At 42.9% G+C, this 71,522-nt stretch overlaps 1 protein-coding gene across 1 annotated transcript; it reads left to right on the plus strand.

Annotated features, from left to right (window-relative positions):
* Nucleotides 1–24,281: 24,281 nt before the first annotated feature.
* Nucleotides 24,282–51,663, plus strand: NKD1 (NKD inhibitor of Wnt signaling pathway 1). Its single transcript, XM_088530803.1, has 7 exons — nt 24,282–24,377; nt 31,865–31,999; nt 34,557–34,652; nt 42,820–42,967; nt 44,349–44,433; nt 47,911–48,041; nt 48,752–51,663. The coding sequence occupies exons 1-7, from the start codon at nt 24,282–24,284 to the stop codon at nt 49,324–49,326; spliced, it is 1,266 nt and encodes a 421-aa protein (XP_088386929.1). The 3' UTR covers nt 49,327–51,663.
* The last annotated feature ends 19,859 nt before the right edge of the window (nt 51,664–71,522 follow it).

Below are 71,522 nucleotides of genomic sequence, written 5' to 3' on the forward strand. Positions count from 1 at the left end.
CCAATGCCCTTGCATGGATTCTTGCCTTCAGCAGTGCCCTTAGAGGCAGTTCCTCCCTCTTGCCTCACGTGCTGCCTCTGAAGGGGATGTCTATCCTGCAAGCACCCATAGGAGAGCAGCTCATACAGACGCTTGCCGGGCGGCTCAAAAGGTGGCTTCCATCTTGCGCAGTTCAGTCTTGCCTGGATAGGGCTCTGGTTGCCCCAGTGTAGGGCAAATACAACCTGAGGGGGCTGTGAGCTGATGAGCGAATCCTGCAGATATGCCCAGGCAAGTGTTTGCTCGGGAGAATAGTTCCTGGGACTCCAAAGTTATGAATATCTTTAAAAGTTGGACCTGAGGCACTGGACGTGGCTTGAGTCTTTTGATCAAGTCTTCCTTCTTCCTCTCGTTTTCATGAGAGGCAATAGTCATTGCCACCTTGCTTGTTTTTTGCTTCAGCTTTTCTGATTGCTCCCTTTTAACTTATATTCATATACTTTAGCTTATTTCCCACCTTTTAAATCCTATTTTATTTTTTTTTAGTCCCACTGGGAAGTGTAGTTTTTAATGAGGAATAGTTAGCAATAGTATTCCTGTGATACTATTTTCCACGTGCAATTATTCAGTAACAGATATCACGTCTCTCTTTTATTGTTTCTAAGCATTCATTTTAGTGCTTGATCCTGCAAACTCTTTTTTTCCATTTAAGTAATCACCTCTGTTTCAAAAGAATTGTTCATTTGAGTAAGCTTTAGTGTTTGTGCAAAGATTTCCATGACTGAATGCCTTTAATTTCCTTTGTGCATCTGTTTTCCAGTCTTCTTGTGCAATTAAGTCTTGTCTCTAATGTCTCCTAACCTCAAAGTGTTTTTGTAAAAAGATATGTGACTTTCCTGAGATTTCTTACTCCTCCTGTTGTTGTTGCTGTCCTGGTTCTATATGAGATCACTTTTCTCCTTCAAAAGAAGACAGTTGGTAATTTCCACTAATAACTATAAGGTAATTGTTAAAGTAAATAAAGGCAAATTTACAGCAATTTGTTTGGGATGAAAGATAATTACAGTCTAAAGTGAGGGCTGCAAGGCATGACATATGGTCTAGGATGTGCATCCGCCAGTGGCCCAGTGCTGTGCAGCGCAAATGAGGACTCCTTCCGTAAAAATCAATTGCAGAACTTTAATTTACTTGAATGGGAGAAGTGGTAAACCCTCAATGTTTATTTAGTCTAATTACACATGTCAGAGAGGAGTGACTCAGACTTTCAGGCTTGTATTTTAACTTTTTGTGGGAGGTTTTTATTTTGCAGTGCTGTGCATAGGTGAGGTCATAACAGCAAGAAGGTTGAACGGGCAGAGCCTGGAGATACTTGAACTTCCAAACAGTGTCTTCCTTTCCCAAAGCACCCAAGGATCATCTTGCTCCACTTGGGCATTCCTCTTTCTACCTCTCATAACTTTCTCCTTATAAAAGAGGGGAGGAATGGAGGCATTTATCCTAACTAGGCAAGTAGAGCAAAGTCTGCGATACTCCAGGGCCGGTTGTAGCAAAGAACAGTACCCCCCATAACACCCTCTGACAGGAAGTTGTCTTCACGTGGTTGTCTTCAGGTTGCTGTCTTGTGGTTTTCTAGGACATAAAAGTGGATTATGTCTAAGAAATGGAGCAATTGGTTAGGTGTAAGCATTAATGTCAAGCCATGGAGCCAGGCCTAACTTGCTGCGCTTATACCTCAAACCTCCTGAAAAATTCTTTGCGCTTATATAACACTGTGTCCCCAAGATGAATTGCCCAGTAAAACCCTTGGTTGCAATAGATAGCAAGGCAAGAAATGTTTCAGGTGGTCTAAGCTTCTTTGCTCAGCATGGGGAAGAATGGCCAGTCTGTGTTGTGCTTTTCCATAAAAATCCTCATCGTTGTTACTTGTTTTGTGATAGATACTGCCCTTTGTCACTACCTGGCAAGCGTCTGCTGCGGAAGAAGAGTCCCCAGGAGGACGGTCGCTGCTGTGGGCTGCTCAGGCCTGGGAAGGCCATCGCTCGAGGCGCTTTTCGCACCGGGCAGGCAGAAGGCCCGTCCCGACCCAGGCCTGCAGCGGCCACGGTGCCAAGAGCCGCAGCGGCCGGGCAGGCGGCTCCGGGGGACGAGCGTGTGTGCGCGCTGGTGACCCGGTGCACACGCTGGTACCAGCTCTGTGTGCTGCTGTGTGGCACAGCTGCCTCAGAGGGCTCCTCCACCCTCGTTTTAGTCATTTAAAATAAGAGTTTTTTCTGCCGGTTGGGTATTGTTGGTTCCTTTTGAGTGCACCTATTTCCAGAAATGGTTTCCATTCTCGTCTGCTTCCCCTTGCCCTTTGTTGTTGTTGCTGTTGTTTTTTGTTTCGCTTGTGACTGAGACCTTTTTTCTTAGCAACTTGATTGATCCTCCTTTATTTCAGTCCAACATTGGCTGGCTGCATATGGAACCCCGCTTGGCTTTAGCTGAGACAAAATCGACTGCACACAATTTCCCTCTGACAGCTTGTACAAGAGCAAACATTTCCGAAGAGCTGAAAGTCTAGAAATTCAATCAGCGGAAAACCTACTGTGTGGAACAGCTTTGCTAGTGCTACAGCTCCCTGCTGGGTAGAAAAGCAATCCAGTTACAATAAATCCTTAAGAGTGGAGTCATTTGGGTAAAAGGAAAAACAAAAGCTGGTTTATACAAATTGATTGAAGTCAGACGTTTTGACTTCCCATTGAAAAGGGAGTCAAGGCCCAGCCTTGCTTGGTAATTTAGAGGGGAGATTGGCTCCTTTCATCTTTCTCTAGGGCAGGGTTCTTAATATTTTGCTTATGGAGAAATGTAAAGAGTTTTCAACTTAACTTAAAATAGCTACTTTGATATGAAAGGTATTGGTGCTGACCAAGCCGAGCCCCTCTACAGTGCTGCAGCCGAACGCCGGGCGCGATGCTGCTCCCGGCCTCTCCGTGTGCCCGTGGGTCAGGAGCTCCTCCGCGTGCCCATGGGTCCGTGGGTCGGGAGCTCCTCCGCGTGCCCATGGGTCCGTGGGTCGGGAGCTCCTCCGCGTGCCCATGGGTCCATGGGTCAGGAGCTGCTCCACATGTGCTGGGCCGTCCCGAGGGCGCCTGTGAGGGGAGGGATCTCCCACCTGCACCGGGATCCTCCTCCCGGCATGGAGCACAAGCAGTTGAAAACTAGCGGTATTAAAAGCCATTTAGCATTAAAATGTAAACTGAGGTGCCAGTAATTACTGTGGGGAAGTACTTAGTCTAGTTTATATTTTCAAAAATTAAATGGGTAGCTTGCGGCAATGAAGTCTCTGTCATTTTCCTTTATTTTAATGCGTTATTTGCATCAGTTCATGCATCTTTGGGCTGCAGCATAGGAAACGAACCAACAGGCTTGAGGCGCAAAAGGAAGCCAACGATGTTCTGTAAAGGCCAGGGAGCAAAGTAAACTGCCTGGAAATGCTGATATTTTCTTTGCTCTTTAATGCCTTTCAGGTGATGTGTAAGCATAGGTGAAACTTCTTTCCAGGCAAATGTGTGTTTTAAGGTGTTGCTGTCCCTTTACAAGCTGCGTGGGGCTCGGCCTGGAGAGCTGCTCTACATGTGATCTGCATTCGGCTCCCGTTCCTCCCTCTGTCCCTCCCAAATGCGTCTTGTCCTCATGGAAAATATTAAAGATTGTGTAAACATTATAAAGGATTTCAACTGGCCTTTCTGTTTAGCTAAGATGTTGTAAACCATAGCGAATGTGTATAAACCCTTGCCACAAAGATGAAGCAGCAAAAACAAAAGAATCCACGATGGTGACCTGATAAGAGTCCTAAAACTCCCACTTGTGTCCCCTGCTAGTCCCTGCCCAGGTACTAGGATTTCTGTGCCCAAGGAGAAGTATTCCAACTCTTTTCCTTCTATTTTCCCCGCAGTCTTTATGGAAGTGGAAAGTATCTGTTGTCCCTTAGGGATGCCACTTCTGTCAAACCACTTTGTGCTGGTCCTGGAGCTCCTGAGATAGCTCCAGGACTTGGCGAGGTGGCTGGGGGCATGAGGCCCCAGCTGGCTGCAGTGTCGTGGTTGTACCCGCTGCGGTTGGACCTGCAGGACGCTGACCATGGGCTCCCTGCTGAGGTGCTCGCTGCGCCGGAGCGACTCCGGGAGCTTGGACAACTGTGGTGGGTGGTTGCCCAAGGCCTGTGGACCCACCTTTCCCTGTGCCTCGGCCACCGCTAGAGGGGAACAGAGAGCTGCCAGGACAGCAGTGCTGGGGGGCCGTCCCCTGCAAGGAGGTGAATGTGCTGGGCCCGGGCTGGGAGCTCCAGAGCCCTGGGGCAGCGGGCAGGGGTCCCTGCTGCAGGCGAGGAACTGGTAGCTGTGACGGGTTAGTGGAAACGGCGAAACCCACAATAAAGGAGCTGGAGAGAGATGCGCTCCTAGAAATGTGAGTTCCCACAGTGCTTTGGAAATGTCGTGTTGGCCTTGTTTCTGCAGGATGAATTGTTTTGTTTCAGGCTAGCTATGGAGCTGCATGTATGTTTCCTGAGATTGGATTAAATTTTTCCATTTGTCTCTCTTGACAGGAAACTTGAGTTTTGGCAGAATTACCTTTTTCTTTTCTTTAAAAAGAAAAACTATTTTTCTTGTAATATAAAAAAGCAAACAAGCAAACAACCCTTCCAAGAACAGAAGACCAAACGTTTTCTCTGAATTATTCCTTCAAGCTAATGCTGCAGAGAACCAGAGCAAAAGCCGTGTCAAGGGCTTTGGACTGTCCTCGAGGTCCCTCATGGCTCAGGAGAGGAGCTGTACCCCAGGCCCCGGGATTGCCATGTCCCCAGTGTCAGAGTTGCAGCAAAATGAGCGTCTCTACCACCCCAGGGGACCCAAGTTGTTTTCTTTTCCTGTCTGTAGCCTCATTTCAGTAGCATTCCTGGTTGAGGGGGATTCCTGCACATCGGGAAGATTTCTGCCCAGACCCGTGCAGAGCAGGGGGCACTCGGTGTGTTGCTGAGGAATATGCATTGCTATAGTGCTGGTTCCTGGCGGAGCATGGCTATAGCCTCATTGGCTTCTAGGACGTTTTCTTTTTTCCTTTTCCTTTTTCCTTACTGATGGTGATATTTTGAAGCTTTTGTTCGCAAGCACAGCTGTTACAAAATCACAGGATTCCAGGAGGTCTTTCAAAATCCAGATACTCTTAGGTAAATCTGAAGTCTGCAATACTGAGATACATATCAGTTCTGTCTGTAAATTGCGCGCCAGAGATTTATGATTGAAAATACATTGATGGTATCTTTGGCAGTTAAAAGAGGTGTTGGGAAAAAATCTGAAGAATTTGAATTGTTTTTAAATTGTCTGTTTAAACTTGGGAAGGGATTACAAGTAGCAGAGCGCAGTCGATAGCACTGGGCACACAAGGGAAATGCATGCGAAAGCCCTTGTGCTCTGGCTTGTCTGTAGGTTTTCGTCTGACTCCAGCAAAAGTAACTTGACCTATTGAATGCAAATTGTAAGTGTATAGGAACAGCTAAGAGTCCAGCAAGGTTACTAGAGAGCTGGATATATCCCTTCCTTTTTAGTTAATGCTTGAACATACAAAATACCATGCTTTGGCTTTCTAAGTCAAGGGTGTTGTTATGGGTGCAGAGTTCCAGGTCTTCATTCAGGTGAAGCATCCATCAGCCTTTGCAGAAAGCACTTTTACTAGCAAATGGAAAGACTGTAATCCTGCTATTTTCCAACGTCAAGCTTCAGTGTCAGTGCTTCTGCTGTGGCGGGTAGCGTTACCCAGCGATGCCGTTGCCGGTGTGGCAGGCAGAGCGCCCTGCCCGCCCCCTGAGCGCGGCGGCCCGCGGGGGTTTGGAGAGGCCTCGCGGCGCTTCGCCCTCTGCGAGCACCTGCTCGGCGCGCGGGGCCGGCCCGCGGGACGCGCTTGCCCCTCTGCTTCGCCGTGGAATTGGGGGTCGGTTTGACTGGATTTTTCCCTTGGAGACTTCCAGGCTCAGCTGGGTTTGTCCTGTGTTTTGCGGAAGAAAGAGCTTGTTAAAGAATTCCCTGGCCACTTTGAAGCGAGCTATTTATTTTCTCTCCGGGGTTGCGCAGCATCGCCGCTTGCCCCCTCTCCACGCTCGCTTCACCCGGGTGTTTCCTGAGCTACAAGCATTCTTGGAATATATTAGTTGTAATGAGTTATGCGGGCATCAAAAGTTTTCTTTGAAACTATATGGCATCAACATCTGTTAGCTCTTAGAGAACAGAGCCGCAGACAAAGGGGCCGAGGGGGGCAGGGAGGAAAACGATATTAAATTCTGGAGTACGAAGCCCCAAAGCCTTGGGGGGAGGGAAGGGGAAATCTGCTCGGCCCGGCCGCTTTGATGTGGTGCGAGGGGCCCGCAGGTCCTCGCAGGGCGATGTGCGTGGCGGCCGGCCCTGCTGTTGCTGCAGTAACGTTGGTGAGGGAAACGCACGGCGTTCCCGGGGTAGCTATTGAGGTGGGAATTGAAATTCCAAGTTTTTAGAGGTGACTTTCAAGTGAGAAATGGTTAGAAGGGGACTATTTACTCAGTCCTAAGCTTCCTGACCCTGCGGGTCAGCAGGCAACTATTGGTCTAAATCAGGATTTTAAATGGTGTGTGTCTGTGGTTTTTTATTGCCTGTAATTAAAACACATGTGTCTGTTCCTATGTGCATAGCATCCGTCAGCGTGCCGGCACCGTCGCGGGCTCTCTGCAACTTGCAGGAGTGTGTGGGGATGGGGCAGCCTCTTCTTTCATCTCTTGCTCCAGAGCCTGGCCGTGTTTGCCCTGCGTGCCAGGGAGCGGAGGGGACGGGCACAGGGCATCTCTGTGTCCCCTGGCTTGGTGGCCCAGGTCCTAATGACATTGTCCAGCACTGGGCCCAGGAAAATGGGTCCAGAGGGATTAGCCGACATACCTGGGCTTTGGGGACAAAGAGGTGGCTTGCAAAGGAATGTGAACCATCTGTTTTGCCAGCACCTCCCGCTGACAGATTTACGGACCAACATTAGCATGGTGTCCGGGGTCATGCACCTGTGCTTCCCAGCAAGGTGGTGATGTTCAGCAGCGCAGGCTCTCGTCCCGAGGAGTCAGAGCTCTCTGCAATGGTGGGCATCAAGAATTCCGTTTTGCGCTTGAAAAATGAGGGCACGGAGAGATTTAAGTGACTTACCCTGCACCACACATCGAGTCTGTGGTGGAGCAGTTATTGAATCCAGGTTTCGTCCAGCTGCATAAATACACGTCATCCGTTTGCAGGAAGAGACCTAGAGCCATGAGCATAATAGAGGAGCATTGATTATCATTCTAGAGGAGCCGCAAACCCCTGTGCTCTGGGGAAGCCCGAGACAGATACGAAGACATTGGATATTATCATGGGATACATCCAAAAGGCAGCACGTTAGATCTGTAATGATCTCTGAAGCCAGGGGAAAGAGAGCCACAGATTTCAGTGACCACATGTTAAAGGAGCGAGTTATTTTGTAGGTGAGCCTTGTACCTGCTTTTGTGCATGTGTGGTTCCCAGCATGTGTCTGGTTAAAATCACCAGATTGCCCTTAAAGTCTATCTGTTAAAGAGCTTCTTGGTAAGCAGATCTATTCTGAAAGCAAATCGAACAGAAAATCAGATTTATTGCACAGCTATACCCATCTGTTCTCTGTGCTGAAGAGGCCCAAAATACGCAATTTGGACAAGTTATTGAGATAATCTGCTCTAGGAGTTAGATATCCCGTGTGTTTCTAAACTTGTTCACCAGTATAATCTATGTTGAAGAGTGCTGGGGGACAAGGGGCGCTTGATTTTGCAGCCAGAAAAGAGGTTAGAGGTTAGCTAGAACAACAAAGTAAAGTAAATAGCTGAATCTGTAAAGTGAATTCATTTATCCTTCTGAAGTAGCTTCAAAGTGAATTTAAATATAGCAGAAAGCAGTCATTTCTTGTTTCAGTCCCATTTCATTTCAAAGACTGGCGATCTTTTTTAGCTGGAAATGCTTGGACCCTTCAGTTGGAAAGTAACTGCTGAATCCATTCATACAGCTGCTTTCAATTACATTATCTTTTATTTGACAGAAGTCTTTGAATACCCATGTCTTGCTATATCACCTTGAAATGTAGAAGCCGCAATAGTTACAGAATTCCGATAATATTATTAATGGAAGATGTCACTTTGGAGCACTTAGCAAGAGTTTCTAAAAATCCATGAAATCCAGGGTCAAACTATTATAGAAATAACAACAGTCTGCCTTGAAATGGGATGATTTAAACCAAACCCTGTCCTGAACAGGTGATTTGACTCCCACTTTTAATTCATTTTGAATAATCTTAGCTATTGGTACTTTTTTTTTTGCAAGTTACATGTCCATGTTACTTAAAGCTAGTGGTTTTTGTTTCCATTATGGGTTTTTCCTTTTGCATCCTGTTTATTTGCACTGTGCCATGGCACAGAGGAGTCTTATTTTTTCAAGCTAAATGAGCAGGTTGGCAGCTTTTGTTGAATGCGCCTTGGGGTGACTTAACCATTAAAATTTTCCCACTGTGATCTCATTTACCCCCTGAAACAGATATGAAAAAGCTACCTGCAAAGATCAGGTTTCTTGCAATCACCTGTTGGTTTTTGTTTGTTTGTTTTTGTTTCATAGACTGGAAGCGAATACATGAAAAGAATAAGGAAAGTGTTTTATCCTTTTGGAAAGGCTGGTGCAGGTGTTGGATTGGGACACAAGAGGCTCAGCTGTGTTGTTTAATGTGCCATATTCCTTTTTCCCTTGTCCAGGAGACACGAAGGCTCTTGTGCAAGTGTCCTGCTTCGCACTTGCTCATCAGCCTTGGTCTATGGATGGGGTATCCTTAAGAGCACATCACACAAGTACTGCTTGTACCCAGTGAAGGTTTGTTATAGGGATATTGGGGAGCTCTTTTTGCCTCATAAACCTGTAGTTCTCTATGTTGTTCTGTGACTAGAGATCTGTTGGGCCTTGCAGCTCTGGTGCCTCAGACGCAGGGATTTCAGACGCTGTTACCCTGTTATTTTCATGCTCCTTTGCTAGAGCAGAGGCAGCAGGACTGAACGTATTTATTATTTATGTGTTTCGCCATCTTTTTTGGAGCTGGTATCTGTTGTGCTAAGAGACCAGAGGGTGTCAGTAGCTCTGGGCACCTGTTGTGTTGGGCCGTCTGTGCGGAGGACGGTGCCTTCTGACTCAGAGGTCAGCATGGCAGTGGAGGGCAGTAAATCTTCAGCTACGGAAACTTAATCCCAAGATCATCTCCGAGAGAGAAATTCCTGAAGGATCTGTTTTCTTAGCAGCTTTATATGCTGTGATTATATTAAGGAAAAAAAATTGTCTGAGAGAAGCCTCCATGCTTGGTAGAGGAGGAATAAACCTGCTGTAATGGACCACAAAGCACCAGGTTCCTATTTCAGAGAAAGAAAACATTACAGATATTGAGCTGAAAAAAAAAAAAAAACATTATTACAATTGCTATGTATATTTTAATTTTGGTCTAGTTAAAGTCACCTTGACTTCTTTCCCAGCTGTGAGCTGCTTTGCATGTGCTTTACAGAAGGTTGAATTGTAGTGAATTGTATTTTTATCAAGTTATCTAGAATGGCAAACTTCCAATTTTTTTTTTTTTTTTTTTTGCTGGCAGAAAGTAAAATTTGTTTATACCAAGGCATAAATACGTGTTGCTATGTAGTTATGCCTTCTCAACTCTCTCCTTTTTTTGATATGGTGTATGCTTTAACTGTTTATTTTATTTACCTTGTTTCAGTTTTCTTTATAGTGAGGCTTGAAATATGTTGTATCTGTGTAAGGCCATACATTACTTTATGGTAAGTATGGGAAGGAAAGAATTGTCCTAAGTAGCTCATAACTGTAATGCAGAAGTATATCATATATTCCAAAAGACTTGTAAGGGGGATCCTCAAACATGCTTGAAAAAAGATATTAATTCAGCATTTGATATTAATACAGCAATTGCACAGAATTGATGTGCACAATCTTCTGTTTATTATGTGTATTTGACTGCATAGATTTCCACATACAGAAGCTGCTAAGCTAGCAGAAAAATCATCTCCAAGTATACTTGACTACAAGCAATATTAAGAGCTTTAAACTTGACTATAAAGCTGTATTGGTAAGGAATGATGATCATCGTCTTGGATACCTGAACATCTGATTTTTTACCTTCCTTTTTCTAAAATAAATGTTACTGTTTGTGGGGTGTGTTTGGGCTTTCTAGTAGTGAAGACTAAGCTTGAGTTGTGCACACTCACACATGGTTATGTTTCTGAACCATGGGAAACTTCAAATACCCAAAGGGGAGCTAGGCACCTCCCATTAGCTGGTCTTCTGAAATGTCTTAAACCTTTTTCTCTTCAAGTTTGGACAGGATTAAAAAGAAGAATAAGGAGGGGGAAAAAAAAAAAGTGCTTCTGGGGCTCGGATGGGTTTCCTGAAACATCTTCAGGAGACTTGGTTTTCAAAATAGGCAAAGAACTTGCTGTATGAAAATCAGACTTCGGGTAACTCCGTTTCCCCAAAGTCGAAGTGAAGCATTGGCAGAGCCCTCCATTGTTTGAGTTGGACCAAAGGGACCACTCAGCTTCCCACAACTCTGTCTTGGGGTCGTGTTTTGTTTACACCAAAAGTGGTAGTTAGTGTCTAAGGGACACAGCATTCTTGTTGGCAGCCACTTTAAAACCCCTGTAAAATGTACTCCAGGAAGACACTAGAGTTACCACATTTCCCTCATCCCTTGCAGTCCTATTATGAAATATGTGTCTTCAACTTTGCTGTCTCAAAAAGTGCTGGAACCTTAATTGCATCACTATGAGAATAAAGAGAGATAAAATACATAACATATTCCCTACGGAAGGGCAGAACCAGAAGGCAAAGCTTGCCCTGGTGCTATTTCATCATTTTACATGTGTTTTACCTGGGAAAGTGGTGGATAGGACACACTGAGGACTTCACTAAAAAGAAAATGTGAGCGTATTTCATGCCAAAAACATGGAAATTTGAGTATCGCAAAGCTAAATCAAAGGTTTTTAATGAGATGTTTGAAGAAGGAAAGATAAAGTGACTTGTTTCTACTTGAGAAAAGCAACACCTTTTACAAAAATGTAATTAACACAGTATTGACTGTGATGTAACACTGGGAGTGGGTGGATCCAAACTATGTTTTAAAAATGTGCTTGTTAGCACGATAACCTGCCCTACATCAAAGGTTATCCTTTGATACACTTAACATGTCTGTGGACTACGCTTCTACTAAAAGCAAAATTGTGTTCAACTCGGTGTGCATCTGTTTGCCTGACTTGCGAGCAGCCGAGAGGAAGCCCTGGCACACGGGAGCTGGGTTTCCTCCATGTATACGCTGTGTGTTTACACTGTACGTATGTGCTGGCAGCGTTCGGAGGAGCAGGGCTGACTGCCTCTGCTCTCCGCCCCGTGCCTGGACCCGCGTCACGGCTGGGGCACCTGTCAGCACCGACGTGCGGGGCCGAGCGCCTTTCCTCCTGCAGCCAGCCGGCTGTTCCCGGTGCGCAGCAGATGTCTGAACCTGAATATTAGTCGTTTTGTGTGATTTGTAGTTAACAGAGGCCCCCTTATCTGTCCGGGTGAGGTGCAGACGTGCGCGGCGCTGGCATCGTGTTTGGCAGCCTACAGAAGCAGCGTGCTGGAACAGCCCCGCTACGGAAACGAGCCTTTCCTCGAGGCTTCGAGACGCGCGCTGACCTCATTTGTGCAGCGTTTCGTGGGTCCATCTGGTTTTGGTTGCTCAGGGACTCAGTGCTCCGGGTTGCAGGGTTGTGATTCAAGGTGTCGCGTCGGGCGGGTGATGGACGGCTGGCTTTGCCGTCGGCCCGTTCCCGCGTGGACACTGAGCCTCCCGCCTGCCCACGGCCACGGCTCTGCTCGCCAGGTTTCTTCAGCTGCAAAGTGGTTTCCTGCACTGCTACCCTTGCTGCACGCTCAGGACCTCGACAGCGGGGCCGGCATCCGGCTACCAAAAAGAATCCAAGTCATAATCTTGCTGACGCAAAAGGACACGTTTAAATGGAAGTTGATTAATTCTAACTATCTAAGCGGGTCACTAAGACGTCCGCACGGGTAATTCACCAGTGGCTGGCTGAAGTGTCAGGTCAGAGGTATTGCAGGTCAACATCACAAAAGCACTTTCTAGAATTTGGTAATTTATAATCATTTGGTTTAAGGGCAAAAATACTTACTGGCAATTTTCTGGTATTAAGTTACTACTTAAACTTAAATGTGTAATTTTGCTAGGGAAGGCCCAAAACTAGAGTAGAATATAAAATATTATTTACAGACCCATGTAATGATTAAAAGTGAGAAAATAAGAGACTTTACTTATAGAATATTAATGCCTGCTGTTTTATAGTTTTTTGCTCAACTCCTTTTCACTGAGCTATTTGATGATGTATTTTACATTAACAATGTATTCTCATTTTTAAGTGACATTTTTTGGAAATCATAAAAATTAATGACTCGTGGATTTCACAGGAGATGAGATTAGTAGCAACAGTTTAATGGGCAAAATTTGATACGTGGGTGCACCGCTTCTCAGGCTGAATTTTCAAGAGGTGAAGCCTAACAGCTAGATAGTAACCTCATCAGAACAGCCCAAGTAAAGCCTACTAACTCATTGTGTAGCTGCTGATTAAGTTAAGAGTAGGTATTTATGGCCCTTTTCTGAAAGAGCAGGAAGGAGCAGGGACATGGAGTTTAGTAAAAGGCGTTTGTTTAGTACCTAACATTGTGGGAGAGAACAGAGGTGCCGAATGTGCCTGTGCAGCCACTTCAAGCATTTCATGATCTTTGGAGCGTGGTCGAAGGTAGTTTCTCAGAGCTTCACACAAAATGATGGCATGAGGACTTTGATGAAACAAAAATAGACTAAACTTTATAGTCTTCTGGAAACACCATCTTCTTGTAGAAGTGTGGTAACTTATGTGAGGATTTAATAGCTTCTTTTCTTTTACTATGGCCCTTTCCTCCATAATTTTTGAGATAATGGTTGATATTAATCAGCAGATGTTCAAAAATGGTCTCTTGAGTTTTTATTTTAGCAGAAAGAGTCCATTAACAGCTCTAACTGCAATATTGTGCTGTGTAAAATGGGTGACAGCAGTGCTCAGTGACAGTCAACTGCAAGGACTAACTTTATTTCAGTGTGTCTGCTCTGGTATTTTCAGGGTCTATGGTCCCACCTTGGGAACCATGAGAATACCCAGCTCTAACTGTCCTTGACAGTTAACCAGTAGAGTTTGTACAATCTACTTTTGAAAAGGCTGTAGCAGAAGCTGGCAGTGATGCATTCCTTGGATTTGCTTTTGCAGTTTTGCAGTTGCTTTCTGCTAACTGATCTCAGAGAGTAATGTGTAGGGTTGTGGAAATTGGAAAAGAGCATCTGTCAGCCGCTTCAAGAGATGAAGTGCATTTATCATGATTAAATTGCTTAAAAGTCAAGCTGATGAATACAACCAGCCATTCCTTTTCGTGGGCTAGTCTTTCCTTCCTACTTGGTGCCCAAAGCTCCCTCCTGGCTATGGCCCCTTCCCAGGTTGATGCTGCGGATCCTGGCTCTGCATTCCTGCCCTGCCTCTGCGGGGAAGCTAAAATGGCCCCAGACGTTGCGCTGGAGCCTGCCAGGCCCCCCTGCTCTTTCACAGTGTCACAGATAGTTATGGGTGCAGGGAGTAGCTGTGGGGAGGCTGGGGAGGGCAGCGGCTCCGCGCGGGGCTGGGCGCTGGGCCGGTGCGCGGCGGGGTTCGTCTGCGTCCGGCTTGGCCGCGGCGGCAGGGAGGACCTGCTCGTGATGGCGAGAACGCTCTTCAGGCTCTTCATAAGCAGGATTAGCTGCAAATCCCCCTGCTGCCCTTTACTGCTTCTTCAGCACCATTAGAGAAACGTTTTTCGGGCCTGAGATAAGATCACGTGCAGACGTATGGCCTCTGTGCCTACATTGCGCTAGACATGCTGGAGCTGACAAAATTTCATTAATTTTGGGACTGAAGGATCAGGCAGCTCTTCAGAGTCTGGTATCTGCTTTTCTTGGGTGACCTCTGGCATATGAAAGTTTTCTGTTTGTTGGTGGAACCAAGTGATAACATTCCTCTATGGGTAGGAAGGGCTTATTTCTCCTTTATCGTTTCCATTTGGAGTTTTTTTTATCTTGCTTGATTGACAGAACATTGAAATGCTAAATACTAATCTACCTCATAAAAGGATCTGAATATCACCACTTTTTTTTTTCTTTCCCCTAGTCTAATCTGTTAATCTCCCTTAAATTTTGTACTAAAGTATGTCCAATGCATTCTAAAATAGTATCCATTGACTACCTCTAATAAAGTGATTGACATCTTCCCTGGAAAAAAATAATGTTTACAATTAATTCTGATAATGTGTGGCTTAATGTCTCAACATTTTGCATATAGTAAATTTACATTATTTTTTCTTTCTTCCTTCATTTTTTTTTCTTTTTCTATTTCTACAGGATCTCTCTGGGGAAGGCTACCGAGACACAATTGGAGATGAACACTTTCATTTGGAAGGTATTTAAAGATAAAACTTCCTGGTTAATGTTAAGGGATGTCGGACAAATCGGCTGCCCTGAGCAGCCTGGCTCTTGTCTGTGGTTTTGTTGGGTGCCAGGAAAGGGGCAGGAGTGGGGTATTTTGGCCTCTCTCACCACCCTGAGCGTTGCTCAGTTGTATCATAGAGACCAAGTGTAGTAATTCAGGGGCTCGCATTATTTTTTTCCGACTGCTTCCATCAGCAATGCTAGCAGTGGAACCTCGCTGTCACCAGCAGTGGTGGTTGCTGGAGATGGTAGCACCAAAATTTGTGCTCGGCCCTTCTGTGGCTCATGTGCCATTTATTTCTTAAAAAGATCAGAGAGTCTGACTCAGTTCATTTCTCTTGAACGTGGCAGGAATCCTTATTGCCTTGGATAATTTCTTCTTCCTGAGGCTAAGCTTGTCTCTTCCTCTGTGGTCAGGGCTTGCATCGCAATGGAAGCGGAATCACTGTTGTGGTGGGAACAGGATTTTGGGACCTCAAGCGTGGGCACTGCCTGAGGCACGTTGAACTGGAGTGGGGCATGTAGGGTTGATGCTCAAAAGATATTGAACTGAGGATGTTGTCCATCCTGCTTGTCAACAAACAAGGAAATGAGGCTTCAGAAAGTCTTTGAAAATTTCTCAGTCTGAGCGAGTGGTTGTGTGGACTGTGTGCTAGGTTTATATTAGAGGGGAATGGAAGCAATTTGCCGAATCGATTTAGAGCAAAGAACCATGTCAAGTTTTGCTTAGAAAGTGCTGCCCTGTTGTATTTCACTCGGTTCTGGGATGGAGACTGCTGTCTAGATGATGAGGATTCTAGCAGACTTCAAAACTTTTTCTGCTTTTCATTTTAAATAATTTAACCCATTTAAAAAGTCTCTTGTCCTGCAAAGGGAGGGACAGAAGCAGTGCTTACAGAGGTTATGGGGATTTAACATGGAATTACAAGCTGCACATCCTTTAGCAGCATCATGAGATATTGTTCAATGCCTATTTGCTGTTATATTTTGCTGAACTGAATATATTTGCAGAGTATAAATATTAGGTAGGGTTATCTCCCTTTTGCATATTGGCAAAATCCAATTGCCAGAATCGAATTGTGAATTTAAGCTCAAAGTGTAGGCAAGGATGCAGCTTTTTGCATTAATGACCTTCTCAATGACTCATTGCCTGCTTGCACATTAAGGGAATTGTGTGTGTTGGTGAAGTGTGGAAGCAAAAATACTCTTCTCATGCTTAAATGTAGTATTCTGACCTTATTTTTATTACTGTTACTACTTTTTTTTGTAACTTAATATACTGCCTAAGTTACTAATTTCTTCCTTCCCCCCCGCCCCAGTGGTTAGGCTGTGTGATTAGCTTCTGTTGTTCTCTTCTAGAAACTGAAAATACACCTTTCTTGGCATCTTTACTTGTGTTAGAATGAATGCCGCTATCAAATTCCAGTCAGGGACTAGTCATTGATTTGTAGCACAGAAGTCAAGCAATTGCTCTGCGTATGTGGATCTGTTATCAGGACTTTAAAGAGACTGCAAAAATGCACACTGTTGAATCAAAATTGCTGCAGCTCTGGGAGCTGCCAAGACTGAGCTAAGCAAGGCCAAAGAACTACTGGGAAGAAATTTGATTTTAAGCATCAGCCTCTGTACAAATGACTTTTGAATTGAAATTGAATTGAAAAGTGTGTTTCAGTGAATTGTGGCTGCATCAATAACATGGCTGCTACAGTGCTTAGCATTGCTTAGTGCTTGTATGTATTTGTAACATATTGCTCATACCAGATGAAACACAAATGTGAGCTTAAAGTTCAGGGAAATAAGGAAAACAGAGGTTTTTGTAGTCAGGGTGCTAGAATAATCTTGACATTCCAGTTCCTCTCCTGTGACTTGTGTTAATACACTGCATGTTTCAGTGGTGTGTTTAGTTTACAAAGAATATACTCTAATACTGTTAAAGTTGATGTGTAAAACCTTTAATATTGTTAGATGATTGAGTTTGTGCTTGCAGGAGTATTGGCATGAAAGGTGCCATCCCAGCAAAGCTGAAACATGTCTGGAGACCTGCAGTGAGGCACAGCTTGAATCCTTTGTGGCTTAGGTACAGGATGACCGCGTCATAGCTCTTCTGTATGTAAATATAATTGGTAATGTAGAAAGTATATCAAACTTTCCCTCTAAAATAATTTTACTACCTTTATTATGCTAACCCACAGCCTTTCTGTATGTCCATGCATAACATATAGTCTACAGACATATGTCATCTAGAAGGTGTGATAAGTTTACAAGTGGAGAGTAGTGATACCCTGAAGTGTGGTTGATTGGAGTAAGCCTATAAAGGACATCAGTGGCAAAGCAAAGACTTGAACCCAGAACTACCAAGTACCAAGAAACATTATAGTCATTGGAGTATTTTCTGTCTTTAGAAATTTGAAGTAAGGATGGGAAAAAAAGTGAGCAAAAGAAGGGCAGAAAGGTCTTGAATTAAGTGCTGTGCAGTATTAATTATTTGAAGTTGTTTTTTCTCTTACCTTTCCTCTTAACTGCCCATCTGTTTCCAAAGTGCACATTTGTTCTTCTCTCCCCTCATGGTCTTTTAAGCTACAATGGTTAGTTTAGTTTAGTCTTTGAGTTTTTTTGTTGTTGGGCTTTTTCTTTTTTATTTAATCAGGAAAATGCCTGATGAAAAAGAAACATTTCTCAGATTTTCAGAAAAGCACAGCAGGTGCCACAGTTCTTCTGGGTTAGAAGAGAATTACAGCATTCACACCCAGAGCCTTGATTGCAGAATAAATCTGAGTTCTTTAGAAGACTCTCACTGAAAAGACAAAGTGGCAATAAGAGAAAAAATTGAATTCCTGATTTTGTTTTACATAGCCAAGTTCATTACCTTCTTTTTTCTCTCTTTTTTTCCCCCTCTTAGCCGTCTGAGCAGTACAGATAAAAAGAACTCTCTTTGCTGGATTTAACTTCTGTGTTGTTATGTAAAGCTTGATCAAATCCTTTCGTCTTAACAGACTTAACTGGCCAACAGCAAAAGGCTCGGGATTCTGGGATTAAGATTGTATTTGGTAAGAGGACTGGTGCATTAGTGCTTTCTTTTGAACTATAGAAAGAACAAAGTAAACATCAAAAGCATTAAGCCATGAGAGCGGATTGTTGACTCAATGTTGCTGCATGACAAGAGGTTAGGACTCAATAGCGGCTACTCTGTTTACCAAGTGCTGTGCAGAAAGAAACAGTTTGACCAGCATTGCTTATTATATCCAGCACCTGCCTTTGATTTGCCTGCTGGACAAGTCACTGTAAATTGAAATTTTGGGATTTTCTCTTAGATGGTCACTGACCTCCTTAGATAAAAGACAGACCAATGGAAACCTCACTCTGTTATTGTGCTACTCACTCTTACTCTATTTCTCTCCTTCTTCTTTCACTAATAATTCAAAGATTGGATATGCTGAACAGAATTTGTACAGTGGATTCTGTTGCAAGTTTTTCTCCAAATTTAGCAGTGCTTTTCCTTCTTCGTTTCAGAGATTTCCTCTGGCCTATCTTGCAGTGCTTGTGCCATGTGCAGTCACTCCCCTGTGGCTATGGATGCTCATGTGCTTGAACACAGAAACGTTCTGGTACATCAGGATCTGGACTTTTGGACATTTATCTGGACATTTTTCATCTCTAGAGTAACAGAGCTTGAATTTCCTTTTCCCTGTCCCTGTATCAAATAGTAGCTCACCTGAACTGAATGACTGCAGGTGGCACTTGTGTAAAAGCAGCCCAAATACTGGAGGATGGTCGTCCTTTCATCTCAATGAGGAAGCCAAAGTGGCAGGCAGGAGCGTTTGTGGTATCAAGATAGCATTCAGTACTGGCATCCATGTTATCCCTCTGCTCTTCAAGGCTTACCAAGCTTTTTAATGAATCATTCAAGAATCCTGCTCTTATTTTTTAGATCCTTTTTTAACCTCCTTTCCTCTGAGTAAAACCTGCAAGCCAGCAGGGCTTTCTTAGCTGACCACTCCAAGTTCATGGGCTGAATGAACTGGGGTTCCTCCCTCTTCTTGCTGGGATATATAGAAGAAATATCTCATTGCAGCATGTTTTCTCTGTGTTCGTGATATCCAGACCGGTGATGTGACAGAGGAATGTGACACAGGTTGGCCCAAGGAAAGAGAGGCGATTCCCGGCCTGCTGCGTGACCACGCTGTCTGCTCGCCTCTGCACCATCTGCAGCTGAAGGGGAAGGCCTTGCGCTCAGGAGACACCTAGTTCTCTCCTCAGTTAGTGCCTGTGATAGTGACATGAGAAATGACATTACTGTTCTGAAAATTTGACTAAAGTGTTTCCACTAACAAGGAATCTTGCCCCTCAAAGTGAGCTCAGTCTAGTGCCGTACTTGTCAGAGGTGTTCCCCCTTTCGTTTGTCAGCTAAGGGCAATGTCTTGGTTATTATCCTCTCTGCAGAGGACTGCAGGAGATCCAGGCCTTCCTGGTGTCTTATCTGAACAGGATATCCAAAGGTCCCGCTAAAGGTGGTGACACAGCTTTACCTGAATCAACAAATCCACTCTCTGATATTTTTTCGCAGACTCCGTGCACTGAGATTACTGTCAGCCTTGTAAGCCCTGGATAGAAGACATTCCTTAGTCTGATAGCAGAAAGGACAAAATTATTCTGGTCATCTCTTCGCCCATAAATATTAGAGAGCCTCCAACAGAGTTCAAAGCACTTATTGGTGCTGGAAAAGTCTATCTCAGATCTCCGTAAAAGAGCTACTTGAAGCTCTTTTCTCACGTTTACAAGACGTTATGGAATTTCTAAACCTTCAAGTAAGGCATGTTGTATTGAACAGAGCAGAATTTCAGTCATTGATACACCAGAGTTTTGAGACTGAACTGTCAAATAGGCTGTTTCTGTCATGGAAATACTACATGTACGTAAGACATTTTTTGCCGTGCTTTGGTATATGAGTTTCTGAGTGGTAATACTTGAAGTATTGTGCTAAGCTGAATTATGAATGTGTAACAAAAGGCAATTATTTGAAACTACCTGCGCCTTTCTAGTTAGTGCCTTCAGTTGTGACGGTTGTTATTGCTTTTATGTCCTAAAGCTTAGATAATTTTCTAAGCATTATTTACATGAAATTTCAGTGTAGTTACAGAAAAAAAAAACATGGATTGTTTCTTGTAAACAAGCTGTTTTGTCTCAGCACTGCTGCTGTTGTGGATGTGGTAGGCATGGTGCCTAGCGGATCTTGAAAGTTCCCTCTTAAACCAAATACCTGCTCATCAGCGATGCTGCAAAGGGAGCGCTAACAACTCTGCCTTAGAAGTGCTCTTGTGGTTGGTCTTCTGGGATGTCATGTGGGAACTCTGCGTTTTAAGGGGTTGTTGATAATCCTATACACTTAACATATACTCGTCTAAAGCAAACTCCTGGTATGTGGTCTCTTCGAACTGGTGATCATTTGCTGCATTTTTTTTTGTCTATCAAGAGGTTTGTGATCTTCCCTTTCCTACTACTCACACTGAAACAGAGCCAGCTCTGGCTCTGAAATATGTTGAGCGTCAGCCTGACCCACCGGCAGCAGCCCCCGTTACTGGGGCAGTGGCCCCTACCTGCGCGGGGAGCTCTGAATTGCAGGGACTACCAAAGAACATGGAGGAAAAAAAATAGCACTGGAAAGTGCCAAGAGAAAACTGCTTAGTTTGGCAGTTAGAATAAAAGTCGCCAAAGAACATGAGACTGGTAGGATTAGCAGAAGTTTTCCTGTGGTCATGCCCAGATCCAGGAAATTATAAGAAGCAGGTAGGCTGTGTGCCATGAGTGGGAGGAAAATCTTATGGCATAAGGCACTTTAAAAAAAAAAAAAAGAAGTACAAGTGTTTCTTAACATTAGCCGTTCCAGTTGAGGGGGGTTGGTATTTGGATCAGACGCTTTTGCTCGCAGAGCTGCCGTTTCAAGTGCTGCCAGCTCTGTAGTGATGAAAGGCTGTTGCCATCCCATGGCTGTCCCTGGCCTGTGTGGAAGGAGTTAGTGGTCTCCAGGTGTTTCCAAATGGACCCTCACGCTGCCTAAGAGCTCCAGCCGCGCTGGCGAGCGGGGCGCCGTGGTGGCGGGCGGTGAAGAGCGAGCGAGCTCCTTGGCCGCCGTGAGGGACCCTTCCTCGTCGGTGCTGCACGCGGGGTTTGCATTCCCTGCCCACACCATGCTGGTTTCTGAAATGTGGGATATAGGCCTCTTCAGCTGACAACCCACCCTCTCCTACCCGGGCTGGATGATATTTTTTGATAAACGGTGTGTTTTGTCTGTGGTTGGAGAATTTTGTTCTGGGGTATTAATTCTCTGCATTGGGCTGGGAAGAGCCTGACTGCTTTAAGCAACAGTTTCATACTCATCTCTACGTTCAGCTGCTTCTGCAGTGCTGGAATGATGTTATGAACAAAGACAGGGAAGATGGACGTTTGGCTCAGGGACACAGTGGCAGAGCTGAGAACACAGCCTGGAGTGTCCTGATCTGTCCCTTGCACTGTGATGGACAGGGGTTAAAGGCATAGCACACAACTAGCCTACTAGATCCGAAGTAAAACACTTCAAAACATGTAAAGCTTTTAAAATATTATTATTTGGCTGTTTGTTATTTATAGCAACGTTGTTTTTTCCATACTGCTTGCTTCCTCTTAAGATCAGCAACTCTTCCTGCTTGTCTGTGAAACAGACAAGTTAGGGGTCTGAGTGGTCTTTAAAAAAAGAATCATTTGACACTTAAGCATATTTATTTACCTTCAGCTAGGTGGGAGCCAATTTGCTAGGGGGACAAAAAGGCTCTGGAGGGGCAGCTGTTGAAATGAGGTCTAGCAGTCTCTTTAGTTGCTGCCCAGACCATCTGGGCACTGTGGGGAGCCGGAGAAATGAAGGGTGGAAGGAGGCAAGGCAGGTCTCATCAGTTTGCCTTGCAATCCTGGAGGTCCCACGTGGCATCGCCGTGTGCCTCTGCTCTTTCTCAGCAGCTCTCAGGTCCTGCTGGCCGTGTGCACCTGCCAGCGGGAAGCGGCGGCACTGGCCGGTGGTGGAGAGAAATGGGAAGCGGGGACGTGAGCCCTGTGCTCAGCACATGAGATTTGGCAAGGCTGGGTCTGAGTAATCAGGACTCACCAAATCGGTGTGGGCTGCTGATGTTTCTCTTGGGCTGTCAGCATCAGAGGAGGACTTGTAGCAAGTGTGCATGAATCTGAGCTGTTCCCCTAGTCTAGGTTGGGTAGCAGCTACAGTGCCTAACTAGTTGCTCACTCTGGGTAGACCTGTTGTCAAGCCTGTATCATCGTGTAGTCTGGCTGGATGTGACCAGCTGGGTTTGCCTCTTGTTAAGGTTTGTAGGCCAGATCTGCACCTCACCAACTGAGGGGCTCAGGAGCATCTGGGGAGGCCGTTGATAGGTGCAGAGATAAAGATACGTCACTGTACGTGTGCCGCAGCATAAAAAAATACTTGAACTTTGCTCCAGGACATCCATCTCCAAGAACAAAGACTGAAATATGGGAACAAGTCAGTTAGGAGTTTGAAAACAATCTCTCTGGAAACATGATGAATACCAGTGGTTTCATTTATTCTACTTGAGGAACAAAGGTCCTTTTCTACTTTTAATTTCCCAGCAACGATTATTACCAGTTATTTTTCTTGTAGCTTTGACCACAGTTCGTGGAGGTTTTATTAAACATGTTTTTGAAAAGTGAGTCAAAATGCCATTCTTCTCTGACTCTCTTGTGACTCTCTTTTTTTTACCCATGTGAAACTGGAGCATATTTCCAGGCAAAGATTTGGGGCCAGATAATACTCTCACGCTGGTGTTCATGGAATCATTCCAGTTTTATGCTCTTGTAATTGCAAGAAGTTTTGGCCCTAGCTATTTCAGAGGACAATATATTCATTTCAAATCCATTGCTTTTACGTGAAACATAACATTCATTTTAGGAACCTTGAACAGTGGCTGCATTTAATAGACAATATGTCCTGCTGTGACTTGTGACTTCCAAGTATCCCTAAAGTTACCTGTTCTCCTGCATGTGACTTGATCTTGACACAACGAGGCATCCAGGTTTTCGTATTGCTGTGTTTGTGACAGCTTTCTGCAGTGGGCTTTTGTTTAGATCCTCTGTGTGCTCCTGTTAAGTCCTTTCTCTCCCACCTGTAGAGGTTTCACCTCTCTGAGCATCTCAAGTGAGGATACAGTTTATGACAAGATTAAATATTTCTTGCTTTTCTGTCGTGCATTCAAAAGTAGAAACCATCTAGCCAGGTTCGAATTTAGGAGCCGTCGTTTTATGCGGTTTGTAAAGCTAGAGCGATGCCTGAACCTTAAGGCTGGAGATTTTAGACACAACAACCTGTCATCCTGCTGAACTGAACAAATACACAAGCACGTACATGCAGACGTGCAGAGGCAATCGCACTGAAAAGCAGATTGCTTTTGCCAGTTGCTATTGCAAATTCAAAGTGTGTATCAGTCAGGGTGCTTTTGTGTGCTGTGACTCCACTTCTGCTGCAGTAGCTACAGAAGCCCAAAGTTTTACCTCACCAGGCAGAACAAGTGCCCTTTGTTACCTAGACAGATTACAGCCTTCTCTAAAGTCTGCTCTTCATAAAAGCCCAGCTTGAACAGTGGAAATTCTGACTTGCCTCAGATACTGAGGAGACTTTTATAGTTTCAAGTAGCTCCAGGGTTATATTTTAAAAGTTGAGTTTCATCACATGTTTCAAGTTTGGTGGAAAAAAAAAGACATGATATTTTTAGCAGAAAAAAGTCCCCCCACACACCTTTTTTCTTACCAGATGTTTCATCTCAATCATATCCAAACCTCAAAGCCCAAGTAGCAGTCAACCTTATTCTCCTGTGGAGAAAAAGATAAAATGTCATTTGTTTGGGAGAGGGTTTTTTTGTAACCACAACTAGTTTGTGAGTGAAAGCAAATAATAAATGCAGCACTATAGGGTTGTGGAAATGAACCTGAAGCAACATTTCTGCTCTTGAAAGAGCTTGGAGTCCAGCTTTTCTTATTAGATGGAAAGTCCCAACCCCCAACCCGCCAAAAAAAAACAAACAGTAATCAGATTTTTCTTGCTTTATAAATCTGATCCTGCAATGTAGGTACTTTCACCAATGCAAGATGTCATACGAAGTGCCCAACTCTGTACTGAAAGCGACTGAAAGCTGTGAAGGTAACAAAAAGAGAGAGAAGGAAGAGCGTGGAGTAGTGTAAGTAGAAGAGCTGCTGCCCGAGGAGCTTGTGCCGGCTGCAGAGGAGCTGGGCAGCGCGGCCGCCCTGGTGGGTGCTGGTAAGGCTGGCCCGGCAATCTGGACTGTGTGCCGAACATTTATTAGGGACAAGTTACATTCCTGAGAGGCCCACGGAGCCTGTGGCCTCCGCACTTTGGTTTTCCACCAAAGTGACAGCTCAGGGATGCTGCAGCGAGCAGGTAACGCTTCAAAACGGGGCTGTCGCAAGATGCCTTTGGGTTGGGAATGGTCTGGGGCACAGGGGGCATCCACCCCTGGCCGAGGTCTTCAGGCATCACACGGTTATTCCTAGCGAGCAGTTACCTGCGTTTCCTGCGTGGGAAATGTTCAAGCTGCGTGGCGGGTCCAGCGTTTCTGTGAGTTCATTTGTGTGGGTGCTGCCCGTGTGCGCTGCGCACCATGGCTCACCCAGTGGGAGGAACGAAGGGGCCCGTGTGTGTGCGCACGGGCACAGGGAGCTGCCCGTCACCTGCTCAGCTGGGCGCTATCGTGGGGGTGAGTGTCTCCTGCCTCACGGCAGCGTCGCTCAGCAGCACGGCGCAGGGCGCTGCGCGCGGGAGCGCTCTGGAATCGCTACCAAATATTAACTCTCCGGTCGTCAGGTGTGCAACCGAGTCGTAACACTTAAAATAATGTGACAATATAGGTCCGCAACGCTGCTTTCTGCAACACATCAGCTTTGGGAGGCTCTTGGTGACTTTTTTTCTCATGGGAAGCAATTTTGATGCAATGATTCTTGCAGTTCAATTATCTTTAGAGGCCCCATTATCATTGCAAAGGTGGTAGAAACACGGTTTTCCCATTGAACATCTAAGTCAGATAGGAGCCAGCTTGATATCAAAGTCTACATTATTAATAACATTACCTGCTCCGTTGTCATTTGAATAATTATGTAGCCTCGTTTTTTTATTTTTCTTTTTTTTCCCCTCTTCCTTTGTGAATCTCAGGGGAAAAGAATCCAAGGAGACGAGGAAAATTAAAGAGAAAAAATTCTGTATGAAAGCACATATCTGCAGTTTATTCTGAGAAGAGATATTAAACAACTGAGTTGTGAGCTGTTGCTAACCAAAATTGGTGTATGGCCATCTTTAGAGAGAAGAGGTCTGTCTTTCCTTGAAGTTACAAATTATCACTTGGTGTCTCCATCTGCCACTTCTCACTGAAAGAATTAAGCACTTTGCAGTCCCATTTAGAGCTCCTGGGATATGTAATACCGTTAGAAATGGGTCCGTATGAAAAGGACGGTTTTGCTTTAAGAAGCATTTTCCTGTACGGTATTCAATGATAGAGATTGTTATAGCAGATTGTGTTCTGATAATGTGGCTTTTGATATGCCCCCTGATCAAACACAAATCTTGCTACTACAGGTATCATCCTGAACTATTCTGACCAGAACTTATGGAGATTTTCCCCCCCTTTTTTAGGTAGGGGAGGGGAGGGAGAAATGATTTCCTTTGATCTCCGATGAGGAAGGGAAAAAAGGGCTGTTCTGTTCGGGCTTTTGGCTAACACAACAAACAGTGTTTAAAATTTAACTTTGCTTAATTAATTAGTAATTCTGTTTAGTGCTGTCTGATCTTCATCCAAAAGGTATTTTGAAGCTTGAGAACTGAACATCAAAGTGTATTGGGTGAAGATGGTCAAGTAAGGCACTTAATCTGGCAGTTGCTGTTGATGAAATACAGCCAGTCAGGGAACTAATTGGGAAAGAGAATTGTAATCTGGCAGAATTCAGCAACTCCCTTGTTAAAAAGAGTGTGTGGGAAGTCCAGGTTTGGAGCATTTAAATGTGTATGAGATAGTGGGTAGCTAGCCAAGGGAGACTGTCTTGTCCTTCATATGTGCAACTGTATTGCAATCCTCTCTTTTTGGTAGAGAGATATTAAAAATATTTCCTTGGGGGGTAAAAAACATAGGAAAAAAAAAAAAAAAAAAGCAAAGCCCTACAAAGCAATGACCAAAACAAGAAGCCAGACCTAGAAAGAAATTTGTTGTGCTTCTGTAGAAAAGCTGTGACATGCTTCTATTTGTATGCATCACATTATTGGGACTGGCAGTAGGAACCAAAGCGTGCAGGAGGGTTCCTGGGACCTGTGAGTCCCAGTATTATTTATTTATTCATTCAGGGGAAAATTTATTGTCAAATCACACTGAAGTTCACTCAGTGTAGCAATTCCCGAATGCCCTAGTGGTGACTAGTCAGTCAGAATCATTATCTGATGCCTGAATGATTCAGACATATTTTAGTTGTCTGTTTTTTGTTGGTTGTGAGTTAGTGCAGGGCCTGAGTCCCAGCACTGCTTTGGTATTGGGTGCTCACGCAGCACCCCTTGGTAGGGAGCTGGCAGCAGCTCTTGGGAATACTGGGAATCTGTCCTTCCTTCATTCTGTGGTCTGTAACTGAATCTTCAACGTGCGTTGTGACCATGAGAAAGCAGTGGAGCAAGATGACTTCTCCTCATGTTCTCAGGCTGAAGTGGTTAACCCAGACCAGTAGGAAGCCCCACTGGTAGAGCTGTTGCTAAATTGGCTTTGCCTTCTCCCACTGCACTTAAAAAGAACAATTAATCTCCCCGCGGTCCGTTCAGAGGAGGCAGCTTGAGCCTTGTCCTTCTGAAGGGTGTGTCGAATTCATCGACTTCAGCTTTCAGCCGGCCAAAGCGGAATACCCGCTCCTGGCATGGAGCCAGGAGCAGCCTGGCTTTCTGTGTGCTGTGGGCTCCTGGGGCTATGGACTGGCAGCAGAACTGGCCTGTTGGCCCCTTCCACATGTGTTTACTTGCCCCTGCAGAAGAGGACCTTCACAGAGGGAAAGCTGTTCCCCTCAGAGATGTGTTTCACCCAACTCTGAAGTAAAGATGCAGTGTGTGCCTAATGGGGGTGAAGTTTCTGTATGCGTGGCCTCCAGCAGAACTTGAAAGTGAAATCTGAATGTGAATGCTGATATTGGACTGAAGGACTTCTTCTCAGTTTGGACTTTCAACGTAGTTATTATTGCTCTGTTTGTCATCATGCAGTCAGCGAGGAGTGTCAGTCATGTTTGTCAAATCTGATTTGCAATGAAAAAATGTTGACAGCAGCAGATAATTTAGACATCAGACTTCTGGAAAAGCATTACAGTACTTTATCCCTTCTGCTGTCATAGTTTCTGGCTTTACATTCTGCTGTAGGCCCATAAATTTGAAGTGAAACTCATACCCTATTGACATCAATAGGAATTTTGGTACTAAGCTTGGTCGGAGCAGCTCTTCGATGCTTACGTCAGGTAAATTTTGCTAATGAAGTTAAATTTGAGCTTTTACAGAAATGCTTCATCTCTTTGTCTTGTTATTTCCATTCATTTCTTAGGTTTTCTCTTATCCTGCTCACCCACAAGCCCCAGATTCTAGTATGTGGTTTGTTGCTTTTGCCCACATAAACATAATTCGGTTGTCCCATTGCTTCTGCTGGTTCTCTTTAAAACATTGCTATAGAATCCAGTCTATCCAATTTTAGGGGAAAACTAATAGTATTTCACTTGAAAGATTTTGTTTCATGTATGCCAGGCACTGAATTTCCTAGGTGGCATTTTTGTCAGTTTTCCAATATTACCTTTATTCTGCTTTCTCTCAAAAATTATATGTGATTGATGCGGGTATTAATTTCATAGCTTCTCCCATAGTTCTGCTTTCTGTGATTCATTCAATACCTTTCTAAATGGCCACCATACCAAACAACCTCTGAAGCAGTTCATCTTTAGCCAGAATTTTCATAAATACTGTGCAAATTTTGACCAAGTAGTTGTATTTGAAGCATCCAGAGAGATGCATCCGTTTCTGGCTTCAAGATCCTCTTAATCCCACCAACTGAAATGCTTAGTGCAGCCGAAAAAAAGAACAGTGAAACTACCTTGGTATTTTGAGAAGGAAGACTGTTTGCTATGAAGTATGGTGCTTTGCTTGAATGAAGCTTTGAGAAAACTGGAATGACAAGCCACCCGAGTGACGGTGAAAGTTAAACACTTTTCATCTTGACTGCAGCTCTATTTTGGCTTTCTGATTTTTTTTTTCCCCCTATTCCAAGATGTGAGCAGAGGTGAGTGAAGAATGCTTTGGCTGTCTGAAGCGTAGTATTCTACACTGACTCAGCTCAGCAATCTGTTTTACCTCATTTCCATGATTTTTTTTGTGATTTCTAGGGAGCAGTTAGAATTATTACCCGCTCCTTTTCTTAAGGATGAATAATAAACCTTTGGAAAAAAGACCTAATTCTTCAGGGATGAGTCTTAATACCTCTAAAATGGTGTTCATTCTCTCCTTCTTTTCCTCCCCCACCTCAATTATGAGCAATTGGGTGGTAGTAATTAAGAATCCTTAGAGAGAAACATCTGCTAGTACACTTAAGCCAGTGAGTTTGTTTTTCATGAAAGAATGGTATTTCACAATTTTTCCAAGTTAATATTTTTCCTTTATTGTCTTTCCAATTTCAAATATTGTCCAGACGCATTTTTATAGTGTCTTAAGGTTATAGAAGTGAATACAGGACCATTAATAATGAACAAGAAAAGAGAACATCATAAAGAAAACATATGCAGTATTTCAATTCATGAAACATTCTGCTATGGAACATTGTTTTTGAGAGCATATGGTTATTCCCATGAGAAGTAATAAATATATTTTTTTTCCAGTTGTGGATTCCCACAACAACAAGGGTAGCTTTCTCTGTGTGTTTGTCTGCGTAGTGTGTTCTCTTTGTCAGGACTTGTTATCGGAGAGGGGAGGTAACTAAGTATTTTTGTACAGATGATATATTGTACGCGGACTTATTTCTGATGGCCTAGACTTTGGAAACACAAGTCTATTAATTCTGCACGGTCCTTTGAGATAGCAATCTTGTCTGGTCTAGTTTAATATCATTGGCAGAGCCGAAAGGAAGTTCACATTGTGAGTATAGCTGAACCTTGGCATGCAGCTCACTTGTGGATCTCTGTTTACAGGCTGCCAGTTTTAACTGTCCCAAACAGACATTCTCATTTTATTTATAAGTAGCTTCAGCATGTGTTTGTAGCCTTCATGAAGCTGAGCAGCGTGTCAATAGTCAAAACTAAGTATAGAAACAAGGTACCAAGTATATATACACTCTTTTCAGACAAAAACACTCATATTCCAGTATGTAGTTTTTAATGTCCATTGGGTTTGCATGAGGCACACAAGGATATATGCACAAGCACATTTTTGATCACCCATAAGTATTACTTTAATATATTCATATTCCCACTTAAAGTTGCTTCATTTAGACCTCTTTTTTTTTTTTTTTCTGAATGAAACCTGACATCAAGATGAGATCACCAGATTTCCCCATCTCATCTGAGCTCAGAAATGAGTAACTGTTTTCAAAGGATAATTCCCCGGAGCAGCAAGGCCGGCGAGTTCTTCAGATCAAAGGTCAGCGAAGCTCAAAGAGGATAATTTCTGGCATACAGTATTTAAACTCTCTGAAGGAGGATCCTGCGAGATGTATCCCCTCCTTCCCCAATAGTTGAACTCTTGTTTTTTGAGAGGGCTAATTTGTCAGAGCACATTTTTTTCTCTGTTACATAAATAATACATTAAAGCAGAAACTTCCTCTCTGAACACGCATACTCTCTGCCTGGAAAGGTTATTGAACGTGCCCGTGGACGTGCAGTCCTTGAAGCCTGAAGGCGACTTGGTGCTGGTGGCTCTGTCCTTGCTGAACCGCCCAGCTAAGGGTGCTCTTTGCGCGCGCCAGGAACTTGCAGCAGCAGAAGACAGAAGTGAAATTCAGAGCATACTTGTTAAAACACGACACTTGGACAAAAAAAAAAGAAAAAGCAAAGAGCATTGGGGCAGGGAACATTCACCTTTTACAGGATCTGCTCCTAAATTCTCTTAGCCTCATGTTGTCTGGGAGGCTGAGTTGCGGCCATCATGGACAAAAGAACAGTGTAGAAGTCTTCTGGCCTGTGTATACCTTTATATGTTGAAAAGTAGGTGTGATAATAGACATAGAAGTTCTTCTCAGCTGGTTATCCATTGTTCCAAAGAGCTAGGGCTCATACTAGCCCAGCTTTCCCTTTGCAGTCCTTAAGGATTGATTGTGACGCTGCAGAAGTCCCTCGCAGTGAGTATTCCTGTGAGCTTGGCTGGATCATGCAACTGTCCTTCTCATGAGGCCCTTGTTACCTTTTCATTTCAAGTTGCTTTTAGAATGAGGCTGCAAGGCTGCTGAGAGGTAGATCATTTAAAGTGTTTCCAGATGTGGTCTTTTTTTGTTTGTTTTATAGGAGTCTTTTTTTTTTCCTTTGGTCTTAGCTTTGAATTACTAAGAACATGGAGCTGTATTTATGGAGAAAAAGAATATAAGATGCATTGCTATGCTTCAGATATACTCCAAAATTCTGTGTCATAAGTAGTGTGTGTTATGTGTATTCATTATGATAAGTGCTGTACAAAAACTTCCTAATAAACAGACTCTGCCTGTCCAGGAAAGGCCCCATCAAGAGGGAAGCCTCTTGCTGACCTTCCTCCTTAGCTTGTGTGTGGTGAAAGGAATCTAAGCAAGGCTCGTAGGAGCAATCAAAGTATATCAGCATGTGAGTATGTTTGTCAGATCCTGACTCATTATTTGCGTTTGCGCATCTGTCTGTGGACACTGGCATTGGTATAACACCAAAACTGCCCATGAGCACCAAAGTCAGGAAAATCAGGTTAATGTTTCTGCCTTCTTGCTCCCTAGTCTCTACTATATATGCAGGGGCTTTGCAGCACCTACAGATTAAAAATGTATATGCAATACAAAATGCAATTGCATTAAACAAAAAAGTAAGACTATAAAATGTGATAGGTGGCAGTCTGAGCACTATGGCAGAAATCTTAGCTTCGGGAGCATAAAGCAATGGTAAGGGAGGTTTTTTAAACTGCTTGCTCCAATACGTGCAAGAAAACGTTGAAGAATGGTAAATACAACTGCCTTGTGTGGGCTGGTCGTGCCGCATTCTCCTGGCAGAGTGTTTGGGAGGCGCCTCTGTAGCACTAAGCACCAGCAGAGCCGGGGAGTAAACCTGGTTTGAAATGATCTATTCTGAAGCAAAATGGATCATATTTCCCTTTTTGTAAGGAACCTGACTTTACTGAATTGGCACTTAGGTGAGATCTGACTTACAGAAGCTTCCCCAAGAAATGATTCCCACATAGCACTAGGATAAATGTGTTGGATAAACGCAAATGCCACATTGCAAGAGAAAAATGCAGGCTTTAAGGCCCCCGTTCTTGTAATCTGTCTTCTGTTTTATGGAGGCAGGCAGGATTACTGTTCTGCCTAGCAGAATAGAGGTATAAGGTTATTGGCAGAAGCCCTTAGACATGAAAAATACATATCTAAAGTAAAATTGAGAGCAGGGTTGAAAATCTCTGTGTATTTTCATAGGTCTAATGAATATAGAATATAAAATTCCTTTTCTTCAGCTATTGTGTTTCATTACCTGCAGGGCTGAGTTTTTGAGCCAAAGGCATAGGTATATGGCTGAGTTATAAAGTTTCTGGGTATTTTGTCTTTTATTCCTCAACTAGACTTGGATATATGTTAATGTCGATACTGTTTCTGAGTGCTATTGAATTATGCAACTGCATAGGTGAAATATATTTTTTCAGGCAATTACTGCTTAACCTTTTAGTGAATGCAGTGTGTTTTTGCAGCATGTCACAATCCTTCAGAGTCTTGCAGAATATTTCAACTTATTTACAGTAGTGGTTCTGTTAATTTATTTTCTCATAATAGTGTGTTTGAACCTCCTGTGACTCTGGTAAGGTTAGTAGGAGAGGCTGGTACCAAAAGCTGGTGGGAAATTGTCTGCTGAAATAACCCCAGATGTGCAGTGAACACAAAGGCAAATCAAGTTTAATGATCCTCTACTACAAGATCCACTTTCACACTAAATAAGGCAGATTTGCAAATAGAAGACTACTCTGACATTCCCTTATAAGTGTTTTTTTCTTAAATATATTTTTGCAGTGGCTTTGCCTCCAGAGAAGACAGATGGAGTTTGCAGTGGAGATGAAAAGAAACTGGAAAAAGAATGTGACACACGCACAGGTTCCAAGAAGCAACTAAAATTTGAAGTAAGTCCTCTGTATTTTCAAGTTTCACTGTACTGACCTAATTAAGGTAGATACATAACCTGTGGCCTAAATAGTGCCCTCTTATGCATGTGCGTAGCTCCTATTGATGTAATGGGTACATGAGGGAGCAGAAATGGCACGAGTGTGTGTCTCACTATCAGTAGAATCGTTCCTTTCAGGATGATTATTGAGTTTTATTTCCAAGTGGGACCAAGCAATGATCCCTCAGCAGGTTCCGAACTGTAGAGTAAGGAAGGGTGTTTGTTTTCATTCTCTACCTGTGATCCTTTCAGAAGTAACTTATTATGCCACCCACTGAATGATGAAATCTTTATATTGGCTTTTGCAGATGATTGTGCTTGGTTAAATCTTCCTAGTGTATAAGATGTTAGTGGGAGCTTAGTTATTCACCAGTGTTCTGTGCCTGGCCATCCAAAGTGAAATAATCTTGATCTGCCAGGCTGGAAATCCCTCTGATCAAATGGGAGGAGGAAAAGGATCCAGGGAGGGAATGAGTTGGATGGTCTATTTCCTTGTAGACTTATAAGCATTATAAAACTGCCAGACATTGTGCACAGTCGGCAGGTCTTGTTTATATAGGGAGCGATTTAATAAATATGAGTATTGAAACATGCTGTCATCCAGCTAGAGGCTTGTCTGTCTTGGTGAACAGAAGGATGCTGTGGTACTGGCAAGTAGCAGCAGGGATTTTCATCTCTGCACTCACAGACGTGGCAAACTTCTCCTTGCAGGGCTGTCAGCCTGTCACATTAATGAGCTTTGCGTTCCCCCGTGCTGTTTAAGGGACCATCCAGCCACCTTGCAGCAGGGCTGCACTCTGTTTCCCTCTCTCAAGAAGGCTCAGTACCTGGAACTATTTACTCCTCACTGTGTTAAGGCAGGTTAAGAGGCATTAGCTCTCCCATACGCCGGTCAGATGTTGCTACAGTTTTGGGTGCCTTAGGATGGGAGGCGACTTTTGCTCAGGCCTTTTTTGCACAGAGCTATCTCTTTTTGTCGGCACGTTTTATAGCGTGCATTGAGGAGCAGACATTTGCACGCAGGAAAGGCATGCTAAATTGCAATTAGCAGTGCCCTGATATTTGGCTGTTGGAGGGCACCTGTCCACACGGTCGGTGCCAGCAGAGCTGGAACTGCAGCGTCCCAGCAAAGCCTGCGTTTGTTCCCAAGTAGTTCTTGGCATGCCATAAAGGTTAGCACTTGGTAGCAGGCTCCATGACTAATGCAGGGAAGATTGCCGCGGCTCTTAACGAAGCAAAGCACATCCTCACGTAAAGATGTTATGTTAGGCAGTGTGGGACAGGGAACTATTAATAAGTGGCAAGAAAACAAGTATTGATATTTTTCCTTTGTTCTACAAATCAAAGTTTTCTAACCATGTCAGCCAGGGGCTAAGAGATTGGTAAACATGTTCATTTTATGACCAAGTATAAAAGAAGCAGAAACACAAGTGTCGGGACCAGAGGTCTAAATCTGAGGTGGATGTGATTTGGCTCTTAAAGGTGCTGGGAATGTTTGTGTAACACGAAACTGTGTTTCCACAGCGGAGTGTGGGGCACTTGGCAGCTTTGCGGCCGGCTTGTTACGCCGGAGAGAAGCCTGCCTTTGAACTCGGCAGGGGACAGGGGGTGCCCGTAACTGCTGTAGGGAATTGGTTTCAAGTCAGAACATCAACCAGGTATTTTGAGCCCTATCACACTGAAGCTATTTGGAGCTGTTTATTTTTCTTGCATACAGTGGCTTTCATTTTAATTGTGCTGTAACTTCCCGCGTTGCCTTGGTGTGGCCCTGGGCGAGCCTGGGTGCCCTGTCTCAGGCGAAAGCGAGTGCTTTGCACCCAGGTGCCCGTGTCCGGCCACACGTGGCCTTTCTCCTTGGCTGACATTGGGGGTTCGGTTTGGGGAATTTTTCTCCTGTTAGCAAATTGTTTCTTTCAGGCTTTCCGCAGATTTCACTCTCATTAGCAGAAGCACAGCTGAAATATGTTGGGCACCTCTCCCAGGTGATTCTTACCTTCCCCTTCCCAGCCAGGCTGTGTTTTGGGAATGGTGACAGCACCATCGTGCCAGTCCCTGCGAACTCCACTGATGTCCAGCGTGTCGAGTATCTGTGTCATGGATGGGGCTCGTGTCACTTGTCTGCTTTGTGCTACTGACTGCTGCTGGCTCTGTGCTGGCTCCTGTTGTGTGCCCACTTCTCTGTCGTGCTGCTCCCGGGCTCAGCAGAGCTTTATCCTCACTTTCTAGTGGTAAATCTTATGATATTCCAATGGCTTCAGGGAGTAGTTTCCTTGCATCTTTTTGTGTTTCCTACAGTGAAGTAGAAGGTGTCTTGCAGGCTGCCAGGAGTGCGGCCCGAGGCGCTGCAGTTGCCACGTGCTTGCAGTGAGGCTCCTTGGGCCCCTTCCGTGAGGCGGAGCAGGGCCCCGGCACCTCTCCTGAGGCTGCCTCCCGCGGGGCGGCCTCCTCGCCCGGCGTCTCCTCTGCAAACAGGCCTTTTGCTTTAGGTAATCAGCTGCTCTTTGCATGTCTCTTAGGAATTGCAATGTGATGTGTCTGTAGAGGAAGATAACAGGCAAGAGTGGACCTTCACACTGTATGACTTTGATAACAACGGAAGAGTCACCCGCGAGGTAAGCAAAGTACAGCCGCCCCTTTGTGTGCGGCGCTGCGAACACGAGAAGTGTTTTATAACAGGAACATTTTTTCTTCTATGAAATAAAGGTATCCTGCCAACTCAAACAGCAGCTTCCATGGACCCTTCCCTCCTAGAAACAATCCCACCAGAAGTTTACTCTTTTCAGACGTCCTGTACCACTTTTAAGCCTGTTGCTGTTTAATATCTGGGATTAGCCTTTAAAAAACAGCACTGGCATTCAAGGGGGAAAATATCTGAAACAACCGAACCGCTAAACACATTGTCAAAATAAACCCCTGCAAATGTATGTTGTTCTGGCTCCTGTCCTGCTTTTCAGAGTGAAGCTAACCAAATAGCAAGTTTGCTTTCTGAAATTCTTTCCAGTAGTACTAACTATACTATTCTGTTGTTTTCATGGATATTAGGCTATGATCTCTGCCTGCTTGCTCCAAATATAAATAACATCGGTGATACTTGCTGGAGGACCATAGCTGTCAGAAGAATACCTATGTGCAGCTTGTATTCTCGGGGTGACTTTAACTTGTGTTTCCTGTGTAAATAAGAAGCCCACATTGCTATAAATATATAGATTAGAGTACAGTCTGTTTTCAGAGCTATTTCTATCAAGATTGAATGTAATTCCCAGAAGAGGGTCTTTTTCTGAGCTTTACTGCACTGTAGTGCCAGTGATTTTTTGAGAAGCCTGTTTACTGGCTCCCATGCCTTCAGCTAACCAGCTGATCAGTGACCGTTTCTGTCTCCAGCTCTTATACTGGTGTATGAAAAATACTGAGTGAAAGGAGTAGGGCAAATGCTGAAGATGTACTGGCGTTGGATAGCAAATGATAGAAGTTTTTTTTTTTTCTGGAAGACTGAAGCAAGTCTTTTTTGGCATTTATGAACAAGTTGACATATGTGATGGTTGCTCAGGGCTTTTGACGTATATTGTGAGCAACATTGAAAAATACAGAGAAGAGGGAAGGAGAAAAAAAAATATTGTCTTTTTTGATGTATAGGGAACCAAGCCCAGAAAAATTAAGTAACTTGCCTGAAGTCACGCAAGAGCCTTGTGGCAGATTGAACCCCCGTTTTTTGAGACCCAAAGGCTAAGCCTTACTTAGAAGATTATCTTGACTCTCAAGAACAGGAAAAAAAAGAACAACAAAAAAACCCTCAACCCACACACATGGGTGTCCTTTACGTTCAGGCATGGAATTCCCATTAATGTCAGTGGGAGTTCCATATGCTGAACATAACAAGAATCTGCTTTTAAGTATGTATACAATAATTATTTGTGATTATGTGGTACACCAAAGAGCTTAATTTGACTGTACTTAGAAAATATATTACAGCCAAATTCTACCTCTCCCTTCTGGAAGAGCAGCCTGCAACTTAAGTGAAACCAAATCTGTGCAGGGATTGAAAATTATACTGCTCTGAGGTCTGGAGCTTGCTATATTCAGGCTTGAACCTGTGCCAAGAAAAATTCTTTTAACCAAGGGACCAAAAAGGTTGATAATTTTCAGCTCCTTACATGTGACCAAGGACAGAAACAAATAGTATGCACCACTTCAGAGTTTTCCAGTTATGTTACACACTTTTTTTGTGAGCTGTCCCAGTGCCAGTTGTATACAACTCGCTGGCTCTCCTTGGCTGAATCCAGATGCAATTGAAGAGTTGTTTGTGCAAGGATGACTGACAAGAGCAGCTCATAGGTAACACTGGTTAGAGATGTGATGTAGAATTTCTCATTTTGCTAACAGCCAAGAGGTGGCTGTCAAAACAGTGGGCTTGATCCTGGGGTCTGCTGAGCAGTCCTGCTCCCGATCCAGCAAAGGACACGGCAGTGGGGAACGATCAGCACATGCACAGTTTCAGTTAAAGCGAGCGGGACGCGTGTTTGAGTCGGATGTGAGGCACGTTGTGGGAGCGGGGCGGAAGGGCCAGCGCTCCCGCGCAGCCGCCCCGAGGCAGCAGCCGGTGCGCGCGGAGCGGGCGCTGCTGCAAACGCCCCAGAGCGGCCAGCTGGGCTGAGCGCAGGGCCAGCGCTCTGGTGAGAAAAGCTTAGGGTGAAACATTACCCCTTCTTTGAAAATTGTACTGACTGTCTCCTGGATTTGTAGTTGGATTAACTGCAGTTATCTCCAAGTACAGTTGGATGTCACGCTCTTAAGTCCATTTTCTCTCTGTAGATTTGGAAGTGCTTTACAAGGGGAAGTCAGCATTATGTGCTTGTTTGTGCTGGAGAAGGGAGAAACTGAAAAAGGGGAGGACTTGCTGCCATCCATTTCATTGGGTTCAAAGTCACTTTGTGTTTAAAAGTTCGGGCTTTATGTCCAGAGAGTTTCTGAAGGGATACACAGCCTTAAGTTAACTTTGTAAAAGGCATGTAGGTGGGGCAAATTTTTGCAAATGCACTGAATGCTTTTTTCATTAAAAAGTTTGAAAATTGTAAATAAGATGTGGATTCAGTTACTAGACAAAATGTCCCTTGGGTTTTACACAATGACAGATCACTGCAAGAGCATTCAAATTCCATCGTAGTGAAATTTCTTCTGGATCTTAACAACATATTCAGAACTTAATACTGCTTTGATTTCCTGCTAGAGTCTGTATGACTTGCTCCCTGGTCCTTATAATTAGAATTTCAGATCTAGTCATGCTTCTTGAAGGGATACACCCATTATGAAAGCATAATTACTGGGAAGGCAATTATAAAAATAAAATAAAATAAAATACTGTTTTCACTGTCGTGTGCCCTTTTGGTGCAGTAGGAGATCACTTCCCTGCTCTAATGTATACATGTTACAAAAGTTGGCTCATAACATTTCCCTTCATTCTGTCGACCATTAAGAGCGCAATTCATTATGTACTGCAAGGGCTCCTAAGAACTGACAGCTGCACTGTAATTATCTTCACACAGATATTTGTAATCAGACTTGAAACTTGGATAATGGAGCTAATGTGTTTTCATCCATGAGGTTTTATGTTGAGCGCTCTGAATGTAATTATGCTTTAGGAACACCAGCCGTTCTTTGGCAATCAGTTCTTTCTTGATAAATTTACTTTCTTTGGTGAGTGGCTGCACAGGAATAAACACACCAGAAAGGGGATTTCTTCTGGACTAGTTGCAGAGTAGTTAGCAAGGGCTGCTTTCAGATTCGAAATATGAATGATTCAAAATGGGCATGATCAAACAAAGCTGATGGTTCAATAAAAATGTCCTGCTGTATGTAAAAATGAGACTACAAGCCAACTGCCAAATGAGGTATTTGTACTTTTCTTTTTGCTGCGGGAAAGATAACATATATTGATGTTTCTCTTCATCTATTTTTAATACTAAAAATGTTCCTTGTATCTCACTTTAAATACCCAATTTCTCTCTTACGTGATTGAAAGGTTTGAGGTTACTTCTGCATTCAAAACTCAGCACTAAGTCTTAGGCTTGGGGAAGGGCACTGGCTTTTCTGGGGCTATGATTTATCAAGCTAGCCCTTCTCTTGAAACTTTTTGTGCTGCATTTGTCACTATTGTGTGAATCCATGAAGGGCAATGGACCCGACAGCCAGAGGAGGCTGTCTGTATCAGATGGCCCATCGCTGGAAGCCATTAGATTTGGTGAATTTGCACCAGAGAGAAATATTAAGAAATAAAATCCTACTAACTTTTTTTGTTACAAAGGACCAAATTGAATGTTTCTTCTCAGTGTTAAACTCATTGGTTATTGTTTTTTGTGCAAATGTCCTGTTCTGTTAAATTAATTCAGCTGGAAAAGCCTCTTAGTTTCCTCAGGAGAATCCCTCGTTTGCTCACAGCTAGTCCTCTGCTCAGAAGCTTTGCTAAGGCTACAAAAAGGGGGTGTTGCTCTGCCGTTAATATTTTAGAAGCAATAAATTAATAACCTGGAATGAAGGTTTTCTCAGTAACATCAGTTACTGAGAAAGAGTGATAAATGTCACTCATTCTTTCTCTTTTTCTGTGGACACATTAGTGTCCCTGGGTGTTCTGAGTTCCCACCAGTCTCCCACTGGAGACTTGTGATGCATTCTGGCATGCACTATATATGTGTGGCCTTAAGCATATGTTTTGGGTTGTTTCTACAGCAAATATTTCTGGCAATCTGTTAGAGTTGCTCTTTTTAATATACTTTGTTGTATTAGCCCTTTGATAAAATAGATGTGAAAAACACGAAGATGAACACTGTTAAATCCTGCAGGCCTAGAAGAAACAAGTGTAGTCTTCAGTGAGCAAGACACAAACAGAACTGGGTATGGCATGTGCTGGCTGCTTGGATGCTACCCAGAAAGCCTTTGCTTTTCTCTTTGAAGAAAAATATCACTGTTTCACTTGATTAAAATAGCTATTCCAGTAGAAATTCTGCACATCAGAAGCCCTTCAGAAGTCATTTGGATTCACACAGGCTACTTCCCCACTAAATGTAATTAATTTGCTATAAAGGAGAAATTTTTATTCCCTCTATAAAATACTTTAAAATCAAATGATTTCTAATAAAACCGATTTAAAATGTTTAAGCAAAAACTATTTTTGGCAAAATGCAAAACTGAAAATTATGTGCTTGTGTATTTTTTCATGAAGAAAAGGGAGGAAGTTTGAGAAATGTGAGATTAAAGTTCTTGTGCAGGAAGTGCTGAGTACTCTTAGTCATAAAAAGCAGTTGCAGAAACATGCAACTAGTAAAATTCTAGTGCATAGTGCAGAAAAGCTGATTTCTCTGGTAATAAAAGAGACATGCTGGTTGGTGTCCCAGGAGAGAATAAAAGTTAAATAATTTTTATTCTTGATTCTTGATGCTGAATTTTTTGAGGGAGGCAAAACTGTTAGTGCACAGGCTGGTGGGTGGAAGGTAAAGCTGCATCAATAGTTGTAGATAGTTCAATTTAAATGTCATTTAAATGCAGCTAGTGTTCAATGGGACAGGTTTGAGGGAAGCCTGAATTGCCCCACTCTCAGGGCAGGCCTGCTAGCAGGTGAAAATTCCTTTGGGGGTAATTATAGACACAGCTATAAAACAAAATTTTTGTAATGTATACTGTAGTTGTCCAGGTCTGTTAATTTGGCACAGAGCTGATACCATATTAGCTGCCCAGAAAAGGGCTGTGGGAAGGTGGTTTCAGAAAGTTGTTGAAGAAAGACTGTTTTGATTCCTACCAGATCAGTGCCCCAGGGATTTGGATGTTATAATTGCGAAGAAATACCTAGAGAGCAGCAGGAGGTGCAAGCTGCCTAGTAGCTGGTAGCTGCTTGTGCAGAAGCCTGACTTGGGGGATAGATGGGTCACCTGAGAAGACTTCTTTGACCAAAGCAGAGTTGTTAGTTTACTAGAACTTCCAACCCCAACTTAGGACCACAAGTAAGTGAATCCTATAATAAAAATGTTGCTGCTGGTATTTAAAAGATCAGCATAAACATGAAGTGGTTGCCTGCATTAAGTGGTATATTCCTGACCTCGATCTTGGTATATATCCAGTCCAACAACCACATTTGTTCGGTTCCAAAACGTGCAGCTGAGCAGACTGTCATGGAGAAGGCTGTATGAAAAATGGAACAAAACATGAAAGCAGCAGAGTTGTAAAACCATGAGGTGTTTCCATATCTTTGTGCAGTCTCTTAAACCTCCTGGTGCCTGACCATTGATTTGGGTTAATTCAGGCCCGTTTGGCTGCGAGATGCAAATTGTCCTGATGCAGTGTGTGCGCGGATGCCCGTCGGACTGGCAGTGTGCAGCTCACACAGTTTGCATCTGGCCTTCCTTGGGAGCAGGTGGGAAACCTTCTAGACTGCTGAGACAAGGGGCTTGTTGGGAAAGGCCCCCACAGAAGAAAGAGGAGGTACAGGGACAGACTGTAAAGTTAGCAAGTTCACCACCAGGAAAATGAAGGACAGCGGGAGTAAAGGTTTCTACTCTTTGCCTACTGAAGTAAAAAGAGAGTAGATGGTTGGCTTATACAAACCTGGGGTGCAGTTCTAGAAAGGAGAGGGGTTTAGATGCTCACTGAGGAAGGAGCTGTTGAGGATAACCTGGTGCAGAAAGCTGCAGCCTTGGCTGAACACAGCGTGGAGAGCAGGGCGCAAGGGATGAGTGCTTGCTAAGTGCATAAGGTCCTGTTAAATATAATCATATCACATAAGTGCTCTGCTGAAAGGGAAGATTTGGTTTGTTAAGGTGCAGGATTATAGCCCAAGGCTCCTAGAAGGTGTCAGAAAGTGTTTTTTGCTTGTCTATTTATGTTTGTTTATTGCTAGACTGAATTTTTCTTTCAAATATAATGAGGCTGGTCTTTGAAGCTGCCTGAGAGATAGTGTGGTCTCTGTGTGGAGGTCTGGCTAGGTTTCAAATTAGGGTGGAAGCGTGAGAAGTGCAATGGGTTAAAGAATTGTGAGGTGACCACCAGGTTGTCACTGAGCAGCCTTTCCTCATACAGGCTGCAGACAGTAGTTCTTGTCAGGATGATGGAAAGCAGCTATGGGCATGGCAATGACAGCCTAGAGGGACTCTTGCAGTATTGGTAGAAATGATATTTCAGTAGGGGAAAAAAAGGAGACAGTACAGATTGTTTTCTGTTTTGTGAATATTTGATCTTCAACTCTCAAGTCTGGAGAAATTCCACTGAGTTTAGGAAAGTTAGATGGTACATATTAAGACAAGATCTGGGCCCACCAGGATTTAGTCATTCCGCCCGTTGAGCTGGAAATCATCAACTTCAAAATCATTTGTGGTGACCATGATGTCAGTATTTCTCTAAATGTCCATTGAGGACAAAATATTCTGTGTGAAAAGAGATGAGCATTTCTGTGTCTCCCTGAAAGCTGGTCAGATAAGGAGGAGCGTAAGGCTTGTGGGCTGCCAGTGCTCATTAGGGCCTGCTGCCCTTGGAGGCTGCCATGGGTAACTCTGTGACCCCTGAGCAAAGGAAAGCCCTGGAGTTTTGGGATCTAATCTTCCTCTGAATTAGTTATATTTAGCAAAGAATGATGTGGATGTTTCCTCTGTGCTTGCAGGCATCTGGAAAGAGTATAGGTCCTAGAACCAATCAAGGAACAGTAAGACCAGCATGGGTAACTTCTCAGTTATCCATTGAATTGCATATTTATAGACGGCAACAACCAAGGGCTTTGGCCCTAGGTTGGTGTCCAAGATAAACGTGGATGAAGTCCCTTTGGGGAGAAATAGCGAACCAAGACATCTCCTTTACGTACTGGCAGTTTAAGGTAGTACGTTATTGATACCTGGCTGGGCTAGTTCAACATAAGAAAGCTCCCGCGCGATGAGGAGCATGGCATTCCTCCCGCCGGCCAGTGGAGACAACAGGCTTCTCAGAGCTGGCTACAGTTCCTTCTGATATAGCTGGCCACTCTAGGAGTAGTTCATGTCCTGTTGCCTTGAAGGAGGCATGCAAAGAATATTCTCTCATAGGCCAAAGTGGGCAATCTCTGTTGTTCAAAAATGTATATTTAGAACTGGTTTGAATTCGGCGAACTAGTCCAAAGACATGTAGTACTAGACATGGACATGTATGGTAGAATGACATTCAGATCTAATCTAATCCCATGCATAAGTTTTACGGTCCAGCCACATCTCTGACTAGTTTTACTCTATGCAATCTACCATTTAGCTAGCCCAAGAAAATAACCAGAAGTAGTAAGATTTCCTGAAAATGTCATGTTTCTTTGGTTGCTGTATTTATTTTGGTCATATGAACTCACTTTTTAGTGCAGTATGAATAATTATCCCTCAGTTCTGTTGAAACCAAAGGAAAGAAATACAGTTTGGCCAATTCACAGTGTATGTCTGGAGAGCAAGTATAAATTGTGTATTTGTTATTATTTTGATATGTTTTGCCCTATTTCATAAACCTTACATCACTTGATGCTGAAGAATATGGATGTGCTCAAACATTCCTTTTGATTATTTCAGTTAAATTACAGTCCAAACTAGGAAAAAAGAGTTTTTTTTAAAAAAAAAAAAAAGAAATGGATTTTTCCTCTAAGTTTCTAGTAAATTTTGCTCCTTTAAAATTCGGTGAGTTCTGAGGATACTCAGCTTTAGGAGTCCTAGGTCCAAAATAGTTCTGTGTATTAAAGCTGTAGGTTTCATACCACTTTCATAATGTTGTGTCTTTTGTGTTTCAATCCAACTATAGGATATTACCAGCTTGCTTCATACCATCTATGAGGTAGTTGATGCATCAGTAAACCATTCACCTAGTTCCAGCAAAACCCTGAGAGTGAAACTCACTGTGGCACCAGACAGCAGCCAGAAGAAAAAGAGCATCTTGTTAAATCACTCTGGTAAGCATGTGCAGTCAGCTATTTGGAAAAAAAAGAACATCTCTAAGGAGATCCATTCTTGAGGATCTTCAGATTTTGTTAATGCATACAAATATGTATTTTAGGGCAGGTAATTCTGTGACCTTTTTAGTCCCCAAGAATCCATTTAAGATCTGAGGTGCAAACTGCCTGTCCTCCTTTCTCTTAAATGTATTAAGGTCCTCATCCTGACCATTTCCTCTTGGCAGCAGCAACACCCCATGTGTTGTGTGACTGTGTTTGCATGCTACAAGGCAATTTCTCTTTTAATTTTTCTTTTTATATTGCTTTAACTCTTCTGGTATTGTTATAGTCTTCAGTTTGGATGGAAACAACTGTGCTAGTATAAAAATACATAGCTACCACTACTGCACGCTAAGGGTGAATAATTCAATGTAAATAACCTTTTATCACTGTAAGCTAGAATCTCAGTATGTAAAATACCATAAAAATTATACTAATGATAATTCTTGCACTCAGCTAGAACTTTTAAGAAGTGAAATAGTAGAATGAAAAAATTATTATTTGCCCCTTCACTTAAAATTCTGCAGTGTGTGGAATCTGGACAGGTCTTTCAGTTATTAAATACATGATAATGAAAAGATTGTGACTAATGCATGCTGGTCGATTTTAAGTAGAGATACTGGGCCAAGCGTTGTTACCAGACACACACGGGAATTTGAAAGGCCTTGTAGGCTACAACTGTCTGTAACGTGATATGTTAGCAAAGATGCATCTATTAGCAAGGTTGGTCTAAACATAAAAATTGGACCATATTTCTCAATATTGGCTGTCTGCCATATATACTGTTATAAAATGTCTTATACTTTGATGACTTATTCACCTTGTGTTCACTCTAATAATAGTTGTCTATCAGTATGATAACTTCAGTAGATAAGATAGTGTGAAATTGAAACAGTGAAAGCACCTAGAGTAAAAACTTCAGTAGAAAAAAATGTGGGTGCATTATCCAAAAGGAGACCCTCAGGATCTCAGTCTTGATATTTGTTTCCACTGAGTCAAGAGAAGTTACAAGCAAATTTGCCCCGTTGAGAAGCTACATGCTGCATTAGTACAGTGCTGAGCTCCAAAAACTAACAAGCCCTCCTGAGGGCTCCCAAGTGTGAATGTGGCTCAGTCTAACCTACCACATGGCTTTGAGCCTAACCCTGACTCACGTCCCGCAGCCAAGGTTGTCTTCATAAAATCTGTTTTGTGGACAAAAGCACTTTTGAAGAGGTTAAGCTTAATAATATATTACATCCTGACCTACAGACAAGCAAGGATGTGTTTACAGTGTAGCGTATTAGTTAGGCGAACAACAACAGTCATGGGAGAATAACGTACTTGTTCTTGGTGGCAGATTTGCAGAGCGCCAGGCACAGAGCTGAAAGCAAAGCCAACGAAGAAGGAAGAAGCTCTGAAAAGAAGCAGCGAGCTTCTGTCAGGTAAGAGCAGAGAGGCTCCTAGGGGACAGGGCTAGCTTCGACAAAACCTCACCTATTGATGTTTTATTTGTGGGGTAACACCCAGCTAGGAATTAGCTTCGAGCTTCTACCACTGCTGTAAACTTGAAGGAATTTTTTTTTTAAATAGTTCCAAGTTCCAATAGTATTTTTTTTAACTAGTTCCACTAGTTTTAAATAGTTCCATGTTTCATCACTTGAAAAACTCTCTCTGTTGTCTTTATTGGAATTCTTCCTCTATGACTCAGAATGCATCTATTTCCCATTGAGTACAAACCCAGTATTTGATTTTTGCACAGCTGCAGGTATCCTTGCAGCCGTCTAGAGATTAGGTTAAAAGCAAAGGGGTTTAATTCTTCCCAAACAGAATGTCCACCATCATTTTGCACGCCAATCCAGATTAGGCCTTATTGCACTGAAGTGTTTTATTGTGCCATTTGCAAGGTTAGTGAGAGCACATATCTGGAGAATACCCTGTTATCATGAGTTGCATCTATGTTTTAGGTATTACCTCCACTGAACTCCAGAATACGCAGTAGTCATTTGCAGTATGTCTTTTAGGTATCTTTTTTATTTTTACAGCTAAAAAAATTGCTCACATTTCAGTTGAGTGTGTGTGCTATTCCTTTTTTGAATTTGTTGTTTAATGGGCAGAAAAATAAAAGCAGGCAATTTCGATATATTTCCATGTGCATCACTTGGTCTAGATGGTTCATCTCCATGTGAGTGTTTAGGCTTGGTTCAGTCTAAGATTTCATGCTACGGGAAAGGGAAAATTTGCACAAATGACACAGTGATTACACTGAATCTATATTTGATTCTTCAGCTGCAAATTTATAAAATCCAGCTTGGGACTTCTGTGAGCTTAGAGAAATTTGTCCAAAGTGGAGTTTGTATTACCACTTAAATTTTCAACCATAAATGCATCAAATATTGGGGCAGAATCTCAACTCAGTGTCCTCCTGGTCCATTCAATTAAGAGGCTTCCTAGGCAGGACCAGCCTGAATCGTGAGCCTGGCAGATGGGTATTGGGCAGCCGTGACATCTGGCAGTTTTTGCTGCATCTTGTTAGATGTGGCCAGCACAAGGAACCTGGCCACTGCACATGGGTGTGGATGTTTGCACCCTCCGGCCAGACTGCCAGGCCCCTCAGGGCTCTCCTGGACAGGACGGAGCTGCAGGAGGTAATGCAGAGCTGCCCCTGGAGAGCAGCAGTGAAGGCTCGTGTGAAGTACACAGGCTTTGCAAATTCAGTCACTTAGGAATTCTAGGCAAGACGTGATTAATATTCAAGATAAAATGGATAGAGCTGGTTTTATCCCTAAAGTGGAAGATATAGAGGGTGGGTGGGATTTTTCATCCCCTGGCAGCTACAGGAAGGAGCTTTCATCTATAGGGCTAATATCAAGATCAAGTAAGCAGATTTATAGCTGTCTTGCCCAACATATGTATTATAAAAATGATGGTGGAAGAGCACTGGCAGGCAACTCTGTGGATGGTGGGGGAATTTTAGAAGGGGTTTTCATGTTCTGCACAAATACTTAAGCAGGTGTCTTTTCTGTTGGAAAAGAAGAAAGAAACTAGCAACAACAATGTATATTCTTACAGCCTGTGCTTGATGCAGGTGCATGCTGCCTGTATCTTCCCATGTTTATGCAAAAAAAGCATCCAGGAGCTGGATGCCAAAAGGCTCGTTTCTCAGAAGTACTGTAAGCTCTGACAGTAGAGCGCGTCTCTCATCAGTGCCTAATTGCTTCACGGTGAATATTTGCATTGTCGCACGTCATCTTGCGTGTAAGGAGGGTATTAGCATGCAGGGCTGTGGCAGTACTTGTGTAGTTTCCTTCACTGTCTTGATGAGAGACGGAATTTATTACAATAACAAAGAAAAACAGGTTCCCTGTTAGCTCATTTTTCGACAGGCACTACTGTATGCAGTGTTGCTCCATCGTGCTACATTAAACCCATGATGCTTTTTCTGGGTTAGCGGTGCGTTGCCTTCAGCACCTGTGCAGCTCCCAGTAGTTTCTGCAGGTGACTCAAGCACAGCAACCTTTGCTTAGCCAATTATGGCCCCGAGATCTTTAGGCTGACTTGCTAAACTGTACAATGCTGTGTGTGTCTGAGGCAGGAAAGGCATAAGAGTTGGCAATCTGCCTAAAAATAAAAAAAAAGTCTGGACAGTCCCTCTTTTTTGACAGCACCTCATGTCACTTTGGGTGTTCAAAGCTGACTGCAGCGTCTTTAAAGCTTCACTGCTTTCCAGGCAGGCTCTTCTCCATTCAGGAGAATCTACCCGTGTCTAAGAGGAGCAAACACGGTCTTCCATGCAGGTTAAGTCTTGTGACTTTTATCACAGAAACCGGAGATCTGTGCCTGACAGAGATGCGAGGGACTCAGTTCTGTAATGTCCTAAACCCTCTGACCCTAGGCCAGGAAAGCAATCTGTGCCAAAACTCAGAGGGTTTATTAGCCTCTGGAAATCTGCAAATGTGTTAATAGACTAAAAACAGTATATTTGGCACTTCATGGAATGGAACCTGTGTTTAGCAACTGGTGTAAAAATACAAGGCCAAAATCTGGTCTTTCAGTGCATTTGCACAGAGCATATAAAAGCAAAACCTTTCAAAACTCTTTGTGGTCTTCAAGATGGAATGACAGGTAGTGATTTAATCAGGAGTTTTCTGCTTATCCCTTCTGCTATATTGAAGACACCAATGTCTGCAGACTTCCATTTAAATTGCTGAATTAAATCGTTCAGCATTATCGGCTACAATTTCGTAAACCTCTGGATGATTTTTTCCTGCCTCATAAATGAATGGTATTTCAGATATTCATTCTCAGGAAATAGTTCTGCTATAAATAAAATTGCAAAGCTGAGCAGGAAAAGGAGTCGAGTTGCTGGAGCCAGGGACTGATTTGACCTTTTTAATTGTATATTGGAAAGCAGCAGTTACCTCCAGCTATTCTACCAACACTTTTTCTCCTTAGGTTCATTCTAGTTAATACACCTTTACTGCCTCTCCTTCTGAAGCAGATACATGTGGATGTTAATCTGACAGGAGGTTTGCTCCAGCGCTTCCTCATAGCAGTGGCATCAGTTGCATCAAACAGCAGGGGGGTTTTGGCATGTCCAGATTGAGAACCAGCTGAATGGTTTTGGCCCTAAGACAGAATGTAATAAACCCTTGGAGCATTTTCATTTGTTTTTGTATGTATGATGCAATTTGAAAGCATCATTTGATTTGCAACATCGGGGTCAATTTATATGAGGGGAAAGAACAGTCAGTTCAGGCCTATCAACTTAGCAAATCCAATCATCCACAGTTTCAAGTGCTTGTTGTTCCTTTGTGAGCAACTCCTGTCACTTCAAAGGACACATTAGTTGTTGTTTTGCAGATGGTGATAACAATTTTAAAGAAGTTCTGCTGAATTGTAACTTTGCTTCCTGCTGACAGATATCACCAGAGTGAGAACAATGCAGAACAAAGTGGGTGCTACCGTCACTGTGTTGATGAGAACATTGAAAGGAGAAACCACTATTTGGATCTTGCAGGAATAGAAAACTACACATCAAAGTTTGGGCCAGGTAATTTGGTAATTTACAGTTCAACCTTTTGGCCTTTTCTTTCTTCACTTGCATGTGCCAATTCGGGAGCAACAAATTTTGAACCTGTGTGACCAGCCTGTAACAACCTCCTGGAAGCAGTGGGACTGAATACTGCAATATAATTAGTGTGGAGAAGGAATCACAACAGAGTGGTTAATGTGCTTTGAAGTATTTGTGTAGAGCAACTTGGAAATGAACCTAGGAGACCAATCTTTGTATGTACTCTGTTAAACTTAGCCTATGTGTACAGCTAGGACTGATTTTTGGATGTCAGGGATCTTTTCTGAGATGAACCAGCTCATAACTGGGATTTTATATCCACTACTGATGCCAAAATCAGAGAATGTGGGTTCATACCTGGAATTTTAACATCTGTCCCCAAATTCAAGGGGTCTGGATTTCCTCCCTTTCCCTGAACCTCGGTCAGGTTTTACTATTCCACTTAGTTATTTTGGTGAATGTCAGATAGATGACCAAGGGAGGATAATCTGAAGATGTACATACATATGCGTGTGTGTGTATGTTATTTACTGATCACACTTATTAAATGTAATTAAACTAGACAGCTATAATTGCATTCACTTCCTTAGGAAAAATTCACTCTGCCAATGATGCTGCCCCTGCCAACTGCATGCAACTAATTAAAACTTTGAAATACTAGATGACTAAGTCAGCTTGCTATTTCCTAGGATCTCCTCCAGCAGCTCAAAAGCATGATCCACCGAGCAGAGTTGTGAATCAGACTCGATCCCGTTCTCATGAACCTGAAACCTTCCATGCTCACCATCGGAAATCCCAAGTGGTGGATCCAAGCTACGTCAATTTGGCTGAGAGCTCATACGCCAAGATCGCAGAAATCCAACAGAGGCTGCGGAACCAGGACTCAAACAAGCACTTTGTGAGGTCTCCCAAGGCCCAGGGCAAAAATGTTGCTTCTGTGCATCCTGGAAGGGCAGTAAGAAACAAACCTTTTCAAGGGGCGCCCATGCCCGTGGCTTCCCCAAGTGCACGGGTGGGCCAGAATCTTCCTTACCTCCCCTTGCAGTCTCAACAGGTTCACAAGAAGCACAAGCAGAGGGCAAAGGAGAATCACCAAATGTGCAAAACCTTCCCGTCTCCAGGGACAGTTGTGGAAAAGGAACATGTGAGAGATCTGCCCACAGTCATATTATATGAAGGCCAAGTTGGACAAATGATACAGAGACATGAACACCACCACCACCACGAGCACCATCACCACTACCATCACTTTTATCAGACATAAAACAGATCCCACCAGCATCCTCCAGGAATCATCCCATATGAAGGAAACGCATTCTTGTGAGACCATAATTAAGGCATTACTATGATTAATATTATTGATACTCCATTAATATTCAGCTAGCATATATTTTAGAGGCTCTATGGAACTCCTGAAACTTACCCTATTTATATGTTGTGGAACTGCATAGCTTGCTTAAAAAACTTGTGGATTGATTTCTTTTTTTTAAGTGGCTTGTAGAACAGCAAACAGCCATAGCTTTTTGAGCTGTGATTTAATGCAGGTCGTCAACGCACTTCTTTACAAGTACTACTTCCATTGTAGTATAAAAGATACTTCAAACACTTTTGCAGACATCAAGCTTACCAGTCTGCTGTATGTCGGCTGATCGCACACGAACCTTTTATCAGGGGAGCAATGTTCGAAGGTTTGGACTCCAGAGATACTCAGAATAACAGAAAAACAAACAGCTGCTACCTCTAGTATTATTCAGATTTTATTTTCTTTTTATTGATTGTAATGTACTACAGGGGGGTTTAATATACTGCATTCACGTACCCTGTTTGTGTTCACATCCTTTCAAACTATCGTAATAATTACAAGGAAATATTAGCTATACTTGTCAACAGAGCTACATTTGTACAACTTACACTTTATTTTCTTCGAGGTTCTTTACTGACACAAGTACAGTCTGTTATATACTGGGTAATATTTAAATATACTTCTTTTACTTTTTTTTTCTATCTCTTACTCTCCACTGTTTTGGGAAACCGTTTGAAAAGAGGAGGATGTGAAATGGGGTTTTCAGAACCATCACTAGATTTTAGTGCTCGGGCCATAAGTGTAATTCATGGGAGGGTTGGGAAGGAGAGGGGTTGTTTGGGGGGTTTGTTTTGTTTAAATCCACAGTTCTTTGTTTTGCAAAAGAATTGAGGAAAATATACTTTAAATGTTGGCAAATATATATAAAAATATAAATATAAATATATATATAAAAATGCACACTCTCAGGTACATTTTGTTGTGTTTTAGAAATCTGTGGTTTGAATATTAACATAATTTTTTTCCACAACAATGAGTTTTTACGTATGTTACGATAAACATACACCATGGCACTTTTTAGGTGCCTGCCTCTGATTTAAATTTCCCGAGTTCCTACAGATTTGTGCTTTTCTCATTTTAGAGACAATTCAGCATGTGAAAAACATCACTTACGGTCATTCTGGCCTCTCCTACGTTTTTCTTATCAAAGGGCTTCCATTCCATGAAGGAGAATGAGACCATAGTCACCAGCCCCTACTGGCTGCTGAGAAATTTGAAGGTCCAAAGCAAATTGGAAAAGTGAAAAGGAAGGGTCAGTGCATTCAAGTTTTACGGTCTGTGGGGCCCAGATTTATAATACATTCAGTTGGGTTTTGTACAGATCACCATTGTGCAGGTAGGAAGTGACTGAAAAACACATTGCTTTTGGAACTCTGAAGTAGAGAACTCCTCACATAAAGCATAATTGTGCTATCAAACGTAATTGCTTTGGGTTTCAATTTCTTTTAAATGTTGTGGTATTTTGTCTATAGTATATATTGTAAAATGTAACTATCCCGCATCATTATAAGACCTTTATGATTAGGGTTTTTTTTTTTTCTGACTAGGGTTTTAAACAGTCTAAAATGGGATATTACTCTACTGCTGAGCACTCGAAACTTTTAGAAGGCTGTTGTCCTTTCTAAGAACCCGAGACATTGACTTCTAAAGAAAATAAAGTTGAAAGCTTTGCCTTCTTGTGGAATTGGAATAGAATCACTGCATCTTGGTAATTAGGTCCATCTCTTGTCTCTCTGAATCAGCAGTTGTTTAGACTTATTGTCCCCTTTAAAAAATCTGGTTTATTTTATTTTTTTTTAGCTGTCAACAGTGTGTTCTGTTAAATCTTACATAATGTTTTTAAAATGTATTTGATCTGTGTGACAACTATACTGTTCTGTTTATTTTTTAAATTCCTAAAGTCCAAAAATATTTATATTCAGAATTTTCTGTACTGAAAAATATGAAAAGGCCACAAATTTGGTTAGTTACCACTGAGTTGTTCTAGTCTAAGCCTGTTTTGCTGCTTGTGTATCATTCTTTTCAATGTATATATAATTATGGACTGCAAAAAAAAAGGCATTTATATGTCTAGTAGAAGGAATAAGCTTATTTATATTATAGTGTTAACAAAGTCTGATGTATTCAAGTGACTTACGTTATACCGCATGCAAACACACAAGTGTACATTCCACCTGCGACGGGATGCCATGCCGTTTGGTCTGAAGTTGTAATTAAAGCTGTTCTCTTTTCAGAAGAGCATATGCTGGAAAGGCTGGCACACGAGGCTTCTTTCTTAGCCAATTTCTAAATGCAGCTCATTGCTGAAAGCTAGAAAACGTCCTGCAAAAACTAGAATGCTTCCAGTGGTGTGGGCTTTGCTAAGAAAGGGCAGCGAAGGGGCATGAATGGTCTCTCACCCAGAGGTATTTTGCTAGAAAAGATAACAACACCAGTAACAAAATCCCATCTGAGTGGAAAGTGTGCAGTACTGGCTGTGCAAGTGAACTTGGGAATGTAACGCACCTGAGCATTGCTTACAACTTGGTGTTGATTTGTTGGGTTTAACCATATTTGGAGATTCGATGAAGTCTACCTTGCGTAGATGCTGGGAAAGTGAATTCTAACATTGTGGCATCCCCATACTAAAACTTTACCCCAGCCATGTATGAACACACAGTATTTAAATACTGTGTTGCATTTGTGTTAAGTATGAATAACATGCAGCACAGTTTCTTTTTACAGAAGCCTGAGTTTCTGTATCTTTTAAAAATGTTTCCTTTTCAGTATTTTGTATAGTAAATATAGATGGTTTTGACTAAATGCTCTATTTATTTAACAGCAAAAACTGTGCCAAGAGAACCCCCTGTTAATTAAAGTTTTACTAGTTCAGAAAGTATATTTCCTTCTCCTTGTTTTGGATTTCAGGGGCATATTGCAATTGCTGTCACTGATTGCAGATCCCAGCGATGAAAGAGCTTGCATTAACATTTTTGGGAACAGGATCAGGCCATAAGGTATGGACTAGGTTTACTTCGGTTGTATATTTAAACTGTAAAGTTTCAAAGTTATGTTTCTTGTCCCCTATTAGGAGAGCTGTGTTGAGTTACCAATTTTTCAGCTTGCTGTTAATCCTGAAAACCTAAAAAGAACATTAAAATTTGTTTCAGGCTGCTCAAAAATGTGGCTGTATGAAATAGATTAGTTGCTGGATAAACAAAACATTTCATTTCCCAGGAAAAAAAAAAAGAGGAGTTCTTACTATTCAAAAATAAAATGGAGTGTCATGAAGTCATTTCAAATAAAAATCGAGCTTTTTCACTTATTTTTTTCTGTCCCTACACAAACAATTCAGCAAAACTAAGTTGATCCCACAACTCGCACTTTTGCTGAATAGAATTTCAGCTGAAAAATTTCACTCAGCTCTGCAGCTATGTTGTTTTGAAAGCCAGAGTCTTGAAAGCAAGGATGCCTAAACTTCTCTCACCTTCATGACCACCTCATGAAGTAAACAAAGCTAAGGATAGCAGAGAAAAATCTTTGTCCCAGTGAAATCTCTGGCTAGACTCCCAGACTCCCACTGGCTTCAGGGTGCCTGTAATTTCATTCCAGGAGAGTGGGTTTGAAGTCTGCATAATGTGCAAACAGTGATTTCAGTATTTATATTTCTGCTTCTTAATGTTGATGGTTTTCTAGCAACTAAAATATTGTACAAGTTTATGAGAGACCAAGCTGGCAAGTTAGTTAATATCAGCAGCAATTACTGGGCTTTGTACTTACCTCGCTGGAGGATTTCAAGGCACTTCCAAATGTCTTTGAAATGCCACCTTGTCATTACTGACAAGTAGGACCTAGTTCTGCCCTCGGATGCTGAGGTTGAGGTTCTCCTGGCATACTGGCAGACCAGCCCTGTGAGGCTGCACCAAATGAAAAAGGAACTGGGACCTCTGCTGTTGTCTTCCTACTCAAGCCACCGTGAGCAAGGAACGGCAAAGATGTACAGGGAGATGTACCCTGAAGGAACATACGGTTGTACTAAAATGTGTCCTCTGCCAGAAGTTGAATATTGAATGGCAAAAGATGGGTTCTGATGGAGGTGATCTTTTGTAAGAGTAACTGCTGTGTATACTCAACAGTCTGCAAGTTGCCACATAAACATATAGCTATGACAAATACTTGCTGTTCTCCACATGTCATTGTGTTCCTCAGTTATTGAATGACAGATTTCATTTGTATTCCAATTAACAGGAAAGTGACTCCCTTGGGGCCTAGATTGCACTTGAGAAAATTCATCATGCTAGAAAACAGCTTTGCCAAAACATTCAACATGATTTTTGCCTGGAGTGTAGACAAGAATGTTCATGTTTGGAAGTGTGTCAGCTAGTCAAGTCTCACCTTTAATTACCTTGATGTAATTCATCAAAATCTGAAAATATGTTTTCAAACATGACTTATCCATGGTTTCATTGGGAACCAAATCATATTCAGCTTTGTGTTAGTTGTCAGACTTCTTTTTTTAAAACACACCCAAGCAGAAGTATGTTTGAAAATCCATGAAATAAAAATTGAACTTATTATTTATTTTCTAAATAACTTCCTTGAGAAGATTTCCCTTCTTCTCTAACACAGCTAGCAGCAAAACCAGCTTTGATTTATCACATAATGATTTATTTTCTCTGCATGTGTGACAGCTGTTTGGTTGATTTGACTTGTGAAAGGGTGTCAGAGTTTTTATGTCTTGTATATCTTTAAAATGTGCTCAGAATGGGCTAAAAAGACAGGACTTAGAAAAGTAAATAACTATATACAAATTATTCAGTAGGCATTGAACTACCACTTCATTTGCCATTTGGATTACAGTTACTAAATAATGAGGTTTCAATGACACTATAATTTACGTTAATATTTCTATATAATTCTAAACAATTCAATCCTATTGAGGTAAAATAATAGAAATTGTATATTGAGGTCTTGTAATTTCTTTGCTTTAAAATAGCAGGACTTTACTGCATGGATGGGCTATTGTGAGGGTTAGAGCTGTGAAGAAAGACTGGCGAGGGAGGGATAGAATTGAGAAGAGGAAGGGTAGCAGAGAACTGTTTACCAGAGGGGGAAAAAAGATGGTCAAGAGACAGGAAAATACTATGTGGAGAAATAGCTGTATTCGTAGTACTGTTCTGAATCCTTTATGGTACATTTATCGCTCATAAAGCTGTAAAAATAGTTCCTAAAATGTTTTTCTCTGGGCGAGCTTGAAAGACTTTCTAGAAGTGGTCAACATCTAGTGTGCAGCTGTGGAGGCCCAAGGAGAAGTGGAGGCCCAAGGAAAGAAAGTTGCAGAAAATCACCAACAGGGCTGTGGTAGAATGAAAAATGATGCCTAGGTTTTCTCAATCCAATCTGAGGGAAATTCTTTTCAGACACTGAGGTGTTTCTACAGGTGTTTTTAATAGTGTGTGGAATATGTTTTGAGTGGTAGCATGAGTTTCTTTTTCGTTTGATTACAAACGCCCATCAGTTGGCCAAGTGTTGCCCAAAGTGTAGGTGTCTGTACTGATGTTGGAAATGCTCAGCATTAACTATGCCTTGGAAATTTACTGGCACTGTCTATAATCTTGATATCACAAGAAATGTCAGCCTGGAGTGGATCAGTTGCCTCGTCAGTCTGGTATTCTGGTTCTCAAAGTAGGTAGCTTGAGAAGTTTTTATGAATTTTGAAGACATAATGTTAAGGGGCTTTATAAATTTGGCAATGGAAAAATATTAATTTAACAGTAGCAGGCATATTGATAATTACATTCATTGTGCTCTGTTTTTTTACAACATGCTTATGAAGTAGGTTTGCTGTCTTTCTTTGAGTGCCTAGTCCATACAGAGAAAAGAGCCTGTAATTACTGCCAGTGAGAGATGTACTGTTTTGGTGAGCCTGTACTTTGTGGATGAAGATAGGGGGTTCAGATCCTTCTGGCACGGGGCGTTTTTCCTTGCACTTACTGTTCCCATTCTGTTTTGTTCGTAAAGTATAGCACATGGAGGCTTTGTGAATTTGCCAATGAAACACCTAGCAAATATGTCTCCAGCTTCACAAGTGGAATTCTGTAGAGCCAGGAGAACCCCGTGCATGTCTGAATTTGGGCCTTCAAATACGGTTTGCTACACAAGTCGTCGTTTTTTCTTGTACTAATTTCAGATATTTGATAAGCTCTTTTTATGGTTTACAAGTTTAAAAAAGAAAAATAAAACTTTGTAGATTAAAACACTTTTTGGAGCTTGTATCTTCTCTGTTCTTGCTGGAGTTCTGCGAATTGCGTTTTTCCTTGGGCTTTAGCTTAAACCCTACAAAGAGACTTTGGAGTGGGTGTTTATAGTTCTTCGCTTGCTTGTTCACAGGATAAGGCTGTTGATAGACGAATAAAGTGCCACTTGAAGTTGTTAACAACCAGGCCTGGTACTGCTAGTTCAACCAAGATAAACAGTGAAATGCCATGGCAATTAGCATTAGGGTCTCACTTGGCCAGTGCCGATTTCTAGCGTTGCAGGTACAGTGCTTTATACATGCCCTGGCGATGGGATCAGGACTGATTTACTCCATCCTTGCTCTGAATGCTGCGTGGGCTCCTGTGTGGTGCACACGCGGGACATTCCTGCGCACTCGGCGTTTCGTTAGGAAGCAGGGGTGTGAAAACTGGAGCATTTCAATCTGAAGCAATTAACCCTCTCGCCCTGCAAGGAGTGGAAGGGAGGAAAAGCTCAATTAAAGAGACTCGGAGTTTCCAGTAAGTGCAAAAGTATGAAGTGAGGGGAAAAGCAGCACTGTGGGCCTCACATTCCTCCTGTCTCTTTACAGCCTTCTCGGGGAATATTTCTTACTTTTGATGTCTTTAATCACAACTTCTTGCTGTTTGAGTATGCCATCTGTTAAGGCCATATCCCTCAATGGCTCTGCACATGTGACTTCCATGGGTTTCAATGGAAACTTTGTGCAGCTTAACTGGATCAGCAGATGTAAACAGAGGTACTTCAATTTGCACTTGCCTGGATCAGAGCCTGTGGCACTTGTAGCTTGCACTGGGAGGGGAGAGATTTTTCGAAGAATTCTTCTGGTCCAGTGAGTGGAGGCTGAAAGTCTGAAATATTTCGTAGTAAGTCATAGTATTTCCAGGAGTAGGGCAAAACTTGCATTCTTTACTCTGCTAAAAACATCATCACTGCAACACCGGTTTCCTTACAACTGAACAATGAGCTAGGTAGGCAGAAAATTCTCCTTCCAGGCACTCAAGAGATTTGTTTATGGTATCTGTGACCCCGACAGAGAAAACTGAAGAGCCAATGTGATTCTGAGGCAAGTAACTGGTCCTTTTCCTCAAGAGAGGCAGCAAGATCCCCTTTCTTAAATTCTTTTCTTAAGGGTTTCTGTGAATGCTTTGGAACTGGGAAACTCATACTTGGGAAGGTGTCAGAGTCTGAAATGCTCTTCCAATCCTTTAGTCAGTGGTAGGAAACATTTGGAAAGATGTCACCGCGAAAAAAACTCGAACAAGACAATTTTTGCTATTGACTCTCCACTGTGCCCTTTCATGGGTTTAAAATCCACTTATCTGAAAGTGTGCAGTTACATTTTGTCCTTTTTCATCATTTAAATGCATCTTCTTGATCTGGAGAAATAAAAGCAATTTTTAAAATTAGAGATTTTGTTTTTATATGTGCTGCCAAGTCTGATACTGCAAAGTAACTGCTGAATTGGCACAAGCAGTTTGAGAGAGCCAGCAGATTTAGGAAGGGAGAAGATAAACCTTATTATGTTTCTTTGCCAAAGGAGAAAAGAAACGATATTGACTTAAATGTGGGAAATTTAAAAGGGGCCATATGTTCTCACTTTGTGCTTTGTTTCTAATAGATAGACAGAAATCTTTGAAGTGTGGATTGGCACAGTAGGGTGCATGCTTCTGTAGAGAAAAGATGCTAAATGGGGAGGATGTGAGGGGGCACATGAAACTCTATTAGCCATGCAACAGCAAAGAGAGAAAGGCAAATCCAATGATAATGTACATCTGTTTCAGGGAATTTATAAGCTTTGAACATTTTTTATGTGCAGATAAGTGGATCCTTTTCTTACCATAACTTAGAACTTCAAAGCAGATTGTGTGGATAATGCAAATTGCTGAAATATGAGATTTTCCTACAAAGAGGTTTCCAAAAAAGAAAAAAAAAAGAATTAAGGCTAATTGATGCCACAGTCTTTTATGTACAGTGTAAAAACTCTACAAAAATTGATTTTTATGAACTAAGAAATTGATGAAAAAAATATTGAAGTCTGCTGTTTGTGTTCAGGGACTGCAGTTTGAAACTAAGGTTCTGTGAATTAAACATTTGTCTCCAATATCACTACAGCAATATTGTAACATAAATTAAGATATGTGGCTGAGCTGTAATTGTATCAAAGTCTGCCATGTCACAGGAATGTAAAACTCATGAGTGTGACATGATATGCTGCACCTGATGTTAACCGTGTTGTTGAGGCACTGAAGCAGGAATTTCTCGGATACGAGGGAAAGAGATTACTAGAGATGAAAACCAGAGCAGGAAGGCAGGGCTGGAGGGTACCAACGTGGTAAACCTTGGGGGCAGACAAAGTGTAAGCTCTTAACTGCTTGGAAATTTGTTTTTTTCTCTGGAACTGGCGGTTCCTCCTGGCTCTGCTGAGGCGGGGCAGGCATTGGCTCTCTCCTGCAGTCGGTACAAATGCTGCTGTTGAAGGTGCAGGTCTCCACCGCAGATCTGTGTAACGGGGGCCCAAGAGAGACAAGTTTACTGCAGAGAGGACCCCTTCCTTCTGCCCTTGCCAGATGTGCTCCAGAGGCTTCCAGTGCCCCCTGGATTAGCATGTGCCCAAGACATGGCCTCCTTGCAGCCTGCACTGCAGCTGGGCCGTCCCTTTGGGGTGTAGGCCAGACACCCACCTCAGGTTGGAGGAGCATTGGTGGCCAGGGGCCAGCAGCAGGTGCGACCTGGCCTCGTCAACACCTCACCCAGCCTCACCTGTGGCCAGGGTAGAGCAATCAGCCCCAAACTGCTGCCAGCTGGGAGACATTGGCACTGGGTGAGGCTGTGTGGGGAAGTTGCTCCATGGCCGCCTCCTGAGGAGGGTCACACCGGTGGTGGCCTGTGTGGCTGTGAGGAGCCCCATGGAGCTGTTCCTGCTTCTACAGGTATGCTATGTGTGTTCTAGGGTGCTGTGGGACGGATTCTGGTGTTCCTGCTTTGTAAGGGGGTTTTGCTGTGGGCAGCTCAGATGGGGAAGGTGCAGGGAGGTTTTGCACCTGCTCAGCCCCATTTTCTCACCAGGGAGGGGGAGATGCCAAGCTGCCATGTTGTACAAAGGGAGAAAGATTCCTGTGCAGCGCTGGAACAATTTGCCTGATCTTCCTCTCAAAACCCTGGTGCCAAACCTTGCTGTTTTGGGCTCTGCGGTTAGGCCCTGTAACTAGAGGCACGTTCAGATTAGCTGGTTGTGTTGGCAGCTCGTCCCCACCCTGGTGCTTTGTTGTCTCCCCGCTATGGAGCGGCTCTGGGCAGCGGTGCTGGGAGAGCCTCAGGGCGCGGGGCAGAGACCTCTGTTGTCCACAGCAGGGCAATGAGCCTCCGCCAGAGGTTCAAGGGCTTTTGAACTTCTTAAAATGTATTTTATTTTTTTTCTGGATGTTTTACCTCAAGTAGCATGCTTAATATGCCAGTATGGGCCTCAGGTTTTGTGTTCTCTGATGCATTCCTTTTGCGGGCCCAGCCATGTCCCCTCAGATGCATGAGCTTCCTAATGGTTTATGGCACTGAAGGCTGATGTGGACTTTTCACTCCATCCAGATCCCCTTTTTGTGTCAGAACTCTGAGGAAATTACCTCAAAGATAATAAACCCATTTAAAGTTTACCTTTAAGGTTTTGCACCCTGTAAGGTGCAAAATAGCAGGTGCTCGAGCAGAGATGGAAAGATGAAAATGCTCAGTGTGAAGAGATGCTCCTTTTGGCTTTTTTTTTTTTTTTTTTTTTTTTGGTGACCTTTTTCCTAAGGTGCTTCTGCTTTAATCTCCTAGCAGTGATGTTTTTTCATTTTATGGGACGTAGATGCTCAGTGTGCACATGCCCCACGTTGCAGTCCACCAGAGCAGACCTGCTGTAGTGCGTGGCCAGGGCTGCTGCAGGGCTGGTCGTAAATCAAGCAGAGTGACACACATTCTTAACTGTAAGAGCCTAAATTGCTCATGAACTTTATCATGATTGCCATGAGTTTCATATCTCTACTGATAGATGGTTAGACCCAGTTAAGTCCTTAATCATTTTGTTTGATATAGTAGCACTTCAATTAGCAATGAGGCTGTCAGCTGTAATTTGTGGTACTGGCCTCTTGCAGTAGATTTCTTCCCTCCTGCTTCTTTTTTGACTTTTTGCTGAAGGAATTTACACTTCTAGTTCCTACTTACTTCTAAAATCCCTTCCTAAGGAGACTTTTCTATAGATTATATTTTTAGGTTATAGTGTGTGATAGTTCAAAATGCAGTAGCACTTTTTAAGTGTCTAATGAACTGGTTCGCTTCCTTGCCTGCAAATATAAGTGTAATTGGGGAAAGGTAAATTGGTGGGTCTGGCAGTACAGCGGTCCTAAGTAAAGTTGTTGTGCCAAGCAAAAAAAAAAAAAAAAACCACTATATTTTCAGTTTTTTTTCTGGGAAGTTCTAGAGATGATGGAAATGTTTGACAAAAATGTTAGTGTTGCTGCTGTTTAATGCTTTGATGTGCCTCTGTGGAGGGAAAAGGACCCGTTTCCTCAGCAAGGATTTTCAGTTCCATGAGATCAGCTAGTTAGGCTAGTAATGAACTGCTTTATTTATAAAACTTCCAAAATCATGATGCCTCACAAATGTGCGCTTAAAAAAAAGGGCAATGTAGGTAAGGCCAGCAGAAAATTCAGACTCTGTGGAAATGGCACTTAACACATAAAAAAACAAATGGACAACAACAACAAAAAAGCTTTCTATGCCATCACTGTACAATATGTGAGAGGGCAAGGAGACCTTTCTGTGGCTTCATATGTACGCAGGCACATATTTGGACTGGGATTGCTCCTTAGTATGAATGTGCTGATGCTGGAGCAGAAATACACTGCTGTTACGGCACACAAAGGAGTAGCTCATTGGGATACAGGCATTGTAGGCTGGCCTGACAACTGCTCATGAACATCACTTGGCCTCCTCCTCATCTGCTGGTACACAGCTGCCACAAAACTAAAAGGACTTCCTCTAGTTGATTTGGTCCTGACTATTATTTCTTTGAGGGGGAGAAAAAAAAAAAAACCTCTTGTCTAATTGGAATACTTCTATGGATTTGTGAATTGACCAGGCTTTACTTTGGGTTCAAAAAAAAAAAAAAAAAAAAAAAAAAGGCAGGATAAACATGGCTTATAAATGGCTTTTCAGCTCTCCAGTGTGGTCTGGGGACCAAAGACACATGCAGGACTTCACCTGGTTAATCCTTACCTCTCTGCAGAGTTTGCTTCAGGCTGGCAGAGATGCTGTAATGATACTTGGGCACTGGCAGCAAGGGGTATGTAGAAAGTGATGTGATGCTGCTAAGCAATGCAGGGTAATGCAAAATCACTTTTAGAGTACTATTACCACGGTAAAAGTGATATAAATAACAATGGGAATATTTTTTTTCAATTAAACATTAATCTTGGCACTCTTGGCCAGCTCATAACAATAGTGAAACTAGAAAGATTTGAAGATTTGTATGTGTCTGAGAGATCAGCAGAGAGTCCTCTCAAGGAGACGGAGTGAGTGCTTTGACAGGGTGGAAATCTTGCTGGAATAACGTTGAAAGCAGAGAGCAGAATAACAATGAGTGTCGGGAGCACCGAGTCTACAGAGGAACTGATTGTGGAGGGCAACAGGGAGAGAGACTGAACTCCAAAAGGCAGAAATAAAAAGGTTAAGTCACACACACAGCTTCAGACAGTCAAAAGGTGCTGCAGAAATCTGCCAACCTGTCAACTCCTTCCCTCACTGTACTAACAATGGTATTTTTTGGCAATATCATTCTTCTCAAAATCCACATTAATTCTTTTTCTCCCCCCTCTCAATACTCAAAATATCTGCTGGAAAACTTCTTCCCATTTTTAGCAAATGCCTGCCAGACAAGGGAGATGCTCTGAGGCTTCTATTTTTCAAACCACCTCTGAAAACTTTAGTGCTCTTTGATCATAGATGTTCTTTATTTTGTCATTGTTGTTGCCTCCAGCAGTCCAGATAGTCCAGTGTTCCACACAGATGGGAGTAGGAACCAAGTGTTCAGGGCAAACATATTCAGCAAGGAGATTTTCAGTGATTACAGAGGTGATAAGTATATGATAAACCCACCAGTTACAAAGCTCATTTTTGTAATAAATAGTTAACTGCAAACAATATATGGTTGAAGTAGCATTATTTTCTAGACAAGTCACATATACTTACTGCTTATAAGACTCTCCTAATAGGAAAACAGATTTTCCTTATCCCATTGTTATAAGGTCTAGGTTGCACTACAGAAAAGAGACAGAGAGACGATACATTCAAAAATGCTTGTCTCCTCCTCTTTGTTTGTATAGGCAGGATGCCTGCAATGTAGCCATGCAATGAACCATCTTTCAGCCTTAGTACCTACGTTTGTACTTAGTCTGTTGCTCAATAGAGGCAGCAAAGATAAACGGCAGCATAAGATGGGCTCAGATGTTCTGTTTCGTTTTAACCACTTGAGAGACATAAACTTACTTTCAGATTTGTCCAGTGTTATAAGGTCCAGTGACAGCCAACAGGTTTGAATTTTTGCAAGAAACTGGAAGGGGTCATTTGGATTGACCTGCCTGTTGTAATTTTCTCTTTCATCTTGGTCCTTTTTTAGGGTGGTTTCTGGGTCTCTCAAAGTAAGCTGCAAACCATATCCTTTAGTGGAGAAGGGCTTTCTTAAAAGCTAGGTTTAATAAAAAGTTTGCGTGGTTCAAGCAGAACTGGGTAGTGCTTGTTTGCTGTTTAATGAAGATAGGGCAATAAGGACCATCTCTTGGCTTCCTGCAGACTTTGGGCTGGGTGAAATGGTACTGATCTGAGCAGAACTACATTGGTTTCATAATCACATCTCTGCCCCCCCCCCCTTTTTTTTTTCCAGAGCCACCTTCAAAACCAGACTTTGCCTTTTTCAGAGATAGGCATCAGCATGGCTTATGCCAAGCTCTATTTTCCAGGCCAGTCTGAACTTTATGGGTTTGAGTAAGAGAGAAGCAAAGTTTAGCTACTAAAACTCTCTGTACCAATCACAATTTGTCTGATAGAATTACAATTATCTGTGCTTTACTGTGTGGTAAGACCAGGCCAATGTTCATATAGGTGCGATTTGGATAAAAGAGGGAAGCTGGTAGGCTTCAACAGTAGGGGAGGGGCTGGAAACGCAACTCAAACTCCTGGTGAAATTGAAGGGAACATTTGACTTTTACAGAAGCTGGATCAGGCCTCCCATGAGTTACAGTGAATATTTACATTAATCCATTGCTATGTAGCTTTGAAAATCCTGCATCTCCTTTGCTGGGATGACGATGCAAGGCTAAATCACCATGGATATTTGATCGCATTCTGGCTCGTGTAGCAGTAAGAGCATTACCAGGCAACATTTTATCTAAGACGAGTGCTCTCTAACAGTACTCACAACAAATCTCAACTTATTGGAACTCCAGTGATTAAATGTTTTACAGACCCCACGACATCAGAAGGCTCTGTGAAATAGGCATGGCTGCTTTCAATATGATCTCATAGGGATCTGATTACCATTTTGGCTCTCTCCTCTGCCATTCAAATGGGCCTTCAAGGAAATGTAACCCTTTCACTTTCAGGCTTCCTTGGTATGCAAAGCACTTGCTCTGGGATAAAGTACAAAACCTACAGTGCTCAAGCTGAGTAGACAGACTGACCCTATCTGTGCCGTTCTTATGCAAAAATGAGGTGAGCTATGCATCCTGTTTTGGAAAATTTCGAACCCTCAACTGAAAATAAAGGGTCTCTCTATGGCAGAAAGTCTGGGCTAAACACATTCCTGCTGATTCAATTATGGCAAATGTTTGACATATGTTCTTGTGTTGGCACCAATTATTGATAGGATTCTATCGGAAAAGATTAGCCGACACTACGGTATGTGCAGTGTCTACTTGCATCTGCCCGCTTGAAATGTAGTTCCTATAGATTAGCAGTGTGACCAAAGTTTTCATTCCCTTCCTTTTGGAGCGGGCACGTTACAAATACACATCAAAGCAAATGAGTTCTATTCTGACTTACAGTCTGGGCATGTTCCTGACAAACCACATCTGATGAGGAGTCTTAAAGAAAGAGCAGAAGCAGCGCTGCCGGCAGCACAACAACAAAAGGGCCGGCCCCTTCCACCACGGAGGGAGGCTGCTTAATCAAAGGATTTGTACCACGGAGAGGAACTGTGTGCTTTACATTGAAGCAATGCAGTCGAATAATGCATATGCAGTGACCCAGCTAGGCAGCATTATAGCAAATCGCATTTAATTACATATCTCTTCCTCTCTTGATATTCTTCCTAATTCCACTGCAGTCTGGGAAATCAATAACAAATGTTCATTTTGAATGTCTCTGTTCTCTAGCCTTGGACTAATTATTCACATTCCTATTGGCCTTATAAGGACAGCATCGTTCTTAGCTTCAAACAAAGCAAAATAAAACATGCTAACAAAACCTCCCTCGATAGTGTTCGGAACAATAGGAACATAAATTATGAAGCAAATCAGTTCTCTCCTATTGTGGTGTGAGATGTTGCCTGATGAGCTATGTCTGGTGTCCTCCTTGTGCTACTGTCACCTTTTGGTGTCAGTTATGGTTCTGAACCCTATTGCCTTTGATTCTGTGGCCAGGGTGACCCACTGAGCACAGTGGGTTAGGAACCAGGGATGTGTAGGAACAGGGACAGCTTTGTTGTATTCCTATTCCTCCTTTATTTATATATTTTTCTTTAAACTAGGAACAAAATGTTTATACAAGTTTGGTGAAATGGCAGACACTTTCACGTTTTCATAGCGAAAGTAGTAGTTTTTCTTTAAGGGAAAAAGAGCAAACTACAAGTTCCCCTGGTCTTGGCAAATCATGAGGCGGTTTTCATTTTGTAACATCAAAGTCGGCTCCTCTTCTTTGATGTCTTCGCATGCTGTTTAAGGTAAAGCATGAATGAAGAAATGTCAATCTGCAAGGTGTCCATGTAGTTTATGCTGAACACTGAAGAGGACTTGTAGATAAAAGGCAAACACAAGGTTTGATAATGAATGTCCAACAAGGAGGTGTGCATATCTAAAAGGAAACACTCAGCTGGAGAACAGCTCTGCAAACCTTAAAACTCTGCTTAGCCCAAGTTTAAGAGATTAGGAAAAAGTGCATTTTTTTTTTTAAGTGTGGAAGCAAGAAAGTAATTCTGTGAAAATCCATGTTGTTTGAAAAGAACAGTCTCCTTTCAATGGGTTTTACTTTTAAACACCACTGTGCTTAAACTGATGACAATGTCTAATTTGGAGGAGCTGTAGCATGAATACAAGGAAAAACAACCAAGAGGAAGGTATAAAATTGGGCTCAGGATATTTTAGAAAATTATAGTAATTATTTTATGGGATCCAAGGTCTCAGCACTGGCATAATCTGTTTTGAATTTATATATATGTATGTATATATACACACACACACACACACATATATAAACACATATATATTTAACTTGGTTTGTCCCTAGAGTTCACAAACTTCAATGGAGTCAATATCTAAATGATAGTGACTCAGGAAGGTTAAGTAGTTCTGCGATGAAGTGACCCTTTCCACACATTAACCTCCCTTTTAAGATCACAAACAACTACTTATGTCCCTAGAAACTTAGCTGTTGAGAGCTCTATTACTGTTGTAACTGACCAGTTGCTTGTCCTGAATTTCTGTTTCATGTTTGTGGTTCCTGGAGCTGATGAAGAGCTTTGTTAGGGGAACCCTGCACACTCATCTTGGGCAATGTGGCCAAGTAGGCCCTACACTTCACTGAGGAGGGTGTGAGTCTGAAATATCAGTGGCTTAATATTCTCATTTTTTCATCAGTAAACCTTAGTTGTGTGGTAATTAAGGAATGGTTATTCACAGGAATCCAGGGAAACAGGAGCAAAAAGCTCTATAGCTTTAGTCAAGGTCCTTAAGTTTTTAGTAGTCTCTTCATCTATTAATGGGAATAATTATAATGAAATATTTACTGGGGCTTTGACTATAAGGAAGAGACAAATGTAAAGAAGGAATAATTTCTGCATCTATAAAAATGTATTATATGGAGTTTTCCAGTATTCCTTGGAAACTTTGCAGCTTGGGATGCTGACTCATAAAAGAAAAATGTGGGTTATAATGCATGGGAACATTGGCACCTTATGTGTTTTTATTTTTACATGTGGGACATCTTGTGAAAAGATAACAATGTAAGTAGAGAGCATGCTCTCTGGAGAGCTATCTGTCACTCCTAAGAATCACCTCTTGTATTTTATCCCTCTCTACATCATACTTTAACAAAATAATGTGAAGAGACCAAAAAAACTCTTGGTAAAAGGTGACCCTTTCTTTCTCCTTGTTAGATACAGATTTTTTTTTTTTTTTTTGGCTGAAGAAGATTAGATATGGAAAACACTCAGGGAAGTCCAAATTTAATAGAAATATTTTTCTCTGAGTTAAGGTTGGAGTAGACTTCATACCTAAACTGTTTGATTATGAGTAGTATGAGCTACTGAGCCATGCTAATTTAGTTTCAAAAATACAGAAGCTGAGATCTGCCATCGTTTTAAGACTCGTCTGAATGTGAGATCTGCCATCATTTTAAGACTCGTTTGTTAAAATACAAATGTATAAGAATTATTTTGGACTGTTGTAACCAACCTGTGGGATTTATGTCTACAGGGAAAATAAACTTCTCAAGGATTTCTTTTAAGGGATGGAGAAGCTTCCTTGGGTGTGGTGTGTGGCTGTTCAACCCTGGGGAGAGCTCTTGGAAGAACTCCTGGTGAAGACCAGTGCATGCAGGCAGAGCTTCCCTGAGCTCTTCCCTCATCCCCAGGACCTTCTCGTGGGGCTTGGCGGGTTGTAGGAGCAACAAGAGAAGGTGCAGGAGCTGAGCAGAGACTCAGTGGTGGGTGAGGATAGAGAGATGCAGGTGGCTTCTTCCTGAAGCTCTCCACCCAAGCGGCATGCTCCCGGGTTCGCTTGCAGTAGCACGGTGCAAACACGGCTCTTGTAATGGTCTGACCCACTAGTGGACGGAGCAGGCTACCCGTAGCATGGCAGTAGCTGAAGGGCTGCTGCATGCCAAGCTGCTGTGCAGCATCCAAGATCTCTGGAATCGAAAAGAAATGGCCAAGGTTCCTCGTAGTGGTGTGTCATGTCCAAAATCTGACCTTAACTTGGAGTGCAATTGGCTTTGGAAAAAAAAAGAGGAAATTATGATATTTTAGAAGAGATTCCGAGATATTTTCCAGGACTATGTGTATGCTTATAGAGAAGAGAGGGGATCCTGCAGGCCCTTAAGTTCACTACTAGCTCGGGCTCGGCTGGCAGGGAAGCTGCAGCAGAGCGCTGTGCGGCACGGCCCAGAAAAGCTGCCCGAGGAGCAGCGCCGCGTGCCTGCGCCGCTGTCCGGGCGGCCACGGGCAGCCAGGCTGGGGCCGGCAGCGCCGCGTGCCTGCGGGAGCCGCCGTGGCACCCCTGCCGGCACCGCGGCGTGACCCAGCGCTCACGGAACCTCTGCGTCCCGCAGGCAGCAGCGTCACCCGTGACAGGGCGCTCCAAAACTGAAAAAAAGGAGCCAAGTTAACTCTGGGATGAAGTTGACAGCACTTTGTCTCAAGTATGCTTTCAGTCAAGTTGGATCCCACAGTCTTATACTGCTTTTACCTTTGTGGTCAAACTGTTATGAAGAGACATCCACATACACTTTTTTTTTTTTTGGTCTGGTAGATATCCAAATATTTGCTGGGAAATAAAACTTTTGAGAAGAGAGATTAGCTTCAAGCTCCAAGTCTTTTAAATGTCAGCTCTGTGAAAGCTACTGACAGTCAGTAGGTGGAGAGTTAGTGTTGTCTGACAAGAATATTCGTGGGGAGCAACTTCAAAATGCAACACAGAGGAAAAGAATTTTGGGACTCTCAAAAGGCTTTGGAAGCAAGAAAGTTTTACCCCTCAGCACTCGTGCACAAGGAGCTGTGTTTGTTCTAGGAGGGTTAATCACCGTGTTTTGTTATGATCCTCGCTGGGTTCAGTTCCTCCAGATGGAGGAATATGAAGCAGGTCTGGCACGTGAAGGGTGAGCTTGGTGTTTGAATCTTGGAAGGACAGAGGAACCAGTGCATTCATTGCTCCAAAGTGTGGGTCTTAGTCTGCCTTTTGGTCTGCACGTTCTTCAGTAGGCTGTCACACTGCTTGAACCTGCAGTAATGGTGATGATTTATTCAATGTTATCACTATGTATTGTAGTTGGGCCTAGAAGCCCTATTCAGCCTCCTTTGTGCGAGGCTCCTTCTCACAGGAGTGCACTGTGTCACTGTGCAAGGGAGAGAAAGGCCCAAGAGGATCATGTCCTTTCTGATATACATGGGTTGCTGAGCGCTAGCAAGAACGTGGCAACCAAAGCAGTCTGCCTGATTTCACAGCTGCCTTGGCTTTTCCACCTCCTACCAATTTGAATCTTTCCATCAGTTTAATTCCTTTATATCGTTTTTTTTTTTTTTTTTTTTTTTTAAGCCTCATTTTAAGTGCTTTGATCTCCCGTGTTGCTCTGGTTCTGTTCTGTCCCTGCCTTTGATCCTCCTGCCCACCTCGCATTTTCCTACCTTAAATCTCTGTCCTTGCTCAGCGGCACCACGTGTTGTGTTGCCTGAACCTGCCCTCGCGAATTCTGGAAAATGTAACTATTAACCGAATATAGGAATATTGCCCCATTTGCCAGTTCCCTGAAAGACTGCTGTAACTCCCTATGTGGTTGGGCCTTGGAGAACACTATGAACTGGAGAGAACTCCTGGCTTATCTGCTGCACGTTGTCTCCAAATGGTTTGCCCCTCTGCTAGGCCTGTGAGGCTCCTCGGATCCACCTCTCTCTTTCATATGGTGCTGAAAACTCTGACAGCACTTAACAAGCAGTGACTGGCAACAATAAGAAGAGTCTTCAAAGAGCTCCATTTACATGTAAAAAGACACAGGGACGTTTATGTCTACCAGATGGCCCCAAGCAGGTGGCTGTTGTAGCATGGCAATGTCCTAAGACAGAAGTGCTTGTTTTTATTGAGGTAGCACCTCAGGGTCCTGCTCTGTCACTCTCATTTTACTGGCACTGGAGAAACATATCATGTCAATCACTGTCATAAAGAAATCGCCATCTAAATGGACAAGATAATTGCAGAGGGAAGTGGATACAGAAAGACTTCCCAGGGCCCCACCGCCTGCCATGGGCGGAACTGGGACTCCGGTGCAGGGCTTCTTACTACAAACTGGGCATCTCGCTCATTCGTCCGTGCTGTTGTTGACTGCTCTGGCTGTTCAGTTTATTTGCCAGTTTATTGCCAGGGTCTCTAAAAGCTTGAGACCGCTAAGAACTAGACATCTTAATCTTTTAAAGGATCTAGGTTTGTGCTCTGTAGAACCTTGTGAAAATCGGCAATCTTTAGGAGGGCTGGGCTTGGGGCAACAGTGAAGGTACAAGGCACATGTCCTCCATGGTACCTAAAGGCAACGGGGACTACTGGGGCTGCTGGGTCAGGGCTGACCTGCAGAGGAGAGGTCTGTACATTGGACAGAACTAGAAAGGGTCAGCTCTGAGCCAGTGCTTGTGTCCTCACTAGCCTGATTCAGGTGGTACTTAAGTAAACCCTGAGTTCCAGCCCTGTTGGATAAGGGCGTTGCTCTCTTGATCTTGGAGCACCTGGCAGCTAATTTGCTTTTGGAGAGACAGTTGATTTTCACTGTTTCGGGGTTTTGGTTTAACACTGCCTTAGACTCTGTAGCTTTTTACCTCTGTATTCATTGCATGCCCTGCTGAAGAAATAATGGGCAAATGAACTGTCAGAGCCCCAAAAGAGATGATTGCAATTTTTGGTTTATTGTTAGGAGAAAATAAATCTGGAGTAATCAAAGGTAAAAGCGTTACCCTCCAGAGCAAAAGCAGCCCCTGTGTGGAGCAGGCAGATTGGGGCGCACCCGGGGCTGAGCCGTGGGTCTTGCTTTTGAAAGTCTCGATTTAGAGAAGGGGAGCGAAAATGAGAGCAGAGCCAAAGGAAGGGCAGGAGCTGAAAGGAAATTGAGCAGTGATTAAAACAGAATGAAGGCTCCCACCCCCAGCAGGAGCAGCTTTGCTGCTGGGTCTCTCATGCTGCCACAGGTTTTCAAAACCCACGACAAGCTTGTCTCGCTGCAGAAGGAATAAAACAAACTCTAGCTCCCGCTCAGCCTCCCTTCTGGAGCATGAATTCCCAGTGTCAGGCAAGCTGCTTTGTTTGACAGAGGCAAGACACTTCCAGTGTGTCATGGAAGAGATGTAGAGTGAGGTAGCAGCAGTTTCCTTGTAACGTGAGGCACTGGGATGCTATGTTGAAGTACGTTATCCTCCTAAAACGGGCGTCTGGGAGAGGAGCACAGCAGGAACACATGGCTCTGCGAGACGTAGGCAGCTGGTACGGTAAATAAAAATACTTTAAGAGAGTTTGAGCCCAAAATGACCATTTAGTATCCTGTGGTATGAGTAAACAGAAATATCCCTTGAATAACTTGGATAGAAGAATGGGAGGTGCAGAATCATGGCTAGAGTGCTCTGAGGCAATTAACCTGAATTCTTAAAGTTGCTTCAAGTGTTTGTTGGCAACAAATGCTAGTGAAAGCAAAGACAGCTTTATTTGTGAGAATAAGAGGTCTCCATGCTTTGGAGGTGTTAAATTCTCCTTAGATAAATTCAAGTAGAGGAGATGCTTCAGTTTTTGTAATACAGACTCACAGAATAATCCTACATTCTCTGTTTTTTAAAAAAAAAAAAAAAAAAAAAAAAAAAAAAGTATGTGACTTCAGTCACTTCAGTTCCTTCAGGTCCATCAGGAAAACAAACAAACAAACAAAAAAATCAAGAATGGAGAAGTTTGATAGTATAGGAAGATAGCTGCTTGGAACAAGGAGCCTTTGAAGAACCATATTTTCCGATGGCCTCGTTCCTTAAGGAGAGCCCCTAGCTCTGGAGAGGGCAGGTATGCGGAGGTGGGCAGAGGGCTCCAGGCCCACCGAGAAGGTGGGTGAGGGAAGCTTGGGTTAGCAGCACGGGCTCCATGCTCTGCTGGAGCCCCAACTCGCCACGCACCCTTGCTCTGCGGAGGGGAAGGCCCAAGAGCAATAGGAAAAGAGATTAAGTAAGTTTGAAAAAACAGAGAAGGTTTAAGTAGGTTTGGAGTGGAATCAAAGCAATGTTCCAGCCTGACCAGCCATTCCCAGTGTTCCTGCAAAGAGGAAGAGTGCTGGGAATGAGGGCCTGGCCATAGTGGCAATTGGGTTACCACCTACAGCTAGACCATAGCCCCCAAAGCTGGGACTTGCGTCTCATCAGCGCTAATGGTGGTTCTGGCTCCCTGCACCGTTTCTGACTTCCAGTGTCTGAAATCAGGCCGACATGAACTAATTGGGGCTGTTCTGGTGCTTTTAACCCTCTTGGTTCTTTTTCTTTTCATCCTGCAAATGTGTCATATCAAAGAAAAGGAGACATCCATCGAAGCCAAGGCTTGGCGGCTGGGGGAGGCAATTGGTGAAGGTGTTATAATTTAAGTTCCAGCTTAAGTCACAAAATAAACCTAAAATGAGGGCAGAGTGTTCAGGAAAAGCTTTGAAAAAAAAGTTTCCTTTTTTATTTTTTTACTTCTCTCCCCTCAGATGTGTTGTAACTTGATATTAAGGATGCTCCTAATTCTTCAAGTACAGTGGATGCAGACTTCCAGATCATCTGGCTCTATTCACACTGAATTACTGCCACATGGAGTGGAAGCCAGTGAATAACTCTT

This window comes from Tinamus guttatus, unplaced genomic scaffold, assembly GCF_059628265.1.
Source record: "Tinamus guttatus ecotype Peru unplaced genomic scaffold, ASM5962826v1 Tinamus_guttatus_pri_ptg000389l, whole genome shotgun sequence".
Classification (NCBI taxonomy): Eukaryota; Metazoa; Chordata; class Aves; order Tinamiformes; family Tinamidae; genus Tinamus; species Tinamus guttatus.

What these genes read in the sequence shown, in the direction of transcription:
- NKD1 (XM_088530803.1), top strand. Translation starts at nt 24,282, where the DNA reads ATGGCTCACCCAGTGGGAGGAACGAAGGGGCCCGTGTGTGTGCGCACG. An exon ending in AGAAGCAACTAAAATTTGAA is followed by an intron (nt 32,000 to 34,556) that starts GTAAGTCCTCTG and finishes CATGTCTCTTAG; the next exon opens with GAATTGCAATGTGATGTGTC. An exon ending in CACATCAAAGTTTGGGCCAG is followed by an intron (nt 48,042 to 48,751) that starts GTAATTTGGTAA and finishes GCTATTTCCTAG; the next exon opens with GATCTCCTCCAGCAGCTCAA.